This window comes from Dromaius novaehollandiae, chromosome 16, assembly GCF_036370855.1.
Source record: "Dromaius novaehollandiae isolate bDroNov1 chromosome 16, bDroNov1.hap1, whole genome shotgun sequence".
In the NCBI taxonomy this organism is placed as follows: Eukaryota; Metazoa; Chordata; class Aves; order Casuariiformes; family Dromaiidae; genus Dromaius; species Dromaius novaehollandiae.
Genome location: NC_088113.1, coordinates 3,874,138 through 3,943,513, shown reverse-complemented (window position 1 = coordinate 3,943,513; position 69,376 = coordinate 3,874,138). Strand labels below are relative to the sequence as shown.

General features: G+C 56.8%; 2 long non-coding RNA genes across 2 annotated transcripts; both read left to right on the top strand.

The window, feature by feature from the left end:
- The first annotated feature begins 41,976 nt into the window (after positions 1-41,976).
- LOC135330068 (uncharacterized) lies at positions 41,977-43,068 on the top strand. The gene is made up of 3 exons (XR_010391826.1): positions 41,977-42,134; positions 42,522-42,611; positions 42,960-43,068. It is a non-coding gene; the product is annotated as an uncharacterized LOC135330068 (long non-coding RNA).
- Positions 43,069-43,411: 343 nt separating this feature from the next.
- On the top strand, positions 43,412-46,007 carry LOC135330090 (uncharacterized). Its single transcript, XR_010391846.1, has 2 exons — positions 43,412-43,660; positions 44,095-46,007. It is a non-coding gene; the product is annotated as an uncharacterized LOC135330090 (long non-coding RNA).
- The last annotated feature ends 23,369 nt before the right edge of the window (positions 46,008-69,376 follow it).

The window sequence follows — 69,376 nt, the reverse complement described above, 5'->3', positions numbered from 1 at the left end:
AGGGAGGACGGTGTGGCTGAGCCCGGTGATGCTTCGGGGGGTCCCTGTGCAGGGACGGCGGTGCCCCTTCCCAGGCTGTGCCCCTTCCCAGGCAGTGCGTGACGGCTGGCTCTGCCCCCTCCTCTGTCCCTGTGCCGGGCAGGGGCCTCTGGCTACCTCTGTGAAGGCTTCGCACAATGGGGACGTCTCCATTCTTTCCAGAGAGGGGACCAAAAAAAAAAAAAAAAAAAAAAAAAGCAGTGATTCATTATCCGCAAAAGCAACAAAGGCAGTCGCAGCGCTGAACAGGCCTTGCAGCTGAAGCCGTGCCCCTGGAGACGGCCAGCGGCCCGGCCCGGCTGAGATGGCCTCTGCCCGGCCTCCCCAGTGCCGCTCGGCGCCGCGGCCCTGGGTGCAAGCGGCGCGCTGCAGGGCTCCCGTCCCACCTGCTCGCCCGTCAGATGGGAAGTGCCCCCAGACAAAAGCCAGGGCTGCGTCTCCCACCCTTGGGCTTTGCCCCGACACGTGTCTCTTTAACCTCTTCCTCGCGGCCAGCTGCTACGAGGGGACCCTCCTTTGTGGCCATGGCCTGCACACCCGGAGCAGCAGGCGAGGCTCCCCATCTGGCCAGCGATCCCTCGGCTGTTAGAGACCCCCCCCGCACCGTGTTATAACGGCCTTAACCTCCCCACCGCTCCCCTCCGCCCCGCCTGCGTCGCCTGCGTCGCCCACCTCTCCCTGCTGCCCCAGCCATGCCGCCCCGCGGCTGCTCGCAGCCTCGAGCCCCAGGCGGGGAGGACGATTTGGGAAGGGGCCGGGGGCACCAGGGCTTGCAGCAGCCATGCTGCGCCCCGTGCGGCTCTGGCGCCCAGGCTCGGGGGGCTCGCGGGGAGTGCAGGGTCTCAGGAGCGATACCTCCCCAGGGCAGGCCTGGGGCGCCACGGGACACGGCCCATGCGCGGACGAGGCGGGAGGGGAATTTGCCCGCTCGGGCCTGTGGAGCTCCACCGCTCCTGTGGCTGCAAGGTGGATGAATCCGGCCTTGGAGGCCACAGTGGCTCCGTGCATAGGCTCAGCACCAACCTACGCCGTGGTAGGTCCGTCCCAACCTCACCACGGCAAAGCCATGCGCCCTTGCCCTTGCTCGCTCAGGTACTGAGCACCCCAGGGAGCCTGGCGGTGGATGCTGGAGCGCCCCGGGATGCCAGGAGGAGCAGCCTCCAGGAATCCCTCTGCCTCGCGGAGCCCGGCAGCGGCTGGGATGGGGGAGAGGAGAGGCGAGGAGAGGTGGCAGCTGGTATCCCGGGGCTGGCTGAAGCCCAGCGCCCTCCCTGCACGGTCAGCGGTGTCCCCAGGCTGGGAAGAGAAGAGGGAGACTCGGCTCCCTCGCCAGACATCCATCTCCAAGGAGGCCTTATCTGCCGCTAATGCTTCGCAGCAGACTCACAAAAGCTTGTGGACTTGGCAAGATGCTCCGAAACTGCATTTGCTCCAGATTTGCGGTGTGGTCCCCCTCTGACTACAGTGGCTTCAGGAGTCAATTGTGGAAGGCGGGTCGCCTTGCTTCCAGAGGCTCCGTCCCACCGTGGCTCCAGTGCTGGCCACAGGGCGACAAGGCCAGGTGTGTAGCTGGGCCGGCCGGCACCACAGGCCACTGATGCTCGGGAGAAGACGCAGGGGAGCTGCGGGGGTACAGGAGGGCCTGCGTGATGGCTCAGAAGGCAGGGCCCAAAACCACTGCAGGCCAGACTGCGCTCAGACCACTCAGATTTCCCTTTTCTCTTTTCTCCAGTTTCCACTTTGCCGCCACCCTGGAAAAGGGACCGCCCGTGGCAGGGAGGCTGCTGCGGGCAGGCCGAGCTCAGCCTGCGCTGTGCATCACCTGTCCCGGGCAGGGAGGCGCAAAGAGGCCCTGGGGCCAGAGCCCACTGGCTTCAGGGCTCTCCCTGCAAAGGCCTCCTTTTCTCTTGCAGGCTTTGGAGAGGGATGGCATGGCTGCCTGTGGCATCCCAGAGGCCATGGACTGGGAGAGCTACGGCTGCAGTGGCCAGGTACTGCCCCCGCAGCCAGCTGGCTGCACGGGGACAGGTGAGGGCTTGGTTTTCCAAGAGCAGCCAGCGGGGAGCCTGCCAGAGGTGTCTAGGAGCTCTCCCAGGCACGGGCGCTGGGGCATTGCCGCCCAAGGTGCTGGAGCGGCACAGCCCTCGGGGGCTTGCTGCCTGAGCCCCTCTCCCTGGCTCTGGGCTCAGGTCTGCTCAGGAAGCCTCTGGCACTGCGCCACTGACAGCAGCTCTCCTAGGAAAGGCTCTGGGAGGAAGACAGGCCCTGGTGCCAGAGCCCGCTGCCTTTGTGGCTTTCCCTGCAATCGCCTCCTTCTCTGTTTCAGGCTCTGGGGACCGGCGGGCAGGCTGCTGGTGACCAGCCCGAGCCCATGGACTGGCAGAGCTATGGCAGCACTGGCCAGGTACTCCCCCCACAGCTGGCTGGACGAGCACCGATCGGGGCTTGGTCCTTCCTCTTCCTCCCAAACACGTCAGTTGAGGAAGTCCTGGGAGAGTAGGCCAGGAGGTGTCCTCAGGACACTGCGATGCCTTTGGCTGCAGATAAGCAGTCAGCCTCCTCCTGCAAGCACTTCCTGGGCAGGAGCACTTGGGGACGGGCTCTCAGCAGTGCTTATGGGAGTCCGTCATTGCTGTGACCTCCCGGGTGGGCAAAAAGGCCACAGGCACTCGCCATCCTGCCGCGGAGGAGCTGGCCGCTCAGAGGATTGGCGGGCAAGTGGCACAGCTGCCACGGCTGGAGAGGCGAAGGCGGTGAACCATGCTGGCAACAAGGGCCCTGCCACCTCCCAGGCTCTCTCCCAGCTGCAGGGAAGATGCTGAAGGACCAGGCGTGTCCTGGAGAACAGCCTTCCCGATGCTCTGGGTAGCGGGTGACAGGCACAAAACCGGCTCTTTGCCTGCCACCTTGCCCACAGTGCTCTCCAGCTCGGAAAGGGATCAACTGGTGGGAGGGTGCCCGCTGTGAGCAGGCAATAGCACTCGTGGCTTCTCAATTTGAACGGCACTTCCAGTGTAAATTTTCTGAAGTCCTGAAGCTGCCCCTTGAAACGATTGCTGAGAGACAACCGCAGCCACCCCAGACGCCTGTCTCCACCCAGGTCACCAAAGAAGGGGAAGGATCATCTCGTGAATCTGAACATTGGCTGTCAGAAGCCACAAGGTTGCCCCCGGTGCAGCCTTTGCAAAATCTTGCGGCTGTATCCCCAGAGAGTAGCACGCTTGCAAGGCGTAGCATCCAAAACGCCATTTGCAAAGTTCAGCATCTCCACGCAGAATTAAAAGCGTATGCTGAAAGGATTGTCCGTGATGCTCTTGACACCCTGAAGAAGGAGGAGGAGGAGAAGTTAGAAAAAGAAATGCATGCAAAGGCAAGCTCCTTTGAGGACTCTTCAGAAGAAAGCACGGAGGAGAGTGGGCTAGTGGAGCAGCTATTACAGCGGTGTGCCTGGTTGGCAGCGCTGCCTGGGCACGTCTGTGGTTGGGGATTAGCAGCTTGGGTGCTCTGCTTGGTGCTTAGGAAAGGTCAAGAGCTCTGCGCAGGGCCTGCCACAGCCTCCTCAAGGACTGGGTCGGCCTTGCTCTTGAACTCTCCTGCAAGCCGAGGGCAGGCCAGGGCTGCAGGCCGGCCCCGGGCTGGCCCGGCAGCAGCGGGGCGGTGGCGCGGGAAAGCGGCAATGCAACAATGCGCGATTGTTCTGGGCGTGCCGCTCGCCGGGAGACCGGCTGGGGCGACCGGAGCTGGGTGCCGCTGGAGCGAGAGGTGCCGGTGGAGGGTCGCAGCTGCAGGAGGGCTCTCGAGAGGAGCCATGGAGCATTACCTGGCTGCAGGGCTGCGAGACGCAGACGGACTGCTGAGTGCAGAGGAGAAGAGGGGCGAGGTGCGTGCTGGACGGATGGAGAGGGCTCAGCTTGGGAGCCGGCGACTGCGCGGGCTGCTCTGGGGCCTGGGGCAGTGTGGAGGGAAGTGAGAGTGGTAGGCCTAGAGGGATGCCAGTGCAGGCTCCCAGGGGCTCCTGTCTCTCTGCCCGTGCTGGATTCGAGCTCAGCAGGTGGGAGGGGTGCTGTGCAAGGACCCCAGGGGGTTGGTTTACAGGCGTTGGAGCTGTGGGGAAGGAGGCGATGAAGCAAAGAGCTGCTGTGGAATAGGCCACTCTTTGCACTCTCCTTGTCTGGGCTCTTTAAAGAGCATTTCCGGTAAGCGCTCTGCAAGAAGGCTCTAGAGATGGTGGCCCGAATGCCCATGAGCGTCTCTGTCTTTCCAGCCCGGGCGCAGAAGACAGCAACTCGGAGCAGGATGTCCTGAGCTGCTGGATATGCCGCTCGGGGTCAAACTCCCTTTGCTGCCTGGCTCCAACCCTGTGTTCTACCGGAGCAAGCTGGGGCAAAAGGTAAAAGCAGTAGAAAGGAGTAGGAAAAGTCCCTGCTTTTTCAGCCTCTGCTTGCCCAGATACACTGAGCAGCCTGGAGAAGAAACAGCCTTTCACAGAAATCAGGGTGGCGACATGCTGTAGAGTGGGAGCTGCAGTCCTTAAATGAGACAGGGCTGGGAGGGCAAAGCAAGCTCCGGGCTCCGTGGTGCTGAGAGAAGGCAGGAGTTGCAAAGAGCAGGGCCCAATACTGGCCAGAGGGCGGGAGAGCGTGTCCCACCACTGGTCTCTGCCTGTGCGTGAGCTTGCCAGAGCCAACGCCAGCCTGGCTTGCGGCACCATGCAAGTGTGTGGCTGGTGCCCTGCGTGCAGCCGGCAGCAAGGCGTCCAGATGCTGGGGGACGGTGTCCTTCCGGCAGGGCCACAGATGTGACTACCGGCTCTGCAGGCAGTACTCTAAACTTCGGAGGCTTGAAAGCGCTACCCTGTGGGCTGAAGGAGCTTGGGAATGTCTTTGTCGCTTTCCTGCTCTCTCCTACCCTGCTCATGCTGTGGACGGTACGTTTTACAGCTTCACCAGCCATCTGGTTATTTCAATCTGGGCGATCCACACTGCCGCTTACTAAGCAACGAGTACAACGGTCTGCATGACCCGTATTTGCAGGCCTGCTACAACCGCAAAGACAACCTGCGGAGACTGAAGAGAGGAGGTTACGTCACCAGGGATGGCAAAGTAGGTTGGCTATGGGGGTGAGAAGAAGAGTTTCCAGGAGGCAGGGTTGCCAGAGCGCTTGCTGCAGCCGCCTCTTGTGGGCGGAGGGCGCGGGGCTGCTGCGCTGCTTTGCCTGGGGGCAGCAGGAGCCCAAAGCCCGCTCGGGGAAGTCCCACGCCTGCTCTCCCAGGGCCGTGCCGCGCTGCCTGGGCGCCGACGGAGCAGCGGGTGCGTGGCCTGGCGGCGGAGTGAGGAGCGCTGCTGCCCGCTGCGGGGGTGGGAGCAGAGCCCCCAGCCGCTGCGCAGGGCAGGGGGTGCAGGGGAGCAGCTCCCGCTGCGTTAGCGCTCTTGCTGGCAAGGCAGGCTGCGTAGCGAGCGTGACAAGCCTTGGGTGATTTCTGCCCTCGTCCCACCGCAGGTGGTGTGCACTCTGCGGGAGTTCAACGACTACAGGCAGTATCTGGCCGCGCTCAGGACAGAGGCGGACAAAATGTACCGTTGAGAACAAGTAAGTAAAGCTCACTGTTCATAGGCACGTTTCCCGGTGCAGAGGGTTGGGGCTTTACTTGTTTTATCTTGGCAAGGCGTGAACTGAAGAAGCAGTGGGGGCTGTGCTGGTGGGCTGGGCATTCTGGTATAGAAACAACTCCCTGGGTCTGAGCTGAGATGGCACAGGGGTGGGGACAGGCAGGAAAGTCATCCCCGAGTGCCTGGAGTGCTGAGGCAAGCCCTTCTCTTCTCCCCTGGTTTGTGGCTGAAGCACAGCGCTGCTCTGGGCCAGGGTGAAGCCTCCACACGCAGGTGCGTGAGAGCGTGTTGTGGCAGAGGGGAGCTGAGAGCCGGTGTCAACTTTCAGAAAAGGCTTCGAGAACAACTGGCAAAATTAAAGAGTGGCCCCGAACTGCCACAGGGGATGGACATTTCTCGCCTGCGAGAGCGGCTGCTGTGGGAGCAACGAGAGAGTTGGAGAGCTGCAGAGCGGGACGTGAGGGCCAGGTAAGAGACAGGACAAGGAACGCTTGCGCTAGGAGCGGGACCGTGGCCCTTCAGCGAGGTGCCGGCTGGAGCCTTGCGTTCCACGAAAGACCGCCAAATTGCTGCGCGAGCAGATGCTGGTTGTGCCTGGAGTGGTGCAATCAGTGTTTGGAGCCTGGCAAAGGCAGCTGGAAGCTGTTTGGGGTGCTGGAGCCAGGAAGCCCAGAGCGGGACGAGGGCAGTGGCTGAGCAGGGAGTGGTCTGGGCAAGAGAGCTGCAGGCGCTCTGTTTCAGCCCTCTCTATTTGTCTGAAGGTTTCTTGCCATGATTGTGCAGAGGATGGAGAAGCTTGAGGCTCTTGAAGAGATCAAATGCCTCCCCCAGCAGGCTGAGCCAGAACAGCAGCAGCTGGGAAAGAAGAGACACCCAGGCACCCGGAACAGCTCAAGCGAAGACACTGCTTTAGAAAGGAATGCATGGTAGTAACACAGGTTACCCAGTACATGCAGATTTACACAGTCATGTCAATAGCACTCAGTGTGTCTGCTGTCAGCTGTGAAACACGTCCTTCGTGCTTGCTGATGATAAAAATCCGCATAACTCGCAGCAGCTCTGTCTTTTGTGAGGCGTTCATTCAGGCAGACCCTCTTGTGAACGTTGTTCATGGGCTCTTCCATTTGTGCTCTCAGAGCAGGAAACTCTTACTTAGCCCGGTGGCCAACACTCTTTGCCATGGAGAACATTCACAAATGGGAATTTTACTTACTTTTCCCTGTAGGAACTGAACAGACCAATCAGTCTTCAGTTGATGGGAAGAAGACCAGAAGACCTCTGTGTACTTCAGGGGTCTCCCGGGAGAGCTCGAAGGTCATGGATAGTTCCACATGCCAAAGCACCTCATCTCAGGAAAAAGATGCTACTCAGACAGCTGTTGAGGGGAGACCTGTGAGTAGGAGCTGGGTGGATGTGGTGGCTCTCCTTTGCGGCAGCGCATTGGCGCTCAGGACTGCTGGGAGGGCGCTGCCGCACACACAGCCTCTCTCGGCTCGTGACGCATAGTGGGTTGTCAGAGTGTCTCCTGAGAAATCCCCTGGCAACTAGGAAGGGATCTTCTCAGCCTGGGAGTCTCTGTCTTGAACAATTAGGAGGGGTCTGGCTTCCTGACCTGCGGGGCACTTATTTCCACCTCCGGCTGAGACCACTCCCCAGGAATTCAGCTTGTCTTGGAGCCAGCTGTTCCAGTGTGCACCATGTCCTAATCCTGAAGATGAAGAAATTTGGGGGCTGAATCACAATTCCTGCCTGTTTTTGTTGTGTCGTGAAGCTTATTCTTTAATGCATTTCTTAACTCTTCAGGAAGAAGAAACTCTGTCCAGCAGCAAGCTGCTGAGCTCCCAAGAGCCTGCTCGTCAGGAACTTCAGAGTCCTGAAGACAGCTTGAGTGAGCCATCGCAGGAGGACCAAGACACTGAAAACCAAGGTATATACACGTCTGGACTGCAGTGCCCGAAGCCTCTGTCTTCCCTCCCAGGACTGCAGGCAGTGCTCTCCTTCCTTCTCAAACCTCCCCTTTCCTCTAGTTCAGAAGTCTTTTACAGGAGGCTCCAAGAGAAGAGCTCTAGCCTAACAGAGCCATGGCTGCTTTGCTGGCCCCCGTCACAGCACCTGAGGGGAAACAGTGGGGAGGGCTGGAGCCTGTGTGCTGACCAGAGTTCACGACAAGATTAAACAGCAGACAGAGGAGGTTTCCAAAGGGTAATGTCTCTAAGCAAGTGATGAGCATCAGTCATACTCACAACAGGAAGACTTTCTAGCTGAGGGATGATGTCTCGCTTAGCTTTCTATACCCTCTTGCCAAGGTAGAACTGCAGGCTTAGAAGTTACTCATTGGTGGCTGGTTGTTTCTTCTTGCAGAAGGCAGTACAGAGGATTCTTCTAGACAGCTGTGTCTCTGTCCTGAGACAAGAACATCCCTCTCTTCAGGAGCCTCTGAAGAAGACAATGACTCTGACTTGAAAGAGAGCAGAAGATTTTTGCAGGTATGACATCAGCATCCCCCTACATCTCAGAAGATAGCAGCTGTCATGCTCTGACATGGTTTAGGGGTACCCACTGATAGGGTTCAGATGACTTTCTTCTCTTTATCCTGAGCCTTTCCTGCCTCACCATCACTGCCCCCTGCCCCATACTTAGTTCACTCCTCTAGCTTCCTGGTGGAAGGGCTTTATTCTCAAAGCACCCAAATGAGAAAGAGCTGCGGGATGCCTCCGGGGTGTCTCCACCAACACATCCTGCGCCCACAGGCTCCGGAGCCTCATTTAATCTCTGACCCTTCCCCACGGACCTTGCCTGAGCTACGCCACAGGGGGCCTGTGCCCGACCTTGCTGATTCTGCCCTTGCCTTGCCCACCTGATTTCCTGGCTTGCCCGTGACCTGCCTCGTCGCTATGGGCTTGCTGGCAACTGCCAAAGTGTCAGCTGGCCCTGGTTACTGTCACCACTGTTATGGAAATTAGGCTTGTTGGCCACCATAACAGGGCTCGACCCTAGGTTCCCGCAAGTAAAGTTCAGAGCCAAATCAAAACAAATTAAATTTTAATCACGTGCGTGCCATAATTACAGCTCGAGCTGGGTGCCCCCTAAGAGGGACCCTAACATAAACAAATCCTGGGCAATTACAGTTTTTTCAACTTACATTTCCCACCCCTCACGCGATAGTTAGACCAATAGTAATTTTTTGGCCTGGGGTCTCCTGCTCCTCATTGGGTCTCATCATCATTCTGAGGTAAGCTGTTTTTCTCCTTATTTTTGTTTTTTGCGGTCTCTGATGACGGTTGTACCTCTGTTTTTGTTGGGTCTTACTGTTGTGTCTTAAGGTCCTGAGGAGGAGGTGATTCTAAATCATAACAATTAACACTGCCCCAGCAGTGAGCTGAGGCTTTGTCCCTCAAGGTCCTAATGCCCTGCGCTGGTCTTCTTTCAAAGCCTTGACACCCTCCCTTTCGGGGTGTGAGATACATTCCTGCAGACACCCTCCCTTTCGGGGTGTGAGGGGCAGGAATGCAGACTGCTTGTAACTTCCTTATCTTCCTAGCTTGAACCAGCTCTGAGGCCCTTTTCTTACTGGACTAAGTAAAAGTTCATTATTTTATCTAAGTGCAGCCTAAGGCTTCAGCAAATTTAGCTACTCATGCTAAGCAAATGTTATAGAAGTTGTGCTAAGCAGCTACCTCTAGACAGTTTCAGTTTGCTATTCTTTAACAGTTCCCCCCTTTGTTTTTATGAAGCATCCCTGCTAATACTTTAAACAGAGTTCTCAAAGCCTTGCAAGGCGTACTATCACGTTCCATAATCTTATGCATGATATGATCGTAAGCAATAGGCATAACACAGTTAAAGTTAGCACAACTACTACTGGGTGCAACACATGATTATAAACGCTGTTGTAGTTGGTGACCACCCTAGAAGAGTTTCCCAGCCATGATGTTCTCCGTCCCTTTTTATCCTTTCCGAGACGTGGTGTATCTCTTCCGCATCATGACGAATGGTGATTAGAGTTTTCTGTCCACTGTTTCGGATGCGTTCTAGCAGTCAACGCAAATCATCATGTTATAGTAGTTTCTTTACCAGGGTGAGATTCATCCCAATGGGGGTAGGTAGTAAATTTTGAATTAATGTATGAGTAGATTGTAACAATTGATAAGATCTAATAGGAGCTGAATAATTAAAGTCGCATCCCATAATCTTGGGTAAAGTTACAAATACAAATATTTGAGTGATGACTTGTATCTACAGCAATGTTATCTATGAATATAAGATTACAAAGTGTTCTTACACATACACATCCTTTTTTAACATATACAAGTACAGTTCAACTTTAGCAGCAAAAGAAGAACATAGTATGACAGTATATGGCCTGTTCCATTTAGGTTTTAACTTGGATTTTTGTGAAAATACTTTAACTAAAACTTCATCCCCAGGCTGTATACCAAGCACTTGTATGTCAGGTGGTGTGGATTGATATCATTGAGCATATATATATATATACATTTTTTTTTTTAAGATTTTCAAACCTTTTTGCATACTTAGAACATACTGGGTTAGTCGTTCATCTCTGTCTAACAGGCTGGTCTTAGCTGGAATAATAAGTCCCTAGTACAGCTAAATGTCTCCCGAAGAGAATTTCTGCTGGTGTTAGTCCTATGGGTTGCCATGGGACATTTCAAACATGCCATAGAGCTAAGTTTAATGCTTCTGGCCATTTTAGGCTAGCACGTGTGCATATTCTTGCTATTTTTTCTTTTAATGTTCTATTCATTCTTTCTACTTGTCCTGAAGATTGTGGGTGATAAGGGGTACATAGGTTTCTTTTTATTCCTAATGATTTATATAACTGAGTGATTATGCTGGCCGTGAAATGGGCACCCCTATCTGAATCAATGGCTTCTGGGACCCCATACCTAGGTATGAGTTCTTTCAGTAAGGCTTTTACCACTCCCCCTGTGTCGGCCTTTCTTGTTGGGAAAGCTTCTACCCAGCCTGATAACTGATCTACTATCACTAACAAGTATTTGCACCCATTGGCGGATGGCATATCCGCATCATCTATTTGCAGCTTTTGGAAAGGGAAGTCAGCCCATGGTCGCCTCCCCTAAATCTGAGCTTGGCTTGTTATTTGAAAACTTCTGGCAGGTCAGGCAGCTATCTGTTATTCTTTTAGCAGCTGCATAAATTCCTGGAGCAGCCCATACTTTCTGTACCTGCTTAGCTATTGCCTCGGCTCTCCCATGAGCTTTATCGTGAAACCACCTAGCTATAGTAATTAAATATTTTTTTTGGTAGAATTGGTTTTCCTCCAATTGTCCATATTCCATCATCACTTTGTTTTGCTTCCCACTGCTCCCACTGTTTTTTCTCTTCCACTGAGCAGTCTTTTTCATACATAGTTTTGGGGTCTATTAAGTTTGGCCACTCGCTCTGGTCCATCCTTGGAACTGCCCCCATACATTCTTTCAGAGGCTGTCGAGCTGCAGCTTTTGCAGCAGCGTCGGCTAAAGCATTTCCTCTGCTAATTTCTGTAGTGTCTTTAGTATGGGCTGGGCAGTGTATTACAGCAATTTCTTTGGGCAGTTGAACTGCTTCCAGCAAATTACGTATTTCTTCTCCATTAGCTAATTTCTTTCCTGATGACGAAAAGAATCCTCGTTCTTTCCATCACATCCCTGTTGCGTGACATACTCCAAATGCATATTTAGAATCGGTATAGATATTTACCCGCAGGTTCTTACCTGTTTTTGCTGCTTGGGTCATTTTTGAGTGTACGCGAAAAAATAGTCGGAGACCCAGTAAATCCCTGTGGCAGCCTCGTCCAAGTTAATTGTTGTCCCTTCTAAGTGAAAGCAAAGAGATCTTGGCTGTCTTCAGCTCTCAGTATACTAAAAAAGGCTGCTGTTAGGTCAATCACAGTAAAATAAGTTGCCCAATGAGGTATTTGTAGTAAAATGGTTGAGGGGTCGGGAACTACTGAATGTGGAGCAACTACATGTTGGATTATAGCCCTTAAGTCTTGTACAAACCGATACTCCGGATCACCATCAGAATCTTGCCTGTTCTTTTTAACCGGCAGAATCGGAGTGTTGTACAGAGATTCACAGACTCTAAGGATACCCAGTTTCAAAGAATGATTGATTTGTTTTTGGATACTCTTCTCTGCTTCCTTTGGGATAGGGTATTGTTTAACTGCAGGAGGCAATCCCCCCTTTGTTTTTATCGAGACTGGACTAGCTGATTTCAGTAGTTCCACATCCATTCCTGAAGAGCTTCATAACTTTTTAGAAACTGATTCTAAACTTGTTGGAATTTGCAGATTAGTCGACTCTGGTTCTGGTGTCTTAGCCAGAACACATGAGCCCATAATTATTAATTGTATCCCTTCCAGCTGTAAACAGATCTGCGTATCCAAGGCTTGCAGGAGATCTCTCCCTAAGAGGCAAGAGGGCGAGTCTGTGGAAATTATAAAACGTCCCCACACTGTTTTACCCCCAATAGTGAGCAATAAGGGCTTAGATAACATTCGTTCACCTTTTCCCATCACTCCTTGCATCACTATTTTGTCTGATGACTTGCATCCTTTAGGCTCAAAATTTAAAAGGGAAAGGGTGGCTCCAGTATCTACTAGAAAGGGAACTTCTAAACCTTCTATATTTGCCATTGTCTGCCCCTCAAAATTCAAATCTATATCCCATAAATTTACCCCAATTTCCACAGTATTTTCTGAGTCTCCTATCTCCTGTCATTGTGGGCTGACTGGGAATTGCCTGGTCTCATTCTTAGTGTTTGATTTTCTCATGCTGGCCCCTCTATTCCCAAGTACACGGGGCCTCACTGGGCATTCCTGCTTCCAGTGCCCTTGTTCCCCGCAATAATGACAAACATCATTAACTCTCAGTTGTACACCACGTTCACTTTGATTCCATCTACCTCCTCTGGTTCTGCCGCGCCCCCTCCCCTTGCCAGCCTGGCATATGCTCTTTAAAATACTTTTGTGTATCAGGGGCTGCTTGATCTATAAAAACACTAATTGCGAGAGCATCGTTGAAGTTTTGTGGGGTCATTCCTCCATATTTTAGCAGGGCTTACCACAAAAGTCCCCATAGTCGTGGGGGTGTTCATCTAATCACTGTCCGCATTCTTGCACTTCAATCCAATTTACTCCTAACTCTCTGCATGCTCTAATTACTTCTGCTAAATTCCAAAGTCCTGTTTGACACACAGCTCTATCTCCTGCATTATTACAATCCCAGTTTGGATCATTTGCTAGCCAGAGGTTTCTATTCCCCCGGCTTGCTGCGCTTCTTCCACATCTTTAATTATCTTATCCCATTCTTTTGGTTGAAATAATTCCCTCAAAAGAATTTGGGTATCACTCCAGAGCGGGTTGTGCCCAGTGCATATATTAGAAAATAACTGGACACATCGCTCTGCATCCTTTCTTAATCTCTGCATTTTACCCCCCCCCCCCCCCCATAAGGCGAGATCGCCAGGGTCCCGGGGTTGATTAGTAAATACCCACAGCACAGGAGGGGGGGACTGGCCCCTCCCTTTCCCCCCGGCTGTAAAGCGGCAGGGTTAGTCAGCACGTTGGGGATCATAGGATAGAGTCCGGCAGCCGGTGGAGTAGAGGGAGAGGGAGGAGGAGAAGGAGAAGTAATGACAGAGAGATCATCAGGCATATAAGGTGGAGCAGAAACTTTTGGAGCACAGTCCGGGGTACTAGTATCTGCTCACACAAGTGTTACCTTCGGCAGGTTTCTTTCCTCCCTCCCTCCTGGCTCAAATGCTTCCGTGCCCATGCCCAGTTATCCCAAACATACCAGTAATCCATTAGACTTGGAAACCTGTCTTCTAGACGATTTCACAAGGAAGTTAGTTCCTGCTGATCAAAAGTCCCTTGCGGTGGCCACCGTTCTGCTGGGTTTCCCTCCTTTGTCAGGAATGGGCAATCCTCCTGACACAGCTGGATCAACCTTTTTTCCTTAGATTTTTTTGGTACTCCAGTTTTCCAAAATTTTGGCTAAGGGCGTCCCCTTTTCTATGCCGAAATTATTCCCCATACTGAGTTTCTGAAAAGTGCGTCTTAAGCAAGTCAGGCAGCGCACTTCCTTACCAGTAACACCAGCCCCTGTAGCTGGTGCGATCACACTCTCTTTCTCTCACTCTCTGGGAACCGCACTCCCACCCCCCGAGTCTTTAACTGCTAGGACTGCTGTCCCTGCGCAGCGGGCGGCTTCCTCAGCCGACGGGCGCCCCGGTCGGTTCCCAGGCTACACACACACACACACACACACACACACACACACACACACAGAGAGTACTGTTCACGCTCACACCAGTCTCAGTGACTCTAGACTTCTGTCTTACAGTCTTGCAGTGCGCCTTATGCTGATCAGGCTGTGCATCCCTGCTCCGGCCGGACCGAGCTGGGACTTACAACCCACTCAAACCCTGGGGATGGGACTCGCACCCATCCCCCTGGTACGCCTTACAGTGGCCAGCCCGTGTACCCCCCTGCCTGGTACGCCTTACGGTGATCAGCCTGCCTACCCCTTACAGTGCACTGTTACCAGACCAGAATTTAGAATTTAGGCGGGAGTTTAAGACTCACCTTCTCGGTGCCTCTCGGTGCCAAAGATCCCAGGTGAACTCACCCGATGGCACCAGATGATCGTTTGGAGACGAGAGACCCCGACAGTGGTCGCCTAGGGTCCCATCTGGGGTGCCAAACTGTTATGGAAATTAGGCTTGTCGGCCACCATAACAGGGCTCGACCCTAGGTTCCCGCAAGTAAAGTTCAGAGCCAAATCAAAACAAATTAAATTTTAATCACGCGCATGCCATAATTACAGCTCGAGCTGGGTGCCTCCTAAGAGGGACCCTAACATAAACAAATCCTGGGCAATTACAGTTTTTTCAACTTACATTTCCCACCCCTCACGTGATAGTTAGACCAATAGTAATTTTTTGGCCTGGGGTCTCCTGCTCCTCATTGGGTCTCATCATCATTCTGAGGTAAGCTGTTTTTCTCCTTATTTTTGTTTTTTGCGGTCTCTGATGACGGTTGTACCTCTGTTTTTGTTGGGTCTTACTGTTGTGTCTTAAGGTCCTGAGGAGGACGTGATTCTAAATCATAACAATTAACACTGCCCCAGCAGTGAGCTGAGGCTTTGTCCCTCAAGGTCCTAATGCCCTGCGCTGGTCTTCTTTCAAAGCCTTGACACCCTCCCTTTCGGGGTGTGAGATACATTCCTGCAGACACCCTCCCTTTCGGAGTGTGAGAGGCAGGAATGCAGACTGCTAGTAACTTCCTTATCTTCCTAGCTTGAACCAGCTCTGAGGCCCTTTTCTTACTGGACTAAGTAAAAGTTCATTATTTTATCTAAGTGCAGCCTAAGGCTTCAGCAAATTTAGCTACTCATGCTAAGCAAGTCTTACAGAAGTTGTGCTAAGCGGCTACCTCTAGACAGTTTCAGTTCGCTATTCTTTAACAACCACGTCTGCTCTTCTCATCCTGTTGGGGTACTGTGGGATGGCAGGATGCATCCCAGCCCGGCAGCATCGTCCTCCCGGCACAGGCACAGCTGCAGAGCTGGGGCCAAGCCGTGGTCCTGGGGTGCAGAGCAGCTGAGGGAAGCCCCACTGTACCTCCCCAACCAGGGCCCTCCGTTCTTCAAAGGGCCTGAGGAAATGATACGGTAGGACCCATCATGTGGGTCCTAACTCTGGAGGCCCAGCTTGGGTGTTGGGTAGGTCAGCAGGGTATCGAGAGGGAGCAGCAAGTAGATTGACACAGCGTTCAGGGTCTGGGCTTTAATCTCCAAAGACTCAGATCGTTTGGTGTCTCCTCAGTGTGGCTGGGGTCAGGTGAGAGGTGCTGCAGTACTGGGAGGACGGATACGCCGGGATGCTCTGCGGGGGGTTCACGCTTTTGGGATGGCATGCTCCCCCCTGGGCATGCTCCGAAGCCCATCCTTTCTCAGGCAGGAGACTCCCGCATTTCTAGGACCCCCATGCGTGTCCCAGGCATGTGGTGAGCTATGGGAGAAGCACCCAGCGCTGGAGGCGTCCCGGCCTGCAGCTCTATTTGACACACGGCGAGACGTCGTGGGAATAACTGCCGCGATGTCCTGCAGGAAGGACAAACGGCCGGGAGCTTGATTGACTCATGCCTTGGCTCTGGGCCAGGGGCCTGGGTGGGGCCCGAGTCTGGGCTGCCTGGCACGTGCAAGTGAGTTGCGCGCTTCCAGGCAGGTCAGCATCCTTAGTCAGGACTTTTTTGATGAACTGGTTGTTTGAAAAAATCTGATTCACAGAAACAGAGAAGCGTTCGTGCGTCAGTGGCAGAGGCCCAGCTTGGAGCTCCTCACCGACAGCAAAACCAGTGTGAAGGGGAAGAGGACCAGGAGCGAGAGAAGCTGCAGGCTGGGTGCTGAGACGCTGCTCTGCTGCTGTGGCTGTGTGTGTTTTACCTTTCAGCGAGCACGTGTGACTGCGTGCCTGTATAGCACACTGATTTCCAGCATTTCTGAAGCAACTGTCCAGATTCCCGTGTGGGACAGCTGGGCCACACGTAAAATCCGTAAGCTGTATGGCTTAGGATGATCTACTGGCCCCTTCCCACAGCCCACACGTGCGCGCGTGTACGACCACGTTACCCTCCTGCGGCAGCAAAGCCAAAGACTGCTTGCTGGTAGCTAATGGGCTCCTTAGCCTTTCGCAAGCCGGGTTTTGTTGAGCTGTGTGTCTCTCCTGTTTGATAAAAGCCATATCTGGGGCTGCTGAGGAGCTCCTTCCAGCAGCAGTCTCTCAGAGTCCTGTTGAGACCTTCTGATGCTACTTTCACAGCTGATTTCCATCCCCTGCTTGAGCCTGTCCTGGCATTTTCTCTGCATAATCTCTCTGGTCCCCTGAACTTCATCGTTAAGCAGCTATTATTAGACTCATTTCTTGGCATAGACAGGAGCTGTGACAAAGCCTGCAGGTCTACTTACAGAGCGCAGTTAGACGTTTTGTTAGTTGCATTAATTAAATTGATCCCTTCTGAAAAAATAAAAGACCTTAAGAGCTCACGTTCAGAGTGTGGAACAAGATTCCCAGGCTGCAAGCATCCGGATAACAATCCATCGGGCTTCCTGCGGTGCTGTGTCTATTCAGGCACTAATTAGTGCTCAGCGCCCAGGTGAGGGCTGCTGTGCAGAGGCACCGCCGGCTCTCCCCGGGCAGCTCCGCGGGAATCAGGGAGGGCGGCCGAGGGGCTGCCGGGGGCTGTCGGCAGCAGCGGGGCCAGGGGTGGGAATGAGCTGGGCACAGAGGATGCGGACACACAGACACACAGACAGACGTACACCCCAGGAGGGATCCAGCCCCAGCTGTGCTGGGCATTTGCTGCCAGGCTTCTCAGCCAGAGCTCCCCAAACCTGGTGTGGCTTTACATGAGGGTCCTGGCAGAGCGAGGAGGGGGAGAGAGCAGCATCAGTCACCACCTTTCCCATCACTGATCCCGCTTGCTTGCGCCCCCTCTGATTAGCAGCCCCTTCCTTACGGAGACTGGGCTGTTGCAGAGGACGAGCAAGGCTGGTGGCACGCCGTCCCCAGGATTACACCGATGCGTATTGCAAGCCCGGTCTGCCCGACCTGGCATCGGTGGGCATGTCACCATCCCTACGGTGCAGGGCTAAGCCCTGGGAAAATGCTGAAATGGATGGAGAGGGAAATGGCTGAAGAGATTCAGATGTGCAATATATGGTTGACTGACTGATTCATCCTTTGTTATACAGGAGATGCAGCGAAATGGTATTGCCTGATCTTAAAATCACTGAAATCTCTCTCTCTCTTAACTTGACAGCACTTTCTCTTTGCTCTAGGATGTAATTTGTTCTTGCAAAGTTTCTTCCTTCTCAGTCTGGGTTCTCCTCTTACAACATCCCTACAAGAAAGTCACAGTCACCTGGACTCTCCTGACTTCAGTCAGCCCCTCGGGTGATGTAGTTGACATAAGTTAAACATAAAAGTCAGCACATGAATTGCAGACTGTAAAATCTACTGTCATGTCTGCAATTTATGCTGGGTTGATTAGCCCCGCTGGCCTCTTGGGGAATGGGCGTGAGACCCCAGTGTTGTGGCTAATCAGCATCTTGCAAACGATAGTGCTGTTGCTTTCCTGCCAGGCCCTGCCCAGCACGGCCTCGGAGACGCATGGGCTCAGGGCAAATGCCCTCGCTAGCAGTGGGAGGCAGGGAGCAGCCCCCAGCCCGCACAGGGAGCAGCCCCAGTTTTGCCTGAGCAGCCCAGGGCCAACTTGCCGCTCCAGTTCCCCCAGCACGTGGCAGTCCCTTGAGACAAGGCCCTGGTGCAAAGGGGTAAACCCAGCTGAAAAAAGCACTGGCTGCCTCCTCTGTTTAAACACTGCTCGCAGGTGCTTATGGCTTCTCCAGCTATGCTGAGGGCTGTCTGCCTCTCTGCCGGGAGAAACGCTCCTCTTTGTTCGGACACGGCTCTCTGGAGCCCAGTGTTGTGGTGGGGTCCTAGCTTTAACTAGCTTTAAGGGTCTGTGCCACCGCAGCCAGGGCTTGGCCCGCTCCCCTTTGCTGCCTGGGCAGTGCCTCCCCGGGGAGAGCAGCCCGGCTGTCCCACAGCGACGATCACCCTGGGCTGGCAGCACAGACGCGTTATTCGCAGCAGCCCCTCGGCTCTCAGCAGCTGGCTGAAGGCGAAGCCACAGCTGCCCTCATTTCTCCTGGCTCCTGGAGGCTGCTGCAGCTGGGAGCAACCTTGCAGACATGGGACAGCTCCAGACCCAGCAAAGAGAGTATGTTTTCCACTGGCTGAGAGCAATAACTCAGGCTGGGAGCATCAGTGCAGCTCTGCTCCCGGCCTGGGTCCTCCTCCCAGCCCAGCTCAGCCTGATGCTGAAGTCAAGACAGAAGTGCAGAAGTCAGGACAAACACAGCAGGGCAGGATCTGAACCCCGGTGTTTCAAGCCCTGGCACTTCCGAGCTCATGGGCAGTCAAAATGGGCATGGCCCTGCAAGAAGCGCAGGCACTGAAATCACGCTTCCCAGCTGCACAGGCAACATGCGGGTGCTCGCTGGCTCGGGGGCGTTATCTGCTGGCAAACACCGGTGACGTGGCCTTTCCCATGGGCACGGGCGGCCTCCTTCTCTAAGACTGGCAGGTGCCAGGGCGCATGCTGCCTGCCAAGGTGTTTGACCTCAGAGATGCTTTGTTTAGACGTAGCAAAACCCTCCCACCCTAGCCCTGTTCCTGTCTGCTCCAGGCCCAGCATCTATTGCGCCTCACATGTCTGCTAGGGACATTGCACTAGCCCTGGAGTGGGCTGTGAGTGCAGAGGGGAGAGGCAAATGGCCACGCATGCTTGCAGGCTGGGCCAGGGGAAAGGCAAAATCCTCCTGCCTTGCAAATGCAGAGCCACTGGCAGTCTGGCTGGCGGAGAGACCTGCAAAAAAAAAAAGAGAAAAAAAAGGAAAAAAAAAGCTGCAGGCTGAAAGCCGCCACCCCAATACCCTGCCCTGCTCAGCCCAGCCTCCTCGCCCCCACGAGCGAGCCACCCTGTCCCCATGGGCCTGGAGTGATCTGCTGCTGCCTGCAGCCCCCCTTGTGCCAGTTACCCACCCTCTTACCCGAGCCCCCGGGGGAGGACAGGCCAGCACTGGGTGATGCATGGGCAGGCCAGCTGCCCTCCTGGCTTCTGCATGCAGCCGGGATGCCCGTGGGAAATGTCCTGGAGCGAGAGGAGATCTTGATGGATGTTACTTGAAGCTTTAAGAGAGCAGAAGTATTAGAGCAGCTGGCTGCAATATTTAGTTCCCAGGCCCAGTGGGAAACACTGGAGGAAAAGTCTTCTGTCGCCAACGTGGGGCTTCTCAGAGCAGGGGGGCAGGACGGGCAGGAAGACCCTCATGTCCTAGGAAAAGGTTGTTTATGGGCCCTGAAGGATGCTCCTCCACATCTGGAAGAAAACACCCTTCAGCGTCAGTTTTGTAAATTAAATTTTGCCTTGGGGTTCACCTTTCCAGCAGGTGTTTGGCCCATGCTCAGGCACAAGCTGGGCTATGGCTCTGGCAGGGTGCTGCTGATGGTGCCTCAATAGCTGCTGCTGTTGTGTCGTGGCTGGTGGGCTTGCTGGTGCTGACCCACCCTCCAAGGGACCATTTCTCCTTCCCACGTGTGGGGTGAGGAGTAGCTCTGGATCAAGTTATTTGTGTCAGGGTTCGTCTGGAGAAATGCTGCGGAGCAAATCTGGACTAGTGACCCCAGGCTGTAGCTGCTCTGGTGAGCCCATAACCATGAGGCGCTGCAGCTTCCCCCTGCAGCAGTCGTGGTGCCCGGTGCCCAGGGTCTGCTCCGGTACGGCACGCTGGGTAAGCGCGGGGCAGGCTGCTGCAGAAACTGCTAAGGGTGTGAGAAACAGCTGTGGGATGCCTCCGGGGTGTCTCCACCAATGCATCCTCCTCCCACAGGCTCCAGAGCCTCATTTAATCTCTGACCCTTCCCCACGGACCTTGCCTGAGCTACGCGGCGGGGGGGGGGAGCTGTGCACGACCTCCTTGATCCTGGCCTTGCCTTGCCCATGACCTGCCTCGTCGCTATGGCCGTGCTGGCAACCGCCAAAGTGTCAGCTGGCCCTGGTTACTGTCACCACGTCTGCTCTTCTCATCCTGTTGGGGTACTGTGGGATGGCAGGATGCATCCCAGCCCGGCAGCATCGTCCTCCCGGCACAGGCACAGCTGCAGAGCTGGGGCCAAGCCGTGGTCCTGGGGTGCAGAGCAGCTGAGGGAAGCCCCAGATGCACTGCCCTTGCTCTTGCCACACCAGGTGCTGCTGGATTGACCTCTTGCTGCTGATGCACTGTGGGAAAAGGCAAATGCATAATTTAAAGCTGACAGCAGGTGCCAGCAAAGAGCTATTCTACAGCAAGTGGAGGCCTGTTGTGTGCGGGGGGTGTTCGGCTTCAGCACCGTGTGCAATGCTGGGCATCTTCTGCACACCCCGCCCGAGGGCTGCCAGGCCCAGCATGGCCTGACCCGGCCCGCTGGGTGCCACAGACTAGAGACCAAGCTTCTGCTTGGCTACCCACCCTGTCTGTAGCCAGAGGGGAGCATGGGTGCTTTACAGCCAGCTGAGAACCTGCAAACATAACTCACAAACTGTAACATCAGCCCTGACCTGGCAGCCTGGTGGGTGCAAGCAGGGGTGCACCCAGCCTCTTGGGGCTGGGTGTGCTTGTGGGTTTTTGGACCTAGAGCTGAAGCACGGGGCATGGGCTTGGGTGTCCCACAGCCTGGAGAAGGGGACAGGAGCCCTGTCAGAGCTGGCTCCCTGGACAGAGGCTGCGCCTCTCTCCAGAGGGCACCGAAGCTGGGCCCCAAGCACCCCCACCCCTTCCGCGGAGGAGGCGGGAGCAGCTCCATGTTCAGAGCTGCAAGTGCCCGCTGCAGCCCCGGGCTCCTCTCCCTGCCCTCTGCCCTGGCGCAACAGCTGGCAGCACGGAGAGGGATGGGGCCATGGCTCCCCTCTGGTCCATCTTGCAGGCACGGCGTTGTGCCCTTGAGTCCTGGAGCAGCACCCCACGGGGACAGGGGACACGCTTCACCAGGCTGACCACTGACCGCTTCCCTGTTGGTTATCTAGGCTGAGAGAGTCTCTGAAGAGGGCTTTGGGAGCTCCTTCCCACTGAACTGACAGCCCAGCCCCTCCAGCCCTCAGCTAGCCCAGCCCTGGTTTTCACAGGGTGGTGCTGAGCCCCATGTCCCTCCTCTGCATGCTCTGGCTGTCTGCTAGGCCACATGGCCCCGGCTCTCGAGGGCTCCGCAAAGCTGTCCTCACTGGGACAGCAAGTTTCTTAGCAAATTCCTTTGATACCAGCTGGGGTTGCATCTCACGCTCCCTACCTGATTGGTAGATGTCCATGCTACTCCTGCTCTGCAACAAGAGTTATTTTTACTCCTAGCTGTGCACACACTCCCGCCTTCAAACCTGCCGGAGGAGCTCCCGATCTCAGGCGTCACGGGGCCCGCTTGTCTCCCTGCCCCGCCATGCCCAGGGACCCTCGTCACTGCTGCTGTGGTGTCAACCATCCCTGCTTCCCCTCCCAGTAGCCCAATGGGACCCAGCCTTCTGCTGCCTTGGCGCCAGGTTCTGCTTGTTTTCACCTGCGTGTACCCCCAACAGCCTCCACGCCGGGAAGGGAAACAGGACGGGCGTTTCTCTTCATTGGGGTTGTCACTTCTTCTTCCCTGGGTGGGAGGGACATGGTCCCAAGGCAACACAGCACTAGTTAGGAGCCCACATCCTTATCCTCCTTCTTGGTGTGTTTGTCCAGGAACTGACACAGAGGTCCCAAATGCCTCCCCCCGTCCCCCACTTTGCCGTGGGCTGAGCTCTTCCTTCCCGAGTGCCCCCTTCCACCTGGCAGTACAAAGCTCTTTTTTGTGGCCTGACAAGTTAACTGGAGCTTGTTTGGTGGGAGGACTTGTGTATGTACACGGCCTCTGCTATTTCCCCCTTCCCAGTGGTCTTCTCAGCTGCCTATCCCAGCAGCAGGACCAGGGCCAGAGATGGACATCTTGTCTCTGGCTGGTTTCCTGTCAATCTTGGTGACAGTCAAGCCTCCTTCCCCTGGCAAACTCAGGGCTCCCTGGGACACAGCCAGCTGGGAGCTCTGCCAGGTATTTTGGATGGTCAGGAAAGGGCTGCTGGACCTGGGAGAGCTCCAGCTCCTCAGGTCCGGGGGCTGTGTAGCTAGCGCAGAGTGGCCGTGAACATCAGCTGTCCCTCCTCAGGCTGCCAGACCCAAGGGTCTGCCCCGGGCCACGCTGCTACCCGGGGCAAGAAAGGGCTGCTGCTCTTCGCCGCTGGCCACGGGCTTCCCCTTGCAGTCCACGACGCTTCCCAAGGAGCCTGCCAACCCCAGCGGCTGCCCCAGGAGAAGAGACCCCAGGGAGGGCAGCGCGGACCCCCAGGAGACGGGCAGCCTGAGCAGGACTCGCGGCATCGGGGCCGGCAGCCACCACTCCCCGGTCACCGCAGAGCGCCCCGTCCAGAACAGCCCTTTGCTCCTTTCCAAACAGCGGTTTGAATTTGCCCTCTTGGCTGGTGAAATCCTATCCAAAGCAATTCCCCAGCCATTTCTCCAAATCACAGTAATTACCTCATTACTTTCATATTAATAGAATTCATATGGCCCGGAGAAGATAACCAAAATTAGCCCCGCGCCGTTTGCAAGGGGAGGACGAGGGGGCAGCGGAAAGCCAGGCTCCGAGCCGGATGCGAGGTGCTCAGCCAAACCGCAGCCGTGCCTCGGGAGCGGCAGGCTCCTGCCGCCACCGCCTCCGGCTGAGCCCCCGCCTCTGCGCTGCCAGTCCCGGCCCCCAGCGGTGCCCACGGGCCGGGGAGCTGCACCGGGCCGGTGCCACGGTGTCTCTAGTGCAGCCAAGGGGACGGGGGAGTGCGGAGACGCAGGCGAGGCCAAAGGGCGGAGGAGGGAAGGGGCAACGCAGCACGGCGCGTGCACACAGGCGTCTGTGTGTGCGTGCGTGTAGATGCACACGTGCTCATCTGCGAGTGTGCACGCGTGTGCTCGGATGGGTGTGCACATGTACTGCCTGCAACAGCCTGGGGCCCAGACGGGTCGGTGAGGGGCAGCCCTTGGAGAGGGGACACTCTCACCCTGCCAGAGGCCTCTTGGAGGGTGCACAGGCTCCACTGGACGCCGGTCCCCGACCAGCTCACGCCTGGCCCGGAGAAGCACCAGGGATGCCGGCACTGCTGCAGCAGATCCATCCCTGAACGATTGCCTGGAGTTTGGGCTACATTTAGTATGAAGAAGTGAGGCGAGAGGCAAGCTGATGCCAGCGCCGGCCCTGCGCCCACGAGGGTCCCACGAGCTGGACCAGGGAGGACGGTGTGGCTGAGCCCGGTGATGCTTCGGGGGGTCCCTGTGCAGGGACGGCGGTGCCCCTTCCCAGGCTGTGCCCCTTCCCAGGCAGTGCGTGACGGCTGGCTCTGCCCCCTCCTCTGTCCCTGTGCCGGGCAGGGGCCTCTGGCTACCTCTGTGAAGGCTTCGCACAATGGGGACGTCTCCATTCTTTCCAGAGAGGGGACCAAAAAAAAAAAAAAAAAAAAAAAAAGCAGCGATTCATTATCCGCAAAAGCAACAAAGGCAGTCGCAGCGCTGAACAGGCCTTGCAGCTGAAGCCGTGCCCCTGGAGACGGCCGGCGGCCCGGCCCGGCTGAGATGGCCTCTGCCCGGCCTCCCCAGTGCCGCTCGGCGCCGCGGCCCTGGGTGCAAGCGGCGCGCTGCAGGGCTCCCGTCCCACCTGCTCGCCCGTCAGATGGGAAGTGCCCCCAGACAAAAGCCAGGGCTGCGTCTCCCACCCTTGGGCTTTGCCCCGACACGTGTCTCTTTAACCTCTTCCTCGCGGCCAGCTGCTACGAGGGGACCCTCCTTTGTGGCCATGGCCTGCACACCCGGAGCAGCAGGCGAGGCTCCCCATCTGGCCAGCGATCCCTCGGCTGTTAGAGACCCCCACTCCCCGCACCGTGTTATAACGGCCTTAACCTCCCCACCGCTCCCCTCCGCCCCGCCTGCGTCGCCTGCGTCGCCCACCTCTCCCTGCTGCCCCAGCCATGCCGCCCCGCGGCTGCTCGCAGCCTCGAGCCCCAGGCGGGGAGGACGATTTGGGAAGGGGCCGGGGGCACCAGGGCTTGCAGCAGCCATGCTGCGCCCAGCGCGGCTCTGGCGCCCAGGCTCGGGGGGCTCGCGGGGAGTGCAGGGTCTCAGGAGCGATACCTCCCCAGGGCAGGCCTGGGGCGCCACGGGACACGGCCCATGCGCAGACGAGGCGGGAGGGGAATTTGCCCGCTCGGGCCTGTGGAGCTCCACCGCTCCTGTGGCTGCAAGGTGGATGAATCCGGCCTTGGAGGCCACAGTGGCTCCGTGCATAGGCTCAGCACCAACCTATGCCGTGGTAGGTCCGTCCCAACCTCACCACGGCAAAGCCATGCGCCCTTGCCCTTGCTCGCTCAGGTACTGAGCACCCCAGGGAGCCCGGCGGTGGATGCTGGAGCGCCCCGGGATGCCAGGAGGAGCAGCCTCCAGGAATCCCTCTGCCTCGCGGAGCCCGGCAGCGGCTGGGATGGGGGAGAGGAGAGGCGAGGAGAGGTGGCAGCTGGTATCCCGGGGCTGGCTGAAGCCCAGCGCCCTCCCTGCACGGTCAGCGGTGTCCCCAGGCTGGGAAGAGAAGAGGGAGACTCGGCTCCCTCGCCAGACATCCATCTCCAAGGAGGCCTTATCTGCCGCTAATGCTTCGCAGCAGACTCACAAAAGCTTGTGGACTTGGCAAGATGCTCCGAAACTGCATTTGCTCCAGATTTGCGGTGTGGTCCCCCTCTGACTACAGTGGCTTCAGGAGTCAATTGTGGAAGGCGGGTCGCCTTGCTTCCAGAGGCTCCGTCCCACCGTGGCTCCAGTGCTGGCCACAGGGCGACAAGGCCAGGTGTGTAGCTGGGCCGGCCGGCACCACAGGCCACTGATGCTCGGGAGAAGACGCAGGGGAGCTGCGGGGGTACAGGAGGGCCTGCGTGATGGCTCAGAAGGCAGGGCCCAAAACCACTGCAGGCCAGACTGCGCTCAGACCACTCAGATTTCCCTTTTCTCTTTTCTCCAGTTTCCACTTTGCCGCCACCCTGGAAAAGGGACCGCCCGTGGCAGGGAGGCTGCGCTGTGCATCACCTGTCCCGAGCAGGGAGGCGCAAAGAGGCCCTGGGGCCAGAGCCCACTGGCTTCAGGGCTCTCCCTGCAAAGGCCTCCTTTTCTCTTGCAGGCTTTGGAGAGGGATGGCATGGCTGCCTGTGGCATCCCAGAGGCCATGGACTGGGAGAGCTACGGCTGCAGTGGCCAGGTACTGCCCCCGCAGCCAGCTGGCTGCACGGGGACAGGTGAGGGCTTGGTTTTCCAAGAGCAGCCAGCGGGGAGCCTGCCAGAGGTGTCTAGGAGCTCTCCCAGGCACGGGCGCTGGGGCATTGCCGCCCAAGGTGCTGGAGCGGCACAGCCCTCGGGGGCTTGCTGCCTGAGCCCCTCTCCCTGGCTCTGGGCTCAGGTCTGCTCAGGAAGCCTCTGGCACTGCGCCACTGACAGCAGCTCTCCTAGGAAAGGCTCTGGGAGGAAGACAGGCCCTGGTGCCAGAGCCCGCTGCCTTTGTGGCTTTCCCTGCAATCGCCTCCTTCTCTGTTTCAGGCTCTGGGGACCGGCGGGCAGGCTGCTGGTGACCAGCCCGAGCCCATGGACTGGCAGAGCTATGGCAGCACTGGCCAGGTACTCCCCCCACAGCTGGCTGGACGAGCACCGATCGGGGCTTGGTCCTTCCTCTTCCTCCCAAACACGTCAGTTGAGGAAGTCCTGGGAGAGTAGGCCAGGAGGTGTCCTCAGGACACTGCGATGCCTTTGGCTGCAGATAAGCAGTCAGCCTCCTCCTGCAAGCACTTCCTGGGCAGGAGCACTTGGGGACGGGCTCTCAGCAGTGCTTATGGGAGTCCGTCATTGCTGTGACCTCCCGGGTGGGCAAAAAGGCCACAGGCACTCGCCATCCTGCCGCGGAGGAGCTGGCCGCTCAGAGGATTGGCGGGCAAGTGGCACAGCTGCCACGGCTGGAGAGGCGAAGGCGGTGAACCATGCTGGCAACAAAGGCCCTGCCACCTCCCAGGCTCTCTCCCAGCTGCAGGGAAGATGCTGAAGGACCAGGCGTGTCCTGGAGAACAGCCTTCCCGATGCTCTGGGTAGCGGGTGACAGGCACAAAACCGGCTCTTTGCCTGCCGCCTTGCCCACAGTGCTCTCCAGCTCGGAAAGGGATCAACTGGTGGGAGGGTGCCCGCTGTGAGCAGGCAATAGCACTCGTGGCTTCTCAATTTGAACGGCACTTCCAGTGTAAATTTTCTGAAGTCCTGAAGCTGCCCCTTGAAACGATTGCTGAGAGACAACCGCAGCCACCCCAGACGCCTGTCTCCACCCAGGTCACCAAAGAAGGGGAAGGATCATCTCGTGAATCTGAACATTGGCTGTCAGAAGCCACAAGGTTGCCCCCGGTGCAGCCTTTGCAAAATCTTGCGGCTGTATCCCCAGAGAGTAGCACGCTTGCAAGGCGTAGCATCCAAAACGCCATTTGCAAAGTTCAGCATCTCCACGCAGAATTAAAAGCGTATGCTGAAAGGATTGTCCGTGATGCTCTTGACACCCTGAAGAAGGAGGAGGAGGAGAAGTTAGAAAAAGAAATGCATGCAAAGGCAAGCTCCTTTGAGGACTCTTCAGAAGAAAGCACGGAGGAGAGTGGGCTAGTGGAGCAGCTATTAGAGCGGTGTGGTCCCCCTCTGACTACAGTGGCTTCAGGAGTCCATTGTGGAAGGTGGGTCGCAAAACAGCCCAGCCCAAGAGATGGGAAGGAGAGCTCTCCGGGCCAGGGCTTTCTAAGGCCAGCAGAAAAGAAAATCCCCGCTAAAATATTAGACAAGCGTCAACCAAGCATGAAGCTCCCACCTATCATGGCCCCCGGAATGGTCATGCCTTCAGAGGCAGAAGCACAGTCTGCAGAGGAGCTGTCACCTCATCTCCTCCCCTCTGTCCTCCAAGGCTCTCAGCAAGATGCTCAGAGCACAGCAGAAGGCGTGCAGAAGCCCCTCTATTACCCCTCGGCACCCCCATCAAGGCCTTGCGCTCCAGTGCCAGAAACCCAAGCTAAAGCGAGGCCAGGGAGCACGCGAGACACCTTCCCCTCCATGGGCCAGCAGTATTCCAGGCAGCCCGTCCCTCCAACAGCTCCAAAGCCCCCTTCCCAGAGAGGAGCCCGGCAGAGACGCATGCGTGGAAAGCTTGTGAGGGCCACGCCGGAGTAATGCGCCTGCTGAGGGAGGGCATTAGCTGGGTGGCTGCTGGGGGGTGAGCTGAGGAGGTGCGTGGCGCCAGGCTTCAGATCATCTTCTGACACCAGTGCTCGGAAGTGACGGTCAGCAAGAGAAGGCAGGGAGCTTACTCAGACTCTTGAACAATCCGTGGGGAGAAGAACACGCAGGAAGCACATCGCAGAGGGCTGTGCTGCACCTCACTCCCGCTGCCTTTGCCGGGCCAGGGAAGGCTTGGCACTCTGTGGCACGTATGCCCCTGTCCTTCCCTGGCTCTCTCTGAGCCGCAGGGGCTGCTGACGGTGCCGACTCGCGTGTCAGCAGAGAACAGGCCTCACCGCGTGGCACAGCCCCTCCAGCTGGGATCCTCTAAGCATCTTCCAGCACAGCTGCTGCCCAGAGCCAGAGAGCCCCCGGGAGGGGAGCCCCCTCCTCCTCTTATCCCCCCCGCCCCCAGCACAGAATAAAGACTTTACTTCCAAGCGCTGCTTTTACGTCCTGGTATTCTTTTGCTGCTCTTGCGATTTCCTCTTCGTCACCAGCAACTCCTCCGAGAGCTGGCCGACACCTTCTGCCCGGCTAGCAAGGCAGAGGAGCCCGAGTTTCTGTCCAGCCCGCCTGCCTGAGGGAAGGGCTCCACAGCCTGTTTTCTCGGGGCGGGGGGCGGGGGACTGGGAAGGCCTGGGCTATCAAGGCGTCATCAGGGAAGGCAAGGGGGCTCCCAGCACTTGCCCTCACACCTGTGTTACCAAGCTCAGCCCCTGCCCCTACGTTAGGGTGTCAGTGGAGGGAAGACTGCTGTGCTTCAGAGGCCACCGCAAACATTTCCATGGCCAGCAGTCGAATGCCTGCTGTAAATCCACTGCAGCACGAGCCCTGGGGTTGCTTCGGAGCCACCCAGAACCCTCCGTGCACCTTTCGGTGCAGCCCCTTCCCAACGGCTGGGCTGTGCCTCGCAGGGGCACTGCTGCATGAAATCCAGCACGTTTCCAGAGCAGGAAAATACTCGGCTCACCTCAAGGAGTTTGCTAGGCAGGGGGACCGCGCTGCTTGGTTTGGGTTGGTTTTTCTCAGAGGCAGGGAGACACCCTACGGCACCGGGGAAATCTCTCGCTCTGTCTCTCCTTGGCTCTAGTGTCCTTCGTGGGAATTCATCTCTGCCAGCAAGGGAACCTTTCAGCCAGCCTGGCACAGGGGGCAGCTTGCTGGGCAAGCGAGACCCGTCCAGCAGCCGTCAGCAGGGGATGTGCTTGGGGCTGGAGGAGTCGGCCTTGAGAGCGGGTGCAGCCGTGGCTGGGAAGTGTCAGGCTGCAGTGGGCTGCTCTTGTCCCGGAGAGAGGGTGTCGGGGCAGCGGTGCTGCCAGATGGCGGGTGCTGGGTTCTGCAGCCGGCGGGTGGGCAGGGACTGCACCTTCCCCAAAGCAGCTTCTTCAACCTGCTGTGCTGCATGCCCGCACAGGGCCAGCCCTTTGCCTGGTGACTCAAGCTGACAGCAGCTCGGCTCGTGTGCGGCTGCGGCGGTGGTGGTGCTCAGCACAGCCTCTGTGCCCTGCCTGCAGAAGCTGGGGGCAAGCTCTTTGCGGAGCCAAGCCAGCTGGAGCTCCCCCTTGACCCGCAGTGCTGCTGCTCCTGCGCCCTTTGCTTTGTGCCAGGGAGACCTCTGGAAGGGAACGGCTCCAGCTGCCATTTCCACCTGCAGCCTTGCTAGAGACATCCTCCTGGCACACGCACACTGCCACTTTGCCAGACCTTCCTGTTCACCAGCACCCCATGTCCATGGGGTGGATGCTTCTGAAAGCCCTTGCTCAGCCAGCCACAGGCAGGTAGGGCAGCAGTGAGTGCTGCACTGCCTTCCTGGCACATTGGCGTGGAAGGAACGCGACCTGTGAGCCTGCCCTGCTGAAAGGCTGTCCCGGCACACTCGGAGAAGGTGATGATCGCCGACAGACAGCATCACGGCATCTCCTGCTCAAAGGAGAAAGCCCAGCCATGCTCAGAGAGACCTTCCTCAGGTAGAGAGCAGCACCGCCAGTGCAGTGGAAGCTCACATCCTGAGAGCCACTTTGGGCCATGACCTGGCAGGTCTAAGGTCGCCAGCACCATGCGGGCCTGCACGGGCCTCTAGTTTTGGCTGCTCTTCTCAGAAGGCAGATGTCCTTCCCCTTACTGAGCAGAAGAGTTCCCAGCAGCTGTGGCTGAGTCTCCTTCCAGTTTTGTGTGGTTTTGGGGGGATGCTGGGGCTCCGCCTTCACCGTTCGGCACCCCCCAGGCTGCCTGGTTGGCAGCGCTGCCTGGGCACGTCTGTGGTTGGGGATTAGCAGCTTGGGTGCTCTGCTTGGTGCTTAGGAAAGGTCAAGAGCTCTGCGCAGGGCCTGCCACAGCCTCCTCAAGGACTGGGTCGGCCTTGCTCTTGAACTCTCCTGCAAGCCGAGGGCAGGCCAGGGCTGCAGGCCGGCCCCGGGCTGGCCCGGCAGCAGCGGGGCGGTGGCGCGGGAAAGCGGCAATGCAACAATGCGCGATTGTTCTGGGCGTGCCGCTCGCCGGGAGACCGGCTGGGGCGACCGGAGCTGGGTGCCGCTGGAGCGAGAGGTGCCGGTGGAGGGTCGCAGCTGCAGGAGGGCTCTCGAGAGGAGCCATGGAGCATTACCTGGCTGCAGGGCTGCGAGACGCAGACGGACTGCTGAGTGCAGAGGAGAAGAGGGGCGAGGTGCGTGCTGGATGGATGGAGAGGGCTCAGCTTGGGAGCCGGCGACCGCGCGGGCTGCTCTGGGGCCTGGGGCAGTGTGGAGGGAAGTGAGAGTGGTAGGCCTAGAGGGATGCCAGTGCAGGCTCCCAGGGGCTCCTGTCTCTCTGCCCGTGCTGGATTCGAGCTCAGCAGGTGGGAGGGGTGCTGTGCAAGGACCCCAGGGGGTTGGTTTACAGGCGTTGGAGCTGTGGGGAAGGAGGCGATGAAGCAAAGAGCTGCTGTGGAATAGGCCACTCTTTGCACTCTCCTTGTCTGGGCTCTTTAAAGAGCATTTCCGGTAAGCGCTCTGCAAGAAGGCTCTAGAGATGGTAGCCCGAATGCCCATGAGCGTCTCTGTCTTTCCAGCCCGGGCGCAGAAGACAGCAACTCGGAGCAGGATGTCCTGAGCTGCTGGATATGCCGCTCGGGGTCAAACTCCCTTTGCTGCCTGGCTCCAACCCTGTCTTCTACCGGAGCAAGCTGGGGCAAAAGGTAAAAGCAGTAGAAAGGAGTAGGAAAAGTCCCTGCTTTTTCAGCCTCTGCTTGCCCAGATACACTGAGCAGCCTGGAGAAGAAATGGGAGGGCTCACCATCATCATCAAGGAGAGTCAAAATTTCTCCTGCTTCAGTTCTTTGGGGATATGCCAATGCCATGGCCTCTCTGCTAGGGAAATAGAGGAAGTCCCTTTTTCCTTCCAGGCCTCAATACACTGTTGCCAATACAGATACTACTCGGAGGCAAAGTTAGCCAAGGCGCTCCTTAGGACTGCCTAACCCTGAGGAGACTGCTTACAGTGGAGCAGAGATTTGCTAACTGTGAAACACCAGGACAAAAGTTTTTGGTGTGGAGATTTCCTGCACTTCTTCCTGCTTGGCTTGCATGCCTCTTCTGCTTGGATGGGGGTGGTGGTGTTTCTCTTGCCTTCTCCGCACCCTCCTCTGCCCTGCACTGTGGCTGTGCTATTTGTTAGGACTTCACAATGATGGGAAAGACTTTTGGTATCAGCTATTCAAACTCACTTTCTATTTGCACAAGCACAGTTTTGTGGCTCTCCTGACAACAACCTCGTTTTGCAATCACAGTGAATTTCCAAAGGAAAGAAACCATAGGTAGATGCAAACTTTCTGGCGAGCTCCTTAGAACTGCAACACTGGATGCAGAAAAGGAAAAGTAAATGTTAGTGGAGAAATGGGACATCTTCTCAAATGGCCCCATAAATAGCTCCTCACTTGCATACAGTAACAATAGATGACCCCAAGACTGAAGCTGTAGGCCCCAGGCTTTTTCTCAAGTAGCGAAATCTGTCCTTTGGGTAAAATTCAGAGCTGCGCTAAGTGCTGAGCCAGGAATTACTCTAAACCTCAGAGGCTGAAGAAGCTACCCTATGGGCTGAGGAAGCTCTGAAGTGTCTTTGTCTCTTTCCTGATCCCTCCTACCCTGCTCATGCTGTGGACGGTACGTTTTACAGCTTCACCAGCCATCTGGTTATTTCAATCTGGGCGATCCACACTGCCGCTCACTAAGCAACGAGTACAAGAGTCTGCATGACCCGCATTTGCAGGCCTACTACAACCGCAAAGACAACCTGCGGAGACTGAAGAGAGGAGGTTACGTCACCAGGGATGGCAAAGTAGGTTGGCTATGGGGGTGAGAAGAAGAGTTTCCAGGAGGCAGGGTTGCCAGAGCGCTTGCTGCAGCCGCCTCTTGTGGGCGGAGGGCGCGGGGCTGCTGCGCTGCTTTGCCTGGGGGCAGCAGGAGCCCAAAGCCCGCTCGGGGAAGTCCCACGCCTGCTCTCCCAGGGCCGTGCCGCGCTGCCTGGGCGCCGACGGAGCAGCGGGTGCGTGGCCTGGCGGCGGAGTGAGGAGCGCTGCTGCCCGCTGCGGGGGTGGGAGCAGAGCCCCCAGCCGCTGCGCAGGGCAGGGGGTGCAGGGGAGCAGCTCCCACTGCGTTAGCGCTCTTGCTGGCAAGGCAGGCTGCGTAGCGCGCGTGACAAGCCTTGGGTGATTTCTGCCCTCGTCCCACCGCAGGTGGTGTGCACTCTGCGGGAGTTCAATGACTACAGGCAGTATCTGGCCACGCTCAGGACAGAGGCGGACAAAACGTACCGTCGAGAACAAGTACGTACAGCTCAGGGCTCACAGGCACGCTTCCCGGTGCAGAGGGTCGGGGCCTCACTTCTTTTCTCTCAGCAAGGCCTGACCTGAAGAAGCGGGGAAGGCTGCGCTGGCGTGCCAGGCCTTGTGGCATGGAAACGACTGCGCGGCTCCGTGCTGAGCTAGCGCAGGGCGCGGGGCTGGGCACAGGCAGGCCCGAGGGCCCGCCGCGAGTGCTGAGGCAAGCCCTTCTCTCCCGCCCCGGATGCGTGGCTGAAGCACAGTGCTGCTCTGGGCCAGGGTGAAGCCTCCACACGCAGGTGCATGAGAGCGTGTTGTGGCAGAGGGGAGCTGAGAGCCGGTGTCAACTTTCAGAAAAGGCTTCGAGAGCAACTGGCAAAATTGAAGAGTGCCCCCGAACTGCCACAGGGGATGGACATTTCTCGCCTGCGAGAGCGGCTGCTGTGGGAGCAACGAGAGAGTTGGAGAGCTGCAGAGCGGGACGTGAGGGCCAGGTAAGAGACAGGACAAGGAATGCTTGCGCTAGGAGCGGGACCGTGGCCCTTCAGCGAGGTGCCGGCTGGAGCCTTGCGTTCCACGAAAGACCGCCAAATTGCTGCGCGAGCAGATGCTGGTTGTGCCTAGAGTGGTGCAATCAGTGTTTGGAGCCTGGCAAAGGCAGCTGGAAGCTGTTTGGGGCGCTGGAGCCAGGAAGCCCAGAGCGGGACGAGGGCAGTGGCTGAGCAGGGAGTGGTCTGGGCAAGAGAGCTGCAGGCGCTCTGTTTCAGCCATCTGTATTTCTCTTCAAAGGTATCTCGCCATGATTGCAGAGAGCATGGAGAAGCCTGAGGCTCCTGAAGCAGACAAACGCCTCCCCCAGCAGGCTGAGCAGGACCAGGTGTGCCCGGCACTCTTGGTGGGCTCTTGTGCTCTCAGACTCCCCTACTCAGCATCAATCCCTTAGCTGCACTACGTGTCCCCACGGTCCCTGTTGCTTGTTTCTCGTGTGGCGAGCAGCCAGACATGCAGCGTCCCTGAGGCCGATAGTGCCAGTGCTTAGCCACCCGTGGGTTAGTTCCCTCCTGCAGGAGCTCCAAGGTTAGCTTAGAGGAGAGCCTGCTGTTGCCCGAGTCTCATTAGCGGGGCGTGGGAAATGCTGCCTGGCTCCATCCGGTGCAACAGCCTGGCAGGGAAAGTACAGGAGCAGCTGGGTGCTCCAGGAACAAGGACTGCTTTTCTATTCTCTTGGTCTCAAAACTAGCCTTCTTCACATGCGCACTGGAAAAGGTGCAAGTGAGCCTCAGAGAAGAGGCAGAGGTGTCGTGAGAGCAGGCAGCACCCATGGCAGAAGAGCGCAAAGAGTCCAGCCCAACAACTTACCCTCCTCCCTCTCCTCTACCCTTTTCTTCACCGTTCCCTCATCAGTTCCTGCTGGTTTCTGTTACAGAAGCCCTTAACGGGAGAAGTGCATCACGAAGTCCAGACTACGCTGGTGTGCACACCGACAGAAGCCCAGGAGCTGCAAGAGCTGGCTGAGAGCGTGGTCGAGGAAGTGCTGCAGAGGGTGAAAGAGCTGCATCCGGCGGTCCACGTTTTAAGGAGGGCTCCCCTGGCCATCAGCGGAAGGATACTGGCTAGTGCGAGAAGGGCAGAGCCTTCAGAGACATCGCCTGCAGATCTCCAGCAGGAAATCGGACAGGCGGCCAGAGAGATTGCAGCAACCCTTTGGGATCGCTTAGGGAAGCGTTTGCTATGCAGCCCGTCAGACGCCTCTGAGCCCAGGCTGTTGGCCAGGCGGAGGCAGCAGCTTGTTGCCGGAGGAGCCACGCGAGCTGCCGAAGCGGGAGGAAGCGGAGCGAGGCAAGCTGAGGGAGCAGGCTATGATGGAGCATCTCCTCTGCCTTCTCTTGACCAAATCCCCACAGATGCAGTTGTGAGTGTTGGAGCCACCTTGCAATCATTCGTGGCTTCTCAATTTGAACGGCACTTCCAGTGTAAATTTTCTGAAGTCCTGAAGCTGCCCCTTGAAACGATTGTTGAGAGACAACCGCAGCCACCCCAGATGCCTGTCTCCACCCAGGTCACAAAAGAAGGGGAAGGATCATCTCGTGAATCTGAACATTGGCTGTCAGAAGCCACAAGGTTGCCCCTGGTGCAGCCTTTGCAAAATCTTGCGGCTGTATCCCCAGAGAGTAGCATGCTTGCAAGGCGTAGCATCCAAAACGCCATTTGCAAAGTTCAGCATCTCCACGCAGAATTAAAAGCGTATGCTGAAAGGATTGTCCGTGATGCTCTTGACACCCTGAAGAAGGAGGAGGAGGAGAAGTTAGAAAAAGAAATGCATGCAAAGGCAAGCTCCTTTGAGGACTCTTCAGAAGAAAGCACGGAGGAGAGTGGGCTAGTGGAGCAGCTATTAGAGCGGTGTGGTCCCCCTCTGACTACAGTGGCTTCAGGAGTCCATTGTGGAAGGCGGGTCGCAAAACAGCCCAGCCCAAGAGATGGGAAGGAGAGCTCTCCGGGCCAGGGCTTTCTAAGGCCAGCGGAAAAGAAAATCCCCGCTAAAAAATTAGACACGCCTCAACCAAGCATGAAGCTCCCACCTATCATGGCCCCCGGAATGGTCATGCCTTCAGAGGCAGAAGCACAGTCTGCAGAGGAGCTGTCACCTCATCTCCTCCCCTCTGTCCTCCAAGGCTCTCAGCAAGATGCTCAGAGCACAGCAGAAGGCGTGCAGAAGCCCCTCTATTACCCCTCGGCACCCCCATCAAGACCTTGCGCTCCAGTGCCAGAAACCCAAGCTAAAGCGAGGCCAGGGAGCACGCGAGACACCTTCCCCTCCACGGGCCAGCAGTATTCCAGGCAGCCCGTCCCTCCAACAGCTCCAAAGCCCCCTTCCCAGAGAGGAGCCCGGCAGAGACGCATGCGTGGAAAGCTTGTGAGGGCCACGCCGGAGTAATGCGCATGCTGAGGGAGGGCATTAGCTGGGTGGCTGCTGGGGGGTGAGCTGAGGAGGTGCGTGGCGCCAGGCTTCAGATCATCTTCTGACACCAGTGCTCGGAAGTGACGGTCAGCAAGAGAAGGCAGGGAGCTTGCTCAGACTCTTGAACAATCCGTGGGGAGAAGAACATGCAGGAAGCACATCGCAGAGGGCTGTGCTGCACCTCACTCCTGCTGCCTTTGCCGGGCCAGGGAAGGCTCGGCACTCTGTAGCACGTATGCCCCTGTCCTTCCCTGGCTCTCTCTGAGCCGCAGGGGCTGCTGACGGTGCCGACTCGCGTGTCAGCAGAGAACAGGCCTCACCGCATGGCACAGCCCCTCCAGCTGTGATCTCCCAAGAGATGGGAAGGAGAGCTCTCCGGGCCAGGGCTTTCTAAGGCCAGCGGAAAAGAAAATCCCCGCTAAAAAATTAGGCAAGCGTCAACCAAGCATGAAGCTCCCACCTATCATGGTCCCCGGAATGGTCATGCCTTCAGAGGCAGAAGCACAGTCTGCAGAGGAGCTGTCACCTCATCTCCTCCCCTCTGTCCTCCAAGGCTCTGCGCAAGATGCTCAGAGCCCACCAGAAGGCATTCAGAAGCCCCTGTATTATCCTTCGGCACATGCATCAGGACTTTATACTCCCATGCCTAAAGCGAGGCCAGGGAGCATGCAAGAAGCCTTCCCCTCCATGGGCCAGCAGTTAACCAGACAGCCCACTCCACCACTAGCTCCAAAGCCCCCTTCCCAGAGAGGAGCCCAGCGTAGACCCGTGCATGTAAAGCTTGTGCCAGGCGAGCTGCAGCAATGGGAATCGGGAGAGACAGCATTAGCTGGGCGGCTGCTGGAGCCTGTTCTGAGGAGGTGTGTGTCTGCAGGCTCCAGTTCTTCTTCTGACACCAGTGCTGAGAACTGTCAGCAAGAAAACTACAGGAAATGGTCACCCCACAGAGAATAAAGAGTTTACTTCCAAGCGCTGTTTGTATGTCCTCGTATTCTTTTGCTGCTCTTAGGATAGACAGTTCACCACAACAGTCAGCAGCAACTACTCCAGCAGGTCAACGACACCTTATGCCTTACTAGCAAGGCAGAGGAGCAGGAGTTTCTCTTCAACCAGCTTACCTGACGGAAGGGCTCCACAGTGCGTTTGCTTGCGTGGACTGGGAAGCCCTGGGCTATCAAGGAGTATTCAGGGGAGGAGAGGGGATGGCTAGCACATGCCTTCACATCTGTGTTACTGAGCTCAGTTCATGCCCTTACAGTGTGTGTGGAGGAAAGACTGCCGTACTTTTCGTATGTCCATGACCACATGTTTGAGTATGATAAACACAATATTCACCGCTCTTGTGAGGCACTAGTGTGTCTTCTCTCCCCGTACACTTCCATCACTGTATCACTGCTTTACCCCTGAGCAAAATTACCAGTCAACCCACTGACTTCAGGCACACAAAGTTTGCTGAGATGCTGTTGATTCCAAGGTAGGAGAAAGGTAGTTGCTTCAATTAACCCCTGCGTATTTTACAGGAAAGCATATAAACTCAAGCTGTTTTCCTGTTAATGCTCTGCAAGCTCAGTAAACTTCCTCCCTGCCTGCCCCCACCTTCCTTTCAGGTGCCAGTACAGCAACAGCAATGCTGCTGTTCTTTCCCATTTGCCACTCACATTGGCAGTCCTTGCACAGGAGCCTCCACACAGTTGGATACCATTCTTAAAGGAAAGACCAAGCTCAGGGTTTGGGCCTGTGTGGGGAAGGAGGAGCCCAAAAGCTTTAGGCTTTCACGAAAACTGTCAGGAAAAGAAAAAGGCACAATTTTGGTCTAACGAAGAACCCAAAGAAAATCATTTTTGCCCCCCTTCAGGACTATGATCCTGGGGGAAAGTTGGTGTGTGGCGGTAGCACTTGTCAGAGCTGCTCTGGTTAGCTTGCTCTTCCACTGCTGCTTAACCAGGTCAGCTGCTTTTGCTCAGACTTCTTGTGGCCCATCTGTGCTGGCATCCTGTGTTTGGCAGAGGCTGACATCAGATGCTGAGGCAACAGTCCAAAATGCCCAGTCTCCCAGCGGTTTTGCAGCTTGGTTCTTCTTGAGCCTTTGGTGATGCCTGGCACGTCTTCCCTCCCCGTCCCCCGGCATGCATTTCTGTGTTTACTTTTTGAACCTATGTAACTGTCTTTGGCATCCACAACTCTGATCCTGTGTTGTACTTTCTTTCTCATCCTTTTGAAGCAAGGACTTCCTCCTTTGCGGGCCCATCTCCATACAGAACCTCTGTGGATCTAGTGCCCCCAGCCAGTCTAAGCAAGAAGTATTGAACAGGAGGCTTGTGTTTTAAACAGCAGAGCTCTGTCTGTGGAGTACGGGACAGCGGCTGGGCATACTAGTCCTGCAGTGTTTGCTGGCTTTGGCCAGGCCTGGGAAGCTCTTTCCTTGGCATGGCAGTACAGAGGAGAGCAGGTTGAGCCAGACTGGCTCTGAGGGCTCTTGAGTTTGCGCAGGTATTTGTTGAGCTTCGGACTGTTACTGCAGTCCGTGTTATGACTTTGGAGATTGCAGTGATTAAGCTTTCCGTCACTTCTGTCTGTGTCCTAAGCTCTAGCCCTCTAAAATTTAAAATGCTGATCCCGGGGAGCCTTTGGCTCAGGAGGCCCCTAGACCCCAGAGTGCCAGTACTGCAGCTTGCCTCTGGTACGGCCCCGTTGGGTTGGGCTTGCTGGGCGGCAATGAGGCTTTCTAGTGCTGTGCTGGCTGCTCTCCCAAAGATGCTTTCAGCTGGCGATGGAGCCAGCCCAGCAGTGTGAGTCCCGGGGGTCAGTGCTAAGGGCTGCAGACACCCCCCTGTGCGGCTTGCCAGGCCCTGGGCAGTGGAGCCAGCAGGCATTTGGGGCTTGTCAGGGGCTCCCAGGTGGCGGGCACTGACATCAGCCAGCGCAGCCACAGCAAACCCCTTGGTGCAGAGCTGGGCAGTCGCGTCCCCGAGCGCTCCTGGCCTCGGGCTCCTGGGCAGGCGGCAGCCTGGGAGCAGCCCCACTGGGGCCACATAGTTGTGCCCATGGCCCAGCTCTGGCCCCACTGCAGCCCTGGCGCCTGGGGGACCCAGACGCGAGATGACAGAGGCAGTGGGGGACAACTGGATGGGGCTGATGCTCCTGGAGGGCAGGCACTGTCCTGCCCGGGGACACACATCCTTAGCAGAGAGCTGAAACTGTTGTGTTGGTGGCCTGGGAGCCTCTGGTGACCTCTTCGGCTCCTTCTCTTCTCATGCTGGGCACCTTGCAGGTGCCATGTCCCTTGGCTGAGCCCAGCCTTCCCATGGCTCATCCACTACTGCCCATCACACAGGTTCCTTTGGCCTGCTCCACCTGGAGAGGGGAGAAGGGGCACATGGCTGCTCTGACCAGAGGAGACCTGAAGCTGTTGCAGACCTGCTGAGCAAAGGCATCGCCCCAGCAAGGCTGGTGGGCTGGCATGGGGAGCCTGCAGCAACCCCGGCTCTAAGATGATGGTCTCTTGCCTGGCAGCTCAGCCCCCTCCAGCCTCCGTGGCGCCTACCCGAGGGCTTGGAAAGGCAGAAGACCCCCCCACTGCCATTCCCCAGCATGGCATTTCTGGTAGCCAGTTGGCAGTGTCCTACCTCTCCTGCCAGGGAGGAGACACAAGTCTCTGCATGGGCTTTGCTCTGCAGCTCGGCAGCGCTGTGTGCGTGACCGTCAGCAGGGTTTGCAGGCACTGCTGGGCCGTGGGCAAAGGGGCTGCGAGCACTGCCATGGCCACAGCCCAGCGCCAGCGTGGGCCAGCTGCAGGCACTGGCGTAGCTGGTGCATTTTAGCAGTGCACCTGCCCTCGCCAAGCCCCAGCACACTCACAGCTCCACCACAGGTGAAACAGAGAGGCCTCTGCAAAGCTGGCAACCAGGCACTGAGCCAGCAGCGTTGCCTCCAAAGGGCGGCTGAAGGGCCACTGCTGCTATGATGCCAGAGCCACTCCAGCAAGAGGGGGAAGCAGGTGGGAGAGAAGAGGTCCAGGGACTGCAACAGCCTTGGGCCACAGCCTGCGGCTGCTCTGTGTACAACCGGAGCCTCCGCAAGCAGCCCTGGTGTTGCCCGGTGGGAAGAAGCCTTGTCCTGGCAGGCACAGCAGCTCAAGGCGCTAGGCTCCTGCAGCACAGGAGAGACCCTGCAGAGAAGACAGCTTCCTCTGGCCTGAGAGGCATCTCTTGTACCTGCTGCAGGCCTTAGTCTTTATGCACCCTCAGCTGGAACACCAGCTCTCCTGGCTGAATGGTTTGAGTCAGTTGTTCCCAGACTTCCTAGCTTGGCAGGAGGAGAGCTCAGTGGAGGCTTTTTATTTTCTCTACCTTTATTAGCATGGTAATATTAGGATTCATGGTAAGTCATGCTTTCTGAAAGTCTGATTTATAATTGTTGTCTTTGAACTCACTCCCAAGAACACTGACATAAATCAATCTCTCCACTGGCTTCAGTGAGTGAGAAGTCTTTAGTGCGCCCTTCATTGGAAAGAGAAGTCTTCAAGACTAAATGGGACTAGATCTCAGGACTTAACAGATTGGAGCATCTGTCCTATGAGCAGAGGCTGAGAGTAACAGACTGGAGCATCTGTCCTATGAGCAGAGGCTGAGAGAGCTGGCATGGAGTTGAGCCTGGAGAAAAAAAGGCTCCGAGCTGATCCTATCACCATGTAAAAACGCCTGCTTGGAAGATGGCCTGGCCCATCACTCCCTCTTTTGCACCTCGACAAACTGATTGTTGTGACAAAACAAGGTTAACTCTTTTCTCCCAGAAAAGAAATCTTTCTTCATCTCCCACCTAAGTAGCTTGTGAAAGCTCCGGAGCGGTTTTCCACAAGCACATGACAGGCCAAGAAACATCACCGACAGCGTCTTCTGCTCCAGAAGATTCAAAGCGCCCTGCCAGGCCACTAGTTTTTGGAGCAGTGAAATCACAAGCGAGGTCAAAGCCTGAGGTCAGACAGCGTTATGCCTACCACTCGCTCGGAGCTGCCCACCCCCACGACAGCATTTCATTCACGATTCCGCAGGTGCCGCCGTGGTGCGGGGCTTCGTGCGGGGGCCCAGGCCTCGGCGGCGCCGCCGGCGGCCGTGCGGCAGGGGGAGGGGAAGGGCCGCCGAGCGCAACGGAACGCAACGGAAGGGCCGGGGCGGCAGCAGCAGCAGCAGCAGCGCAGCGCCACGGAGCATGCGCGGCGCCCCGCGGCATGCTGGGAGCTGTAGTCCCGCGGCACAGGCGGCTCCCAAGCGGGCCCGGGCCGCAGCGGCCGCACGAATGCCCTCCCCGCGCCCCGGGCGCCGCCACCGGCGGCATGGAGCCGTGTGGGCAAGGCCCTGCAGGGCAATGGCTCTCTCTGCCATGGTGCCTCTGGCTTTTTTGTCAACCCAGGAGGTCACAGCAGAGCAAGAGGTGCCGGTGGAGGGTCGCAGCTGCAGGAGGGCTCTCGAGAGGAGCCATGGAGCATTACCTGGCTGCAGGGCTGCGAGACGCAGACGGACTGCTGAGTGCAGAGGAGAAGAGGGGCGAGGTGCGTGCTGGACGGATGGAGAGGGCTCAGCTTGGGAGCCGGCGACCGCGCGGGCTGCTCTGGGGCCTGGGGCAGTGCGGAGGGAAGTGAGAGTGGTAGGCCTAGAGGGATGCCAGTGCAGGCTCCCAGGGGCTCCTGTCTCTCTGCCCGTGCTGGATTCGAGCTCAGCAGGTAGGAGGGGTGCTGTGCAAGGACCCCAGGGGGTTGGTTTACAGGCGTTGGAGCTGTGGGGAAGGAGGCGATGAAGCAAAGAGCTGCTGTGGAATAGGCCACTCTTTGCACTCTCCTTGTCTGGGCTCTTTAAAGAGCATTTCCGGTAAGCGCTCTGCAAGAAGGCTCTAGAGATGGTGGCCCGAATGCCCATGAGCGTCTCTGTCTTTCCAGCCCGGGCGCAGAAGACAGCAACTCGGAGCAGGATGTCCTGAGCTGCTGGATATGCCGCTCGGGGTCAAACTCCCTTTGCTGCCTGGCTCCAACCCTGTGTTCTACCGGAGCAAGCTGGGGCAAAAGGTAAAAGCAGTAGAAAGGAGTAGGAAAAGTCCCTGCTTTTTCAGCCTCTGCTTGCCCAGATACACTGAGCAGCCTGGAAAAGAAACAGCCTTTCACAGAAATCAGGGTGGCGACATGCTGTAGAGTGGGAGCTGCAGTCCTTAAATGAGACAGGGCTGGGAGGGCAAAGCAAGCTCCGGGCTCCGTGGTGCTGAGAGAAGGCAGGAGTTGCAAAGAGCAGGGCCCAGTACTGGCCAGAGGGCGGGAGAGCGTGTCCCACCACTGGTCTCTGCCTGTGCGTGAGCTTGCCAGAGCCAACGCCAGCCTGGCTTGCGGCACCATGCAAGTGTGTGGCTGGTGCCCTGCGTGCAGCCGGCAGCAAGGCGTCCAGATGCTGGGGGACGGTGTCCTTCCGGCAGGGCCACAGATGTGACTACTGGCTCTGCAGGCAGTACTCTAAACTTCGGAGGCTTGAAAGCGCTACCCTGTGGGCTGAAGGAGCTTGGGAATGTCTTTGTCGCTTTCCTGCTCTCTCCTACCCTGCTCATGCTGTGGACGATATGTTTTACAGCTTCACCAGCCATCTGGTTATTTCAATCTGGGCGATCCACACTGCCGCTCACTAAGCAACGAGTACAAGAGTCTGCATGACCCGCATTTGCAGGCCTACTACAACCGCAAAGACAACCTGCGGAGACTGAAGAGAGGAGGTTACGTCACCAGGGATGGCAAAGTAGGTTGGCTATGGGGGTGAGAAGAAGAGTTTCCAGGAGGCAGGGTTGCCAGAGCGCTTGCTGCAGCCGCCTCTTGTGGGCGGAGGGCGCGGGGCTGCTGCGCTGCTTTGCCTGGGGGCAGCAGGAGCCCAAAGCCCGCTCGGGGAAGTCCCACGCCTGCTCTGCCAGGGCCGTGCCGCGCTGCCTGGGCGCCGACGGAGCAGCGGGTGCGTGGCCTGGCGGCGGAGTGAGGAGCGCTGCTGCCCGCTGCGGGGGTGGGAGCAGAGCCCCCAGCCGCTGCGCAGGGCAGGGGGTGCAGGGGAGCAGCTCCCGCTGCGTTAGCGCTCTTGCTGGCAAGGCAGGCTGCGTAGCGAGCGTGACAAGCCTTGGGTGATTTCTCTCCATAGGTTGTGTGCACTCTGTGGGCGTTCAGTGAATACAGGCAGTATCTGGCCACGCTCAGGACAGAGGCGGACAAAATGTACCGTTGAGAACAAGTAAGTAAAGCTCACTGTTCATAGGCACGTTTCCCGGTGCAGAGGGTTGGGGCTTTACTTGTTTTATCTTGGCAAGGCGTGAACTGAAGAAGCAGTGGGGGCTGTGCTGGCGGGCTGGGCATTCTGGTATAGAAACAACTCCCTGGGTCTGAGCTGAGATGGCACAGGGGTGGGGACAGGCAGGAAAGTCATCCCCGAGTGCCTGGAGTGCTGAGGCAAGCCCTTCTCTTCTCCCCTGGTTTGTGGCTGAAGCACAGCGCTGCTCTGGGCCAGGGTGAAGCCTCCACACGCAGGTGCGTGAGAGCGTGTTGTGGCAGAGGGGGGCTGAGAGCCGGTGTCAACTTTCAGAAAAGGCTTTGAGAACAACTGGCAAAATTAAAGAGTGCCCCCGAACTGCCACAGGGGATGGACATTTCTCGCCTGCGAGAGCGGCTGCTGTGGGAGCAACGAGAGAGTTGGAGAGCTGCAGAGCGGGACGTGAGGGCCAGGTAAGAGACAGGACAAGGAACGCTTGCGCTAGGAGCGGGACCGTGGCCCTTCAGCGAGGTGCCGGCTGGAGCCTTGCGTTCCACGGAAGACCGCCAAATTGCTGCGCGAGCAGATGCTGGTTGTGCCTAGAGTGGTGCAATCAGTGTTTGGAGCCTGGCAAAGGCAGCTGGAAGCTGTTTGGGGCGCTGGAGCCAGGAAGCCCAGAGCGGGACGAGGGCAGTGGCTGAGCAGGGAGTGGTCTGGGCAAGAGAGCTGCAGGCGCTCTGTTTCAGCCCTCTCTATTTGTCTGGAATTCAGCTTGTCTTGGAGCCAGCTGTTCCAGTGTGCACCATGTCCTAATCCTGAAGATGAAGAAATTTGGGGGCTGAATCACAATTCCTGCCTGTTTTTGTTGTGTCGTGAAGCTTATTCTTTAATGCATTTCTTAACTCTTCAGGAAGAAGAAACTCTGTCCAGCAGCAAGCTGCTGAGCTCCCAAGAGCCTGCTCGTCAGGAACTTCAGAGTCCTGAAGACAGCTTGAGTGAGCCATCGCAGGAGGACCAAGACACTGAAAACCAAGGTATATACACGTCTGGACTGCAGTGCCCGAAGCCTCTGTCTTCCCTCCCAGGACTGCAGGCAGTGCTCTCCTTCCTTCTCAAACCTCCCCTTTCCTCTAGTTCAGAAGTCTTTTACAGGAGGCTCCAAGAGAAGAGCTCTAGCCTAACAGAGCCATGGCTGCTTTGCTGGCCCCCGTCACAGCACCTGAGGGGAAACAGTGGGGAGGGCTGGAGCCTGTGTGCTGACCAGAGTTCACGACAAGATTAAACAGCAGACAGAGGAGGTTTCCAAAGGGTAATGTCTCTAAGCAAGTGATGAGCATCAGTCATACTCACAACAGGAAGACTTTCTAGCTGAGGGATGATGTCTCGCTTAGCTTTCTATACCCTCTTGCCAAGGTAGAACTGCAGGCTTAGAAGTTACTCATTGGTGGCTGGTTGTTTCTTCTTGCAGAAGGCAGTACAGAGGATTCTTCTAGACAGCTGTGTCTCTGTCCTGAGACAAGAACATCCCTCTCTTCAGGAGCCTCTGAAGAAGACAATGAGACAAAGAGAGCAGAAGATTTTTGCAGGTATGACATCAGCATCCCCCTACATCTCAGAAGATAGCAGCTGTCATGCTCTGACATGGTTTAGGGGTACCCACTGATAGGGTTCAGAAGACTTTCTTCTCTTTATCCTGAGCCTTTCCTGCCTCACCATCACTGCCCCCTGCCCCATACTTAGTTCACTCCTCTAGCTTCCTGGTGGAAGGGCTTTATTCTCAAAGCACCCAAATGAGAAAGAGCTGCGGGATGCCTCCGGGGTGTCTCCACCAACACATCCTGCGCCCACAGGCTCCGGAGCCTCATTTAATCTCTGACCCTTCCCCACGGACCTTGCCTGAGCTACGCCACAGGGGGCCTGTGCCCGACCTTGCTGATTCTGCCCTTGCCTTGCCCACCTGATTTCCTGGCTTGTCCGTGACCTGCCTCGTCGCTATGGGCTTGCTGGCAACTGCCAAAGTGTCAGCTGGCCCTGGTTACTGTCACCACTGTTATGGAAATTAGGCTTGTTGGCCACCATAACAGGGCTCGACCCTAGGTTCCCGCAAGTAAAGTTCAGAGCCAAATCAAAACAAATTAAATTTTAATCACGCGCGTGCCATAATTACAGCTCGAGCTGGGTGCCTCCTAAGAGGGACCCTAACATAAACAAATCCTGGGCAATTACAGTTTTTTCAACTTACATTTCCCACCCCTCACGCGATAGTTAGACCAATAGTAATTTTTTGGCCTGGGGTCTCCTGCTCCTCATTGGGTCTCATCGTCATTCTGAGGTAAGCTGTTTTTCTCCTTATTTTTGTTTTTTGCGGTCTCTGATGACGGTTGTACCTCTGTTTTTGTTGGGTCTTACTGTTGTGTCTTAAGGTCCTGAGGAGGACGTGATTCTAAATCATAACAATTAACACTGCCCCAGCAGTGAGCTGAGGCTTTGTCCCTCAAGGTCCTAATGCCCTGCGCTGGTCTTCTTTCAAAGCCTTGACACCCTCCCTTTCGGGGTGTGAGATACATTCCTGCAGACACCCTCCCTTTCGGGGTGTGAGAGGCAGGAATGCAGACTGCTTGTAACTTCCTTATCTTCCTAGCTTGAACCAGCTCTGAGGCCCTTTTCTTACTGGACTAAGTAAAAGTTCATTATTTTATCTAAGTGCGGCCTAAGGCTTCAGCAAATTTAGCTACTCATGCTAAGCAAATGTTATAGAAGTTGTGCTAAGCAGCTACCTCTAGACAGTTTCAGTTTGCTATTCTTTAACAGTTCCCCCCTTTGTTTTTATGAAGCATCCCTGCTAATACTTTAAACAGAGTTCTCAAAGCCTTGCAAGGCGTACTATCACGTTCCATAATCTTATGCATGATATGATCGTAAGCAATAGGCATAACACAGTTAAAGTTAGCACAACTACTACTGGGTGCAACACATGATTATAAACGCTGTTGTAGTTGGTGACCACCCTAGAAGAGTTTCCCAGCCATGATGTTCTCCGTCCCTTTTTATCCTTTCCGAGACGTGGTGTATCTCTTCCGCATCATGACGAATGGTGATTAGAGTTTTCTGTCCACTGTTTCGGATGCGTTCTAGCAGTCAACGCAAATCATCATGTTATAGTAGTTTCTTTACCAGGGTGAGATTCATCCCAATGGGGGTAGGTAGTAAATTTTGAATTAATGTATGAGTAGATTGTAACAATTGATAAGATCTAATAGGAGCTGAATAATTAAAGTCGCATCCCATAATCTTGGGTAAAGTTACAAATACAAATATTTGAGTGATGACTTGTATCTACAGCAATGTTATCTATGAATATAAGATTACAAAGTGTTCTTACACATACACATCCTTTTTTAACATATACAAGTACAGTTCAACTTTAGCAGCAAAAGAAGAACATAGTATGACAGTATATGGCCTGTTCCATTTAGGTTTTAACTTGGATTTTTGTGAAAATACTTTAACTAAAACTTCATCCCCAGGCTGTATACCAAGCACTTGTATGTCAGGTGGTGTGGATTGATATCATTGAGCATATATATATATATACATTTTTTTTTTTAAGATTTTCAAACCTTTTTGCATACTTAGAACATACTGGGTTAGTCGTTCATCTCTGTCTAACAGGCTGGTCTTAGCTGGAATAATAAGTCCCTAGTACAGCTAAATGTCTCCCGAAGAGAATTTCTGCTGGTGTTAGTCCTATGGGTTGCCATGGGACATTTCAAACATGCCATAGAGCTAAGTTTAATGCTTCTGGCCATTTTAGGCTAGCACGTGTGCATATTCTTGCTATTTTTTCTTTTAATGTTCTATTCATTCTTTCTACTTGTCCTGAAGATTGTGGGTGATAAGGGGTACATAGGTTTCTTTTTATTCCTAATGATTTATATAACTGAGTGATTATGCTGGCCGTGAAATGGGCACCCCTATCTGAATCAATGGCTTCTGGGACCCCATACCTAGGTATGAGTTCTTTCAGTAAGGCTTTTACCACTCCCCCTGTGTCGGCCTTTCTTGTTGGGAAAGCTTCTACCCAGCCTGATAACTGATCTACTATCACTAACAAGTATTTGCACCCATTGGCGGATGGCATATCCGCATCATCTATTTGCAGCTTTTGGAAAGGGAAGTCAGCCCATGGTCGCCTCCCCTAAATCTGAGCTTGGCTTGTTATTTGAAAACTTCTGGCAGGTCGGGCAGCTATTTGTTATTCTTTTAGCAGCTGCATAAATTCCTGGAGCAGCCCATACTTTCTGTACCTGCTTAGCTATTGCCTCGGCTCTCCCATGAGCTTTATCGTGAAACCACCTAGCTATAGTAATTAAATATTTTTTTTGGTAGAATTGGTTTTCCTCCAATTGTCCATATTCCATCATCACTTTGTTTTGCTTCCCACTGCTCCCACTGTTTTTTCTCTTCCACTGAGCAGTCTTTTTCATACATAGTTTTGGGGTCTATTAAGTTTGGCCACTCGCTCTGGTCCATCCTTGGAACTGCCCCCATACATTCTTTCAGAGGCTGTCGAGCTGCAGCTTTTGCAGCAGCGTCGGCTAAAGCATTTTCTCTGCTAATTTCTGTAGTGTCTTTAGTATGGGCTGGGCAGTGTATTACAGCAATTTCTTTGGGCAGTTGAACTGCTTCCAGCAAATTACGTATTTCTTCTCCATTAGCTAATTTCTTTCCTGATGACGAAAAGAATCCTCGTTCTTTCCATCACATCCCTGTTGCGTGACATACTCCAAATGCATATTTAGAATCGGTATAGATATTTACCCGCAGGTTCTTACCTGTTTTTGCTGCTTGGGTCATTTTTGAGTGTACGCGAAAAAATAGTCGGAGACCCAGTAAATCCCTGTGGCAGCCTCGTCCAAGTTAATTGTTGTCCCTTCTAAGTGAAAGCAAAGAGATCTTGGCTGTCTTCAGCTCTCAGTATACTAAAAAAGGCTGCTGTTAGGTCAATCACAGTAAAATAAGTTGCCCAATGAGGTATTTGTAGTAAAATGGTTGAGGGGTCGGGAACTACTGAATGTGGAGCAACTACATGTTGGATTATAGCCCTTAAGTCTTGTACAAACCGATACTCCGGATCACCATCAGAATCTTGCCTGTTCTTTTTAACCGGCAGAATCGGAGTGTTGTACAGAGATTCACAGACTCTAAGGATACCCAGTTTCAAAGAATGATTGATTTGTTTTTGGATACTCTTCTCTGCTTCCTTTGGGATAGGGTATTGTTTAACTGCAGGAGGCAATCCCCCCTTTGTTTTTATCGAGACTGGACTAGCTGATTTCAGTAGTTCCACATCCATTCCTGAAGAGCTTCATAACTTTTTAGAAACTGATTCTAAACTTGTTGGAATTTGCAGATTAGTCGACTCTGGTTCTGGTGTCTTAGCCAGAACACATGAGCCCATAATTATTAATTGTATCCCTTCCAGCTGTAAACAGATCTGCGTATCCAAGGCTTGCAGGAGATCTCTCCCTAAGAGGCAAGAGGGCGAGTCTGTGGAAATTATAAAACGTCCCCACACTGTTTTACCCCCAATAGTGAGCAATAAGGGCTTAGATAACATTCGTTCACCTTTTCCCATGACTCCTTGCATCACTATTTTGTCTGATGACTTGCATCCTTTAGGCTCAAAATTTAAAAGGGAAAGGGTGGCTCCAGTATCTACTAGAAAGGGAACTTCTAAACCTTCTATATTTGCCATTGTCTGCCCCTCAAAATTCAAATCTATATCCCATAAATTTACCCCAATTTCCACAGTATTTTCTGAGTCTCCTATCTCCTGTCATTGTGGGCTGACTGGGAATTGCCTGGTCTCATTCTTAGTGTTTGATTTTCTCATGCTGGCCCCTCTATTCCCAAGTACACGGGGCCTCACTGGGCATTCCTGCTTCCAGTGCCCTTGTTCCCCGCAATAATGACAAACATCATTAACTCTCAATTGTACACCACGTTCACTTTGATTCCATCTACCTCCTCTGGTTCTGCCGCGCCCCCTCCCCTTGCCAGCCTGGCATATGCTCTTTAAAATACTTTTGTGTATCAGGGGCTGCTTGATCTATAAAAACACTAATTGCGAGAGCATCGTTGAAGTTTTGTGGGGTCATTCCTCCATATTTTAGCAGGGCTTACCACAGAAGTCCCCATAGTCGTGGGGGTGTTCATCTAATCACTGTCCGCATTCTTGCACTTCAATCCAATTTACTCCTAACTCTCTGCATGCTCTAATTACTTCTGCTAAATTTCAAAGTCCTGTTTGACACACAGCTCTATCTCCTGCATTATTACAATCCCAATTTGGATCATTTGCTAGCCAGAGGTTTCTATTCCCCCGGCTTGCTGCGCTTCTTCCACATCTTTAATTATCTTATCCCATTCTTTTGGTTGAAATAATTCCCTCAAAAGAATTTGGGTATCACTCCAGTTTGGGTTGTGCCCAGTGCATATATTAGAAAATAACTGGACACATCGCTCTGCATCCTTTCTTAATCTCTGCATTTTACCCCCCCCCCCCCATAAGGCGAGATCGCCAGGGTCCCGGGGTTGATTAGTAAATACCCACAGCACAGGAGGGGGGGACTGGCCCCTCCCTTTCCCCCTGGCTGTAAAGCGGCAGGGTTAGTCAGCACGTTGGGGATCATAGGATAGAGTCCGGCAGCCGGTGGAGTAGAGGGAGAGGGAGGAGGAGAAGGAGAAGTAATGACAGAGAGATCATCAGGCATATAAGGTGGAGCAGAAACTTTTGGAGCACAGTCCGGGGTACTAGTATCTGCTCACACAAGTGTTACCTTCGGCAGGTTTCTTTCCTCCCTCCCTCCTGGCTCAAATGCTTCCGTGCCCATGCCCAGTTATCCCAAACATACCAGTAATCCATTAGACTTGGAAACCTGTCTTCTAGACGATTTCACAAGGAAGTTAGTTCCTGCTGATCAAAAGTCCCTTGCGGTGGCCACCGTTCTGCTGGGTTTCCCTCCTTTGTCAGGAATGGGCAATCCTCCTGACACAGCTGGATCAACCTTTTTTCCTTAGATTTTTTTGGTACTCCAGTTTTCCAAAATTTCGGCTAAGGGCGTCCCCTTTTCTATGCCGAAATTATTCCCCATACTGAGTTTCTGAAAAGTGCGTCTTAAGCAAGTCAGGCAGCGCACTTCCTTACCAGTAACACCAGCCCCTGTAGCTGGTGCGATCACACTCTCTTTCTCTCACTCTCTGGGAACCGCACTCCCACCCCCCGAGTCTTTAACTGCTAGGACTGCTGTCCCTGCGCAGCGGGCGGCTTCCTCAGCCGACGGGCGCCCCGGTCGGTTCCCAGGCTACACACACACACACACACACACACACACACACATACACAGAGAGTACTGTTCACGCTCACACCAGACTCTAGACTTCTGTCTTACAGTCTTGCAGTGCGCCTTATGCTGATCAGGCTGTGCATCCCTGCTCCGGCCGGACCGAGCTGGGACTTACAACCCACTCAACTTCTGAGGTAAACTGTTTTTCTCCTTATTTTTGTTTTTTGCGGTCTCTGATGACGGTTGTACCTCTGTTTTTGTTGGGTCTTACTGTTGTGTCTTAAGGTCCTGAGGAGGAGGTGATTCTAAATCATAACAATTAACACTGCCCCAGCAGTGAGCTGAGGCTTTGTCCCTCAAGGTCCTAATGCCCTGCACTGGTCTTCTTTCAAAGCCTTGACACCCTCCCTTTCGGGGTGTGAGAGGCAGGAATGCAGACTGCTTGTAACTTCCTTATCTTCCTAGCTTGAACCAGCTCTGAGGCCCTTTTCTTACTGGACTAAGTAAAAGTTCATTATTTTATCTAAGTGCGGCCTAAGGCTTCAGCAAATTTAGCTACTCATGCTAAGCAAGTCTTATAGAAGTTGTGCTAAGCGGCTACCTCTAGACAGTTTCAGTTCGCTATTCTTTAACAACCACATCTGCTCTTCTCATCCTGTTGGGGTACTGTGGGATGGCAGGATGCATCCCAGCCCGGCAGCATCGTCCTCCCGGCACAGGCACAGCTGCAGAGCTGGGGCCAAGCCGTGGTCCTGGGGTGCAGAGCAGCTGAGGGAAGCCCCACTGTACCTCCCCAACCAGGGCCCTCCGTTCTTCAAAGGGCCTGAGGAAATGATACGGTAGGACCCATCATGTGGGTCCTAACTCTGGAGGCCCAGCTTGGGTGTTGGGTAGGTCAGCAGGGTATCGAGAGGGAGCAGCAGGTAGATTGACACAGCGTTCAGGGTCTGGGCTTTAATCTCCGAAGACTCAGATCGTTTGGTGTCTCCTCAGTGTGGCTGGGGTCAGGTGAGAGGTGCTGCAGTACTGGGAGGACGGATACGCCGGGATGCTCTGCGGGGGGTTCACGCTTTTGGGATGGCATGCTCCCCCCTGGGCATGCTCCGAAGCCCATCCTTTCTCAGGCAGGAGACTCCCGCATTTCTAGGACCCCCATGCGTGTCCCAGGCATGTGGTGAGCTATGGGAGAAGCACCCAGCGCTGGAGGCGTCCCGGCCTGCAGCTCTATTTGACACACGGCGAGACGTCGTGGGAATAACTGCCGCGATTTCCTGCAGGAAGGACAAACGGCCGGGAGCTTGATTGATTCATGCCTTGGCTCTGGGCCAGGGGCCTGGGTGGGGCCCGAGTCTGGGCTGCCTGGCACGTGCAAGTGAGTTGCGCGCTTCCAGGCAGGTCAGCATCCTTAGTCAGGACTTTTTTGATGAACTGGAGTGGGGGGTTGTTTGAAAAAATCTGATTCACAGAAACAGAGAAGCATTCGTGCGTCAGTGGCAGAGGCCCAGCTTGGAGCTCCTCACCGACAGCAAAACCAGTGTGAAGGGGAAGAGGACCAGGAGCGAGAGAAGCTGCAGGCTGGGTGCTGAGACGCTGCTCTGCTGCTGTGGCTGTGTGTGTTTTACCTTTCAGCGAGCACGTGTGACTGCGTGCCTGTATAGCACACTGATTTCCAGCATTTCTGAAGCAACTGTCCAGATTCCCGTGTGGGACAGCTGGGCCACACGTAAAATCCGTAAGCTGTATGGCTTAGGATGATCTACTGGCCCCTTCCCACAGCCCACACGTGCGCGCGTGTACGACCACGTTACCCTCCTGCGGCAGCAAAGCCAAAGACTGCTTGCTGGTAGCTAATGGGCTCCTTAGCCTTTCGCAAGCCGGGTTTTGTTGAGCTGTGTGTCTCTCCTGTTCGATAAAAGCCATATCTGGGGCTGCTGAGGAGCTCCTTCCAGCAGCAGTCTCTCAGAGTCCTGTTGAGACCTTCTGATGCTACTTTCACAGCTGATTTCCATCCCCTGCTTGAGCCTGTCCTGGCATTTTCTCTGCATAATCTCTCTGGTCCCCTGAACTTCATCGTTAAGCAGCTATTATTAGACTCATTTCTTGGCATAGACAGGAGCTGTGACAAAGCCTGCAGGTCTACTTACAGAGCGCAGTTAGACGTTTTGTTAGTTGCATTAATTAAATTGATCCCTTCTGAAAAAATAAAAGACCTTAAGAGCTCACGTTCAGAGTGTGGAACAAGATTCCCAGGCTGCAAGCATCCGGATAACAATCCATCGGGCTTCCTGCGGTGCTGTGTCTATTCAGGCACTAATTAGTGCTCAGCGCCCAGGTGAGGGCTGCTGTGCAGAGGCACCGCCGGCTCTCCCCGGGCAGCTCCGCGGGAATCAGGGAGGGCGGCCGAGGGGCTGCCGGGGGCTGTCGGCAGCAGCGGGGCCAGGGGTGGGAATGAGCTGGGCACAGAGGATGCGGACACACAGACACACAGACAGACGTACACCCCAGGAGGGATCCAGCCCCAGCTGTGCTGGGCATTTGCTGCCAGGCTTCTCAGCCAGAGCTCCCCAAACCTGGTGTGGCTTTACATGAGGGTCCTGGCAGAGCGAGGAGGGGGAGAGAGCAGCATCAGTCACCACCTTTCCCATCACTGATCCCGCTTGCTTGCGCCCCCTCTGATTAGCAGCCCCTTCCTTACGGAGACTGGGCTGTTGCAGAGGACGAGCAAGGCTGGTGGCACGCCGTCCCCAGGATTACACCGATGCATATTGCAAGCCCGGTCTGCCCGACCTGGCATCGGTGGGCATGTCACCATCCCTACGGTGCAGGGCTAAGCCCTGGGAAAATGCTGAAATGGATGGAGAGGGAAATGGCTGAAGAGATTCAGATGTGCAATATATGGTTGACTGACTGATTCATCCTTTGTTATACAGGAGATGCAGCGAAATGGTATTGCCTGATCTTAAAATCACTGAAATCTCTCTCTCTCTTAACTTGACAGCACTTTCTCTTTGCTCTAGGATGTAATTTGTTCTTGCAAAGTTTCTTCCTTCTCAGTCTGGGTTCTCCTCTTACAACATCCCTACAAGAAAGTCACAGTCACCTGGACTCTCCTGGTGTGCAAAGACTTTTGCTACCACACTGCAGGACTTAGGCTATCAAGGTAGGATAATTTCTAATGAAGAACAAGGGACAGGATGGGAAAAAGTAGCCCTTGGGCAGTAAAACAGCTTTGGGAAAGGCAAGAGTTGAGTGCTGCGACATACCTGTGCTGGAGTCCATCCCATCCTTTCTGCCAGTGAATCACTGACTATGAAATCCAGCAATTCTAACAGTTACTCTTTGCTTAAGTGAAGCTGTTAATCTTCTGGAAGACTATTTCTTGGCCTGCACATCAGTGAAACTTTACACATTAAACCCAAATATTTACTGCATGCTATACATCTGCTCTACAACCAAGTGACATCAACGGCAAGGACTTCAGTCAGCCCCTCGGGTGATGTAGTTGACATAAGTTAAACATAAAAGTCAGCACATGAATTGCAGACTGTAAAATCTACTGTCATGTCTGCAATTTATGCTGGGTTGATTAGCCCCGCTGGCCTCTTGGGGAATGGGCGTGAGACCCCAGTGTTGTGGCTAATCAGCATCTTGCAAACGATAGTGCTGTTGCTTTCCTGCCAGGCCCTGCCCAGCACGGCCTCGGAGACGCATGGGCTCAGGGCAAATGCCCTCGCTAGCAGTGGGAGGCAGGGAGCAGCCCCCAGCCCGCACAGGGAGCAGCCCCAGTTTTGCCTGAGCAGCCCAGGGCCAACTTGCCGCTCCAGCTCCCCCAGCACGTGGCAGTCCCTTGAGACAAGGCCCTGGTGCAAAGGGGTTAAACCTAGCCGAAAAAAGCACTGGCTGCCTCCTCTGTTTAAACACTGCTCGCAGGTGCTTACGGCTTCTCCAGCTATGCTGAGGGCCGTCTGCCTCTCTGCCGGGAGAAACGCTCCTCTTTGTTCGGAAACGGCTCTCTGGAGCCCAGTGTTGTGGTGGGGTCCTAGCTTTAACTTTAGCACAGAGAGGTGAGGAGAGGTACCCTTGGATGGCACAGAGTCTAGAGCTGGGCTGGGAACTGCCTCCTGGAGACATTAGCGGATGATTTTGCTCATCCCCTGGCTCCCGTGGGCGCAGCTCCCATGGGTGCAGCATTCCCCTCTGGCCAGGAGCCGCCCACCCACACCGTGCTCGTGGAGAAACTGAGACACAGAGCGAGGTGATGCAGGTCCTGGCTGGGTGCGGGATGCTGAAGGGTCTGTGCCACCGCAGCCAGGGCTTGGCCCACTCCCCTTTGCTGCCTGGGCAGTGCCTCCCCGGGGAGAGCAGCCCGGCTGTCCCACAGCGACGATCACCCTGGGCTGGCAGCACAGACGCGTTATTCGCAGCAGCCCCTCGGCTCTCAGCAGCTGGCTGAGGGCGAAGCCACAGCTGCCCTCATTTCTCTTGGCTCCTGGAGGCTGCTGCAGCTGGGAGCAACCTTGCAGACATGGGACAGCTCCAGACCCAGCAAAGAGAGTATGTTTTCCACTGGCTGAGAGCAAAAACTCAGGCTGGGAGCGTCAGTGCAGCTCTGCTCCCGGCCTGGGTCCTCCTCCCAGCCCAGCTCAGCCTGATGCTGAAGTCAAGACAGAAGTGCAGAAGTCAGGACAAACACAGCAGGGCAGGATCTGAACCCCGGTATTTCAAGCCCTGGCACTTCCGAGCTCATGGGCAGTCAAAATGGGCATGGCCCTGCAAGAAGCGCAGGCACTGAAATCACGCTTCCCAGCTGCACAGGCAACACGCGGGTGCTCGCTGGCTCGGGGGCGTTATCTGCTGGCAAACACCGGTGACGTGGCCTTTCCCATGGGCACGGGCGGCCTCCTTCTCTTAGACTGGCAGGTGCCAGGGCGCATGCTGCCTGCCAAGGTGTTTGACCTCAGAGATGCTTTGTTTAGACGTAGCAAAACCCTCCCACCCTAGCCCTGTTCCTGTCTGCTCCAGGCCCAGCATCTATTGCGCCTCACATGTCTGCTAGGGACATTGCGCTAGCCCTGGAGTGGGCTGTGAGTGCAGAGGGGAGAGGCAAATGGCCACGCGTGCTTGCAGGCTGGGCCAGGGGAAAGGCAAAATCCTCCTGCCTTGCAAATGCAGAGCCACTGGCAGTCTGGCTGGCAGAGAGACCTGCAAAAAAAAAAAGAAAAAAAAAAAGAAAAGAAGAAAGCTGCAGGCTGGAAGCCGCCACCCCAATACCCTGCCCTGCTCAGCCCAGCCTCCTCGCCCCCACGAGCAAGCCACCCTGTCCCCATGGGCCTGGAGTGATCTGCTGCCTGCAGCCCCCCTTGTGCCAGTTACCCACCCTCTTACCCGAGCCCCCGGGGGAGGACAGGCCAGCGCTGGGTGATGCATGGGCAGGCCAGCTGCCTTCCTGGCTTCTGCATGCAGCCGGGATGCCCGTGGGAAATGTCCTGGAGCGAGAGGAGATCTTGATGGATGTTACTTGAAGCTTTAAGAGAGCAGAAGTATTAGAGCAGCTGGCTGCAATATTTAGTTCCCAGGCCCAGTGGGAAACACTGGAGGAAAAGTCTTCTGCTGCCAACGTGGGGCTTCTCAGAGCAGGGGGGCAGGACGGGCAGGAAGACCCTCATGTCCTAGGAAAAGGTTGTTTATGGGCCCTGAAGGATGCTCCTCCGCATCTGGAAGAAAAGACCCTTCAGCATCAGTTTTGTAAATTAAATTTTGCCTTGGGGTTCACCTTTCCAGCAGGTGTTTGGCCCATGCTCAGGCACAAGCTGGGCTATGGCTCTGGCAGGGTGCTGCTGATGGTGCCTCAATAGCTGCTGCTGTTGTGTCGTGGCTGGTGGGCTTGCTGGTGCTGACCCACCCTCCAAGGGACCATTTCTCCTTCCCACGTGTGGGGTGAGGAGTAGCTCTGGATCAAGTTATTTGTGTCAGGGTTCGTCTGGAGAAATGCTGCGGAGCAAATCTGGACTAGTGACCCCCAGGCTGTAGCTGCTCTGGTGAGCCCATAACCATGAGGCGCTGCAGCTTCCCCCTGCAGCAGTCGTGGTGCCCGGTGCCAAGGGTCTGCTCCGGTACGGCACGCTGGGTAAGCGTGGGGCAGGCTGCTGCAGAAACTGCTAAGGGTGTGAGAAACAGCTGTGGGATGCCTCCGGGGTGTCTCCACCAATGCATCCTCCTCCCACAGGCTCCAGAGCCTCATTTAATCTCTGACCCTTCCCCACGGACCTTGCCTGAGCTACGCGGCAGGAGCGGGGGGGGGGGGGGGGGGAGAGCTGTGCACGACCTCCTTGATCCTGCCCTTGCCTTGCCCATGACCTGCCTCGTCGCTATGGCCGTGCTGGCAACCGCCAAAGTGTCAGCTGGCCCTGGTTACTGTCACCATGTCTGCTCTTCTCATCCTGTTGGGGTACTGTGGGATGGCAGGATGCATCCCAGCCCTGCAGCATCGTCCTCCGGGCACAGGCACAGCTGCAGAGCTGGGGCCAAGCCGTGGTCCTGGGGTGCAGAGCAGCTGAGGGAAGCCCCAGATGCACTGCCCTTGCTCTTGCCACACCAGGTGCTGCTGGATTGACCTCTTGCTGCTGATGCACTGTGGGAAAAGGCAAATGCATAATTTAAAGCTGACAGCAGGTGCCAGCAAAGAGCTATTCTACAGCAAGTGGAGGCCTGTTGTGTGCAGGGGGTGTTCGGCTTCAGCACCGTGTGCAATGCTGGGCATCTTCTGCACACCCCGCCCGAGGGCTGCCAGGCCCAGCATGGCCTGACCCGGCCCGCTGGGTGCTGCAGACTAGAGACCAAGCTTCTGCTTGGCTACCCACCCTGTCTGTAGCCAGAGGGGAGCATGGGTGCTTTACAGCCAGCTGAGAACCTGCAAACATAACTCACAAACTGTAACATCAGCCCTGACCTGGCAGCCTGGTGGGTGCAAGCAGGGGTGCACCCAGCCTCTTGGGGCTGGGTGTGCTTGTGGGTTTTTGGACCTAGAGCTGAAGCACGGGGCATGGGCTTGGGTGTCCCACAGCCTGGAGAAGGGGACAGGAGCCCTGTCAGAGCTGGCTCCCTGGACAGAGGCTGCGCCTCTCTCCAGAGGGCACCGAAGCTGGGCCCCAAGCACCCCCACCCCTTCCGCGGAGGAGGCGGGAGCAGCTCCATGTTCAGAGCTGCAAGTGCCCGCTGCAGCCCCGGGCTCCTCTCCCTGCCCTCTGCCCTGGCGCAACAGCTGGCAGCACGGAGAGGGATGGGGCCATGGCTCCCCTCTGGTCCATCTTGCAGGCACGGCGTTGTGCCCTTGAGTCCTGGAGCAGCACCCCACGGGGACAGGGGACACGCTTCACCAGGCTGACCACTGACCGCTTCCCTGTTGGTTATCTAGGCTGAGAGAGTCTCTGAAGAGGGCTTTGGGAGCTCCTTCCCACTGAACTGACAGCCCAGCCCCTCCAGCCCTCAGCTAGCCCAGCCCTGGTTTTCACAGGGTGGTGCTGAGCCCCATGTCCCTCCTCTGCATGCTCTGGCTGTCTGCTAGGCCACATGGCCCCGGCTCTCGAGGGCTCCGCAAAGCTGTCCTCACTGGGACAGCAAGTTTCTTAGCAAATTCCTTTGATACCAGCTGGGGTTGCATCTCACGCTCCCTACCTGATTGGTAGATGTCCATGCTACTCCTGCTCTGCAACAAGAGTTATTTTTACTCCTAGCTGTGCACACACTCCCGCCTTCAAACCTGCCGGAGGAGCTCCCGATCTCGGGCGTCACGGGGCCCGCTTGTCTCCCTGCCCCGCCATGCCCAGGGACCCTCGTCACTGCTGCTGTGGTGTCAACCATCCCTGCTTCCCCTCCCAGTAGCCCAATGGGACCCAGCCTTCTGCTGCCTTGGCGCCAGGTTCTGCTTGTTTTCACCTGCGCGTACCCCAACAGCCTCCACGCCGGGAAGGGAAACAGGACGGGCGTTTCTCTTCATTGGGGTTGTCACTTCTTCTTCCCTGGGTGGGAGGGACATGGTCCCAAGGCAACACAGCACTGGTTAGGAGCCCACATCCTTACCCTCCTTCTTGGTGTGTCTGTCCAGGAACTGACACAGAGGTCCCAAATGCCTCCCCCCGTCCCCCACTTTGCCGTGGGCTGAGCTCTTCCTTCCCGAGTGCCCCCTTCCACCTGGCAGTACAAAGCTCTTTTTTGTGGCCTGACAAGTTAACTGGAGCTTGTTTGGTGGGAGGACTTGTGTATGTACACGGCCTCTGCTATTTCCCCCTTCCCAGTGGTCTTCTCAGCTGCCTATCCCAGCAGCAGGACCAGGGCCAGAGATGGACATCTTGTCTCTGGCTGGTTTCCTGTCAATCTTGGTGACAGTCAAGCCTCCTTCCCCTGGCAAACTCAGGGCTCCCTGGGACACAGCCAGCTGGGAGCTCTGCCAGGTATTTTGGATGGTCAGGAAAGGGCTGCTGGACCTGGGAGAGCTCCAGCTCCTCAGGTCCGGGGGCTGTGTAGCTAGCGCAGAGTGGCCGTGAACATCAGCTGTCCCTCCTCAGGCTGCCAGAACCAAGGGTGTGCACATGTACTGCCTGCAACAGCCTGGGGCCCGGACGGGTCGGTGAGGGGCAGCCCTTGGAGAGGGGACACTCTCACCCTGCCAGGGGCCTCTTGGAGGGTGCACAGGCTCCACTGGACACCGGTCCCCAACCATCTCACGCCTGGCCCGGAGAAGCACCAGGGATGCCGGCACTGCTGCAGCAGATCCATCCCTGAACGATTGCCTGGAGTTTGGGCTACATTTAGTATGAAGAAGTCAGGTGAGAGGCAAGCTGACGCCAGTGCTGGCCCTGCACCCGCGAGGGTCCCATGAGCTGGACCAGGGAGGACGGTGTGGCTGAGCCCAGTGATGCTTCGGGGGGTCCCTGTGCAGGGACGGCGGTGCCCCTTCCCAGGCTGTGCCCCTTCCCAGGCAGTGCGTGACGGCTGGCTCTGCCCCCTCCTCTGTCCCTGCCTGTCCTGCGCGCCGGGCAGGGGCCTCTGGCTACCTCTGTGAAGGCTTTGCACAATGGGGATGTCTCCATTCTTTCCAGAGAGGGGACAAAAAAAAAAAAAAAAAAAAAAAAGCAGCGATTCATTATCCGCAAAAGCAACAAAGGCAGTCGCAGCGCTGAATAGGCCTTGCAGCTGAAGCCGTGCCCCTGGAGGTGGCCGGCGGCCCGGCCCAGCTGAGACGGCCTCTGCCCGGCCTCCCTGGTGCCACCCAGCGCCGCGGCCCTGGGTGCGAGCGGTGCGCCGCAGGGCTCCCGTCCCACCTGCTCGCCCGTCAGATGGGAAGTGCCCCCAGACAAAAGCCAGGGCTGCGTCTCCCACCCTTGGGCTTTGCCCCGACACGTGTCTCTTTAACCTCTTCCTCGCGGCCAGCTGCTACGAGGGGATCCTCCTTTGTGGCCATGGCCGGCACACCCGGAGCAGCAGGCAAGGCTGCCCATCTGGCCAGCGATCCCTCGGCTGTTAGAGACCCCCCCCCTCCCCGCACCGTGTTATAATGGCCTTAACCTCCCCACCGCTCCCCTCCGCCCCGCCTGCGTCGCCTGCGTCGCCCGCCTCTCCCTGCTGCCCCAGCCATGCCGCCCTGCGGCTGCTCGCAGCCTCGAGCCCCAGGCGGGGAGGACGATTTGGGAAGGGGCCGGGAGCACCAGGGCTTGCAGCAGCCATGTTGCGCCCAGTGCGGCTCTGGCGCCCAGGCTCGGGGGGCTCGCGGGGAGTGCAGGGTCTCAGGAGCGATACCTCCCCAGGGCAGGCCTGGGGCGCCCCGGGACACGGCCCATGCGCGGACAAGGCGGGAGGGGAATTTGCCCGCTCGGGCCTGTGGAGCTCCACCGCTCCTGTGGCTGCAAGGTGGATGAATCCGGCCTTGGAGGCCACAGTGGCTCCGTGCATAGGCTCAGCACCAACCTACGCCGTGGTAGGTCCGTCCCAACCTCACCACGGCAAAGCCATGCGCCCTTGCCCTTGCTCGCTCAGGTACTGAGCACCCCAGGGAGCCTGGCGGTGGATGCTGGAGCACCCCGGGATGCCAGGAGGAGCAGCCTCCAGGAATCCCTCTGCCTCGTGGAGCCCGGCAGCGGCTGGGATGGGGGAGAGGAGAGGCGAGGAGAGGTGGCAGCTGGTATCCCGGGGCTGGCTGAAGCCCAGCGCCCTCCCTGCACGGTCAGCGGTGTCCCCAGGCTGGGAAGAGAAGAGGGAGACTCGGCTCCCTCGCCAGACATCCATCTCCAAGGAGGCCTTATCTGCCGCTAATGCTTCGCAGCAGACTCACAAAAGCTTGTGGGCTTGGCAAGATGCTCCGAAACTGCATTTGCTCCAGATTTGCGGTGTGGTCCCCCTCTGACTACAGTGGCTTCAGGAGTCAATTGTGGAAGGCGGGTCGCCTTGCTTCCAGAGGCTCCGTCCCACCGTGGCTCCAGTGCTGGCCACAGGGCGACAAGGCCAGGTGTGTAGCTGGGCCGGCCGGCACCACAGGCCACTGATGCTCGGGAGAAGACGCAGGGGAGCTGCGGGGGTACAGGAGGGCCTGCGTGATGGCTCAGAAGGCAGGGCCCAAAACACTGCAGGCCAGACTGCGCTCAGACCACTCAGATTTCCCTTTTCTCTTTTCTCCAGTTTCCACTTTGCCGCCACCCTGGAAAAGGGACCGCCCGTGGCAGGGAGGCTGCTGCGGGCAGGCCGAGCTCGGCCTGCGCTGTGCATCACCTGTCCCGGGCAGGGAGGCGCAAAGAGGCCCTGGGGCCAGAGCCCACTGGCTTCAGGGCTCTCCCTGCAAAGGCCTCCTTTTCTCTTGCAGGCTTTGGAGAGGGATGGCATGGCTGCCTGTGGCATCCCAGAGGCCATGGACTGGGAGAGCTATGGCAGCACTGGCCAGGTACTCCCCCCACAGCTGGCTGGACGAGCACCGATGGGGGCTTGGTCCTTCCTCTTCCTCCCAAACACGTCAGTTGAGGAAGTCCTGGGAGAGTAGGCCAGGAGGCGTCCTCAGGACACTGCGATGCCTTTGGCTGCAGATAAGCAGTCAGCCTCCTCCTGCAAGCACTTCCTGGGCAGGAGCACTTGGGGACGGGCTCTCAGCAGTGCTTATGGGAGTCCGTCGTTGCTGTGACCTCCCGGGTGGGCAAAAAGGCCACAGGCACTCGCCATCCTGCCGCGGAGGAGCTGGCCGCTCAGAGGATTGGCGGGCAAGTGGCACAGCTGCCACGGCTGGAGAGGCAAAGGCGGTGAAACATGCTGGCAACAAGGGCCCTGCCACCTCCCAGGCTCTCTCCCAGCTGCAGGGAAGATGCTGAAGGACCAGGCGTGTCCTGGAGAACAGCCTTCCCGATGCTCTGGGTAGCGGGTGACAGGCACAAAACCGGCTCTTTGCCTGCCACCTTGCCCACAGTGCTCTCCAGCTCAGAAAGGGATCAACTGGTGGGAGGGTGCCTGCTGTGAGCAGGCAATAGCACTGCCTGCGCTGTGCTCCACCTGCCCCGGGCAGGGGGAGGACAAGGGGCCCTGGGGCCAGAGCCTGCTGGCGTTGTGACCTTCCCTGCAAACGCCTCCTTCTCTGTTTCAGGCTCTGGGGACAGGTGGGCAGGCTGGGCAGGCTGGTGGAGACCAGCCCGAGCCAATGGACTGGGAGAGCTATGGCAGCACTGGCCAGGTACTCCCCCCGCAGCCAGCTGGATGGGGACTGATGGGGGCTTGGCCCTTCCTGTTCCTCCCCCTCCTCTCCTCCTGTTGCAGCCTTTGCAAAATCTTGCGGCTGTATCCCCAGAGAGTAGCACGCTTGCAAGGCGTAGCATCCAAAACGCCATTTGCAAAGTTCAGCATCTCCACGCAGAATTAAAAGCGTATGCTGAAAGGATTGTCCGTGATGTTCTTGACACCCTGAAGAAGGAGGAGGAGGAGAAGTTAGAAAAAGAAATGCATGCAAAGGCAAGCTCCTTTGAGGACTCTTCAGAAGAAAGCACGGAGGAGAGTGGGCTAGTGGAGCAGCTATTAGAGCGGTGTGGTCCCCCTCTGACTACAGTGGCTTCAGGAGTCCATTGTGGAAGGCGGGTCGCAAAACAGCCCAGCCCAAGAGATGGGAAGGAGAGCTCTCCGGGCCAGGGCTTTCTAAGGCCAGCGGAAAAGAAAATCCCCGCTAAAATATTAGACACGCCTCAACCAAGCATGAAGCTCCCACCTATCATGGTCCCCGGAATGGTCATGCCTTCAGAGGCAGAAGCACAGTCTGCAGAGGAGCTGTCACCTCATCTCCTCCCATCTGTCCTCCGAGGCTCTGAGCGAGATGCTCAGAGCCCACAGTAAGGCATTCACAAGCCCCTGTATTACCCCTGGGCACCCACATCCTACTCTGGTGCTGGAAACCCCCAGGGAGCTTCCCCCAGCAGAGAATAGAGTGTACTTCCAAGCACTGCTCTTGCCTCCTGGTATTCTTTTGCTGCTCTTGTGATTTACACTTGGTCACAACAGTCACCAGCAGCTCCTTCAAGAGTGGGACAAGACCTGATGCCTAACTGGCAAGGCACAGGAGCCAGAGTTTCTCTTCAACCAGCCTTAACGAGTTTTCTTGCAGGGACTGGGAACGCCTGGGCTATCAAGCACTCATCAGGGAACAAGAGGGGACTCCCAGCACTTGCCATCACCTCTGTGTTGCCGAGCCCGGCTCAAGTCCTTATGTTAGGGTTTCTGCGGCATGAAGACTGTTCTGCTTCAGAGCTCTTGTGAAACATTTCCATGGCCAGCAGTCGATTGCCTTCCGTAAGCTCACCGCAGCATGAGACCTGCCCAGCTAGCAAGGCAGAGGAGCCGGAGTTTCAGTTCAACTCGCCTACCTGAGGAAGGTCTCTCTGAGCATGGCTGGGCTTTCTCCTTTGAGCAGGAGATGCCGTGATGCTGTCTGTCGGCGGTCATCACCTCCTCCGAGTGTGCCGGGACAGCCTTTCAGCAGGGCAGGCTCACAGGTCACGTTCCTTCCACGCCAATGTGCCAGGAAGGCAGTGCAGCACTCACTGCTGCCCTACCTGCCTGTGGCTGGCTGAGCAAGGGCTTTCAGAAGCATCCACCCCATGGACATGGGGTGCTGGTGAACGGGAAGGTCTGGCAAAGTGGCAGTGTGCGTGTGCCAGGAGGATGTCTCTAGCAAGGCTGCAGGTGGAAATGGCAGCTGGAGCCGTTCCCTTCCAGAGATCTCCCTGGCACAAAGCAAAGGGCGCAGGAGCAGCAGCACTGGGGGTCAAGGGGGAGCTCCAGCTGGCTTGGCTCTGCAAAGAGCTTGCCCCCAGCTTCTGCAGGCAGGGCACAGAGGCTGTGCTGAGCACCGCCACTGCCTCAGCCGCACACGAGCCGAGCTGCTGTCAGCTTGAGTCACCAGGCAAAGGGCTGGCCCTGTGCGGGCACGCAGCACAGCAGGTTGAAGAAGCTGCTTTGGGGAAGGTGCAGTCCCTGCCCACCCACCGGCTGCAGAACCCAGCACCCGCCATCTGGCAGCACCGCTGCCCCGACACCCTCTCTCCGGGACAAGAGCAGCCCACTGCAGCCTGACACTTCCCAGCCACGGCTGCACCCGCTCTCAAGGCCGACTCCTCCAGCCCCAAGCACATCCCCTGCTGACGGCTGCTGGACGGGTCTCGCTTGCCCAGCAAGCTGCCCCCTGTGCCAGGCTGGCTGAAAGGTTCCCTTGCTGGCAGAGATGAATTCCCACCCCTAGGGGAAGGACACTAGAGCCAAGGAGAGACAGAGCGAGAGATTTCCCCGGTGCCGTAGGGTGTCTCCCTGCCTCTGAGAAAAACCAACCCAAACCAAGCAGCGCAGGGCCCCTGCCTAGCAAACTCCTTGAGGTGAGCCGAGTATTTTCCTGCTCTGGAAACGTGCTGGATTTCATGCAGCAGTGCCCCTGCGAGGCATAGCCCAGCCGTTGGGAAGGGGCTGCACCGAAAGGTGCACGGAGGGTTCTGGGTGGCTCCGAAGCAACCCCAGGGCTCGTGCTGCAGTGGATTTACAGCAGGCATTCGACTGCTGGCCATGGAAATGTTTGCGGTGGCCTCTGAAGCACAGCAGTCTTCCCTCCACTGACACCCTAATATAGAGGCAGGAGCTGAGCTCGGTAACACAGGTGTGAGGGCAAGTGCTGGGAGCCCCCTTGCCTTCCCTGATGACGCCTTGATAGCCCAGGCCTTCCCAATCCCCCGCCCCCCGCCCCGAGAAAACAGGCTGTGGAGCCCTTCCCTCAGGCAGGCGGGTTGGACAGAAACTCGGGCTCCTCTGCCTTGCTAGCTGGGCAGAAGGTGTCGGCCAGCTCTCGGAGGAGTTGCTGGTGACGAAGAGGAAATCACAACAGCAGCAAAAGAATACCAGGACGTAAAAGCAGCGCTTGGAAGTAAAGTCTTTATTCTGTGCTGGGGGTGGGGGGGGTGGGGGATAAGAGGAGGAGGGGGCTCCCCTCCCCGGGGACTCTCTGGCTCTGGGCAGCAGCTGTGCTGGAAGATGCTTAGAGGATCCCAGCTGGAGGGGCTGTGCCACGCGGTGAGGCCTGTTCTCTGCTGACACGCGAGTCGGCACTGTCAGCAGCCCCTGTGGCTCAGAGAGAGCCAGGGAAGGACAGGGGCATGCACGCCACAGAGTGCCGAGCCTTCCCTGGCCCAGCAAAGGCAGCGGGAGTGAGGTGCAGCACAGCCCTCTGCGATGTGCTTCCTGCACGTTCTTCTCCCCACGGATTGTTCAAGAGTCTGAGCAAGCTCCCTGCCTTCTCTTGCTGACCGTCACTTCCGAGCACTGGTGTCAGAAGATGATCTGAAGCCTGGCGCCATGCACCTCCTCAGCTCACCCCCCAGCAGCCAGCTAATGCCCTCCCTCAGCACGCACATTACTCCGGCGTGGCCCTCACAAGCTTTCCACGCATGCGTCTCTGCTGGGCTCCTCTCTGGGAAGGGGGCTTTGGAGCTGTTGGAGGGACGGGCTGCCTGGAATACTGCTGGCCCGTGGAGGGGAAGGTGTCTCGCGTGCTCCCTGGCCTCGCTTTAGCTTGGGTTTCTGGCACTGGAGCGCAAGGTCTTGATGGGGATGCCGAGGGGTAATAGAGGGGCTTCTGCACGCCTTCTGCTGTGCTCTGAGCATCTTGCTGAGAGGTTTGGAGGACAGAGGGGAGGAGATGAGGTGACAGCTCCTCTGCAGACTGTGCTTCTGCCTCTGAAGGCATGGCTTCTGACAGCCCATGTTCAGATTCACGAGATGATCCTTCCCCTTCTTTGGTGACCTGGGTGGAGACAGGCATCTGGGGTGGCTGCGGTTGTCTCTCAGCAATCGTTTCAAGGGGCAGCTTCAGGACTTCAGAAAATTTACACTGGAAGTGCCGTTCAAATTGAGAAGCCACGAATGATTGCAAGGTGGCTCCAACACTCACAACTGCATCTGTGGGGATTTGGTCAAGAGAAGGCAGAGGAGATGCTCCATCATAGCCTGCTCCCTCAGCTTGCCTCGCTCCGCTTCCTCCCGCTTCGGCAGCTCGCGTGGCTCCTCCGGCAACAAGCTGCTGCCTCCGCCTGGCCAACAGCCTGGGCTCAGAGGCGTCTGACGGGCTGCATAGCAAACGCTTCCCTAAGCGATCCCAAAGGGTTGCTGCAATCTCTCTGGCCGCCTGTCCGATTTCCTGCTGGAGATCTGCAGGCGATGTCTCTGAAGGCTCTGCCCTTCTCGCACTAGCCAGTATCCTTCCGCTGATGGCCAGGGGAGCCCTCCTTAAAACGTGGACCGCCGGATGCAGCTCTTTCACCCTCTGCAGCACTTCCTCGACCACGCTCTCAGCCAGCTCTTGCAGCTCCTGGGCTTCTGTCGGTGTGCACACCAGCGTAGTCTGGACTTCGTGATGCACTTCTCCCGTTAAGGGCTTCTGTAACAGAAACCAGCAGGAACTGATGAGGGAATGGTGAAGAAAAGGGTAGAGGAGAGGGAGGAGGGTAAGTTGTTGGGCTGGACTCTTTGCGCTCTTCTGCCGTGGGTGCTGCCTGCTCTCACGACACCTCTGCCTCTTCTCTGAGGCTCACTTGCACCTTTTCCAGCGCGCATGTGAAGAAGGCTAGTTTTGAGACCAAGAGAATAGAAAAGCAGTCCTTGTTCCTGGAGCACCCAGCTGCTGCCCCGCTAATGAGACTCGGGCAACAGCAGGCTCTCCTCTAAGCTAACCTTGGAGCTCCTGCAGGAGGGAACCAACCCACGGGTGGCTAAGCACTGGCACTATCGGCCTCAGGGACGCTGCATGTCTGGCTGCTCGCCACACGAGAAACAAGCAACAGGGACCGTGGGGACACGTAGTGCAGCTAAGGGATTGATGCTGAGTAGGGGAGTCTGAGAGCACAAGAGCCCACCAAGAGTGCCGGGCACACCTGGTCCTGCTCAGCCTGCTGGGGGAGGCCTTTGTCTGCTTCAGGAGCCTCAGGCTTCTCCATGCTCTCCGCAATCATGGCGAGATACCTTTGAAGAGAAATACAGATGGCTGAAACAGAGCGCCTGCAGCTCTCTTGCCCAGACCACTGCCTGCTCAGCCACTGCCCTCATCCCGCTCTGGGCTTCCTGGCTCCAGCGCCCCAAACAGCTTCCAGCTGCCTTTGCCAGGCTCCAAACACTGATTGCACCACTCTAGGCACAACCAGCATCTGCTCGCGCAGCAATTTGGCGGTCTTCCGTGGAACGCAAGGCTCCAGCCGGCACCTCGCTGAAGGGCCACGGTCCCGCTCCTAGCGCAAGCGTTCCTTGTCCTGTCTCTTACCTGGCCCTCACGTCCCGCTCTGCAGCTCTCCAACTCTCTCGTTGCTCCCACAGCAGCCGCTCTCGCAGGCGAGAAATGTCCATCCCCTGTGGCAGTTCAGGGGCACTCTTTAATTTTGCCAGTTGTTCTCGAAGCCTTTTCTGAAAGTTGACACCGGCACTCAGCTCCCCTCTGCCACAACACGCTCTCATGCACCTGCGTGTGGAGGCTTCACCCTGGCCCAGAGCAGCACTGTGCTTCAGCCACGCACCCGGGGCGGGAGAGAAGGGCTTGCCTCAGCACTCGCGGCGGGCCCTCGGGCCTGCCTGTGCCCAGCCCCGCGCCCTGCGCTAGCTCAGCACGGAGCCGCGCAGTCGTTTCCATGCCGCAAGGCCTGGCACGCCAGCGCAGCCTTCCCCGCTTCTTCAGGTCAGGCCTTGCTGAGAGAACAGAAGTAAGGCCCTGACCCTCTGCACCGGGAAGCGTGCCTGTGAGCCCTGAGCTGTACGTACTTGTTCTCGACGGTACGTTTTGTCCGCCTCTGTCCTGAGCGTGGCCAGATACTGCCTGTAGTTGTTGAACTCCCACAGAGTGCACACGACCTGCGGTGGGACGAGGGCAGAAATCACCCAAGGCTTGTCACGCTCGCTACGCAGCCTGCCTTGCCAGCAAGAGCGCTAACGCAGCGGGAGCTGCTCCCCTGCACCCCCTGCCCTGCGCAGCGGCTGGGGGCTCTGCTCCCACCCCCGCAGCGGGCAGCAGCGCTCCTCACTCCGCCGCCAGGCCACACACCCGCTGCTCCGTCGGCGCCCAGGCAGCGCGGCACGGCCCTGGGAGAGCAGGCGTGGGACTTCCCCGAGCGGGCTTTGGGCTCCTGCTGCCCCCAGGCAAAGCAGCGCAGCAGCCCCGCGCCCTCCGCCCACAAGAGGCGGCTGCAGCAAGCGCTCTGGCAACCCTGCCTCCTGGAAACTCTTCTTCTCACCCCCATAGCCAACCTACTTTGCCATCCCTGGTGACGTAAGCTCCTCTCTTCAGTCTCCGCAGGTTGTCTTTGCGGCTGTAGTAGGCCTGCAAATGCGGGTCATGCAGACCGTTGTACTCGTTGCTTAGTGAGCGGCAGTGTGGATCGCCCAGATTGAAATAACCAGATGGCTGGTGAGGCTGTAAAACGTACCGTCCACAGCATGAGCAGGGTAGGAGAGAGCAGGAAAGCGACAAAGACATTCCCAAGCTCCTTCAGCCCACAGGGTAGCGCTTTCAAGCCTCCGAGGTTGAGAGTACTGCCTGCAGAGCCGGTAGTCACATCTGTGGCCCTGCCGGAAGGACACCGTCCCCCAGCATCTGGACGCCTTGCTGCCGGCTGCACGCAGGGCACCAGCCACACACTTGCATGGTGCCGCAAGACAGGCTGGCGTTGGCTCTGGCAAGCTCACGCACAGGCAGAGACCAGTGGTGGGACACGCTCTCCCGCCCTCTGGCCAGTACTGGGCCCTGCTCTTTGCAACTCCTGCCTTTTCTCAGCACCACGGAGCCCGGAGCTTGCTTTGCCCTCCCAGCCCTGTCTCATTTAAGGACTGCAGCTCCCACTCTACAGCATGTCGCCACCCTGATTTCTGTGAAAGGCTGTTTCTTTTCCAGGCTGCTCAGTGTATCTGGGCAAGCAGAGGCTGAAAAAGCAGGGACTTTTCCTACTCCTTTCTACTGCTTTTACCTTTTGCCCCAGCTTGCTCTGGTAGAAGACAGGGTTGGAGCCAGGCAGCAAAGGGAGTTTGACCCCGAGCGGCATATCCAGCAGCTCAGGACATCCTGCTCCGAGTTGCTGTCTTCTGCGCCCGGGCTAGAAAGACAGAGACGCTCATGGGCATTCGGGCCACCATCTCTAGAGCCTTCTTGCAGAGCGCTTACCGGAAATGCTCTTTAAAGAGCCCAGACAAGGAGAGTGCAAAGAGTGGCCTATTCCACAGCAGCTCTTTGCTTCATCGCCTCCTTCTGCATTCATCGCTCTGCACTCAGCAGTCCGTCTGCGTCTCGCAGCCCTGCAGCCAGGTAATGCTCCATGGCTCCTCTCGAGAGCCCTCCTGCAGCTGCGACCCTCCACCGGCACCTCTTGCTCTGCTGTGACCTCCTGGGTTGACAAAAAAGCCAGAGGCACCATGGCAGAGAGAGCCATTGCCCTGCAGGGCCTTGCCCAGACGGCTCCATGCCGCCGGTGGCGGCGCCCGGGCCGCGGGGAGGGCATTCGTGCGGCCGCTGCGGCCCGGGCCCGCTTGGGAGCCGCCTGTGCCGCGGGACTACAGCTCCCAGCATGCCGCGGGGCGCCGCGCATGCTCCGTGGCGCTGCGCTGCTGCTGCTGCTGCTGCCGCCCCGGCCCTTCCGTTGCGTTCCGTTGCGCTCGGCGGCCCTTCCCCTCCCCCTGCCGCACGGCCGCCGGCGGCGCCGCCGAGGCCTGGGCCCCCGCACGAAGCCCCACACCACGGCGGCACCTGCGGAATCGTGAATGAAATGCTGTCGTGGGGGTGGGCAGCTCCGAGCGAGTGGTAGGCATAACGCTGTCTGACCTCAGGCTTTGACCTCGCTTGTGATTTCACTGCTCCAAAAACTAGTGGCCTGG